The 60656-nt window shown below is 40.6% G+C and overlaps 1 protein-coding gene across 1 annotated transcript; it reads right to left on the bottom strand.

Annotated features, from left to right (window-relative positions):
- Positions 1–6087: 6087 nt before the first annotated feature.
- Positions 6088–59163, bottom strand: RHOBTB3 (Rho related BTB domain containing 3). Its single transcript, XM_075181158.1, has 12 exons — positions 58942–59163; positions 57530–57725; positions 52076–52268; positions 46431–46585; positions 35423–35531; positions 32988–33335; positions 29957–30066; positions 21058–21175; positions 19140–19313; positions 13383–13549; positions 11609–11705; positions 6088–6816 (listed from the first exon to the last, which is right to left on the bottom strand). Coding segments are annotated over exons 1-12 (1785 nt in total). The 5' UTR covers positions 58944–59163; the 3' UTR covers positions 6088–6700.
- Positions 59164–60656: the final 1493 nt, after the last annotated feature.

Below are 60656 nucleotides of genomic sequence, written 5' to 3'. Positions count from 1 at the left end.
ACAAAACACCGGAGGCCTTGTGGTTAGTCAGCCATCACTGCCAAACCTTACTAAATGATGGACACATTTTTTAAGACACTTGTTATATATTCCATCTTATAAATATTATCAAATATGAATTTTTGCTGAAGCAAGTACAGGGGGCCTCCACAGTATGACACATGGCACTACTAATATGTGGGATTCATTTATTGAGCTATTTGTTAATTCTTGGGATAGGGAAAGGAAGCAGAAAAAAGAATCCTGGTAATTGTAATATCAATCAACCGTACCAATCTGAGTACATTAGCGCCAACAGAAACCTGAAGTAGATGGGGCAAAGGCACGTACCCTGGAGGGAACCAAATATCACCTGTAGTCTAATCTCCATTTAATTTGACCATAGATAGAGCCTATATATAAGCTTTGGCATATGTTGATCCGCCATATATCACCCCCCCCCCCCCGGGTTTCCTGTTCCCAAGCGACCTCACCGGGTGTTTTGTCAACAAGATGAGGAGCGTTTTTTATTTTATAAGGGGGTGATAAGTCATTTGGAGGTGGAATGAAACAGGCAGAATGCTTTGAGTGTGGAATGGGATTCGGCAGACCTGGAATGTAGAGAAACAGAGAAAGTGTATATAATGTTGGTGCACTACACTGGAAAATTCATATAGTTCACAAAATTCATAATTAAAATTGTGTAAGTTTAGTGATGTTAAAAAGAACACACTAGGAACACACAGTTCTCTTGGTCATCTGGAATGTCACAAATGTTGCAGTTGCAAAAAGTAATGACAATGTTTGCTCCCTAACAAGGTGACTTACTTTAACCTACTTTCCCCAGCAGAGAGGGGCAGGTTTTTTAGGATTGAAACCTGTTGGGTATCTGGCTCATTTCACACTGAGCTGACAGAGGAAAGCAATTAATATAAGTTAATCACGGCATCCCATGCGGAACAGAAGAAGGATAAATGCCCGCTTTTAGTATATTTACCTAATGTAGTCCAAGCAGGTTTACTGGTTTCATCAGTTGAATGTTGGCAAATTTAGATGTGCTTTTTCTGCTGACAGTGCTACTTCTTGGACAATAATATCACAATGCAAAGGATATTGGAAACTAATTGACTTCTACTGTTTTAACTAAAATGTTAAATGTAAGGGGGGGCACGTAAAATCTACACCTGTAAATTGTTTAGTAAAATATTTAAGAAGTTGTTTGATTAAACACTTTTTGTTAAATCTTTCAAATGAAATAATAACAATAATAATAATAATAATAAAAAAAAAGATATTCCCGCTAACTTCCAGGAAACTGCCCTAATAGATTGCGTTTCTTTATTTTATATGAATGAGAGCCAATATAAAGTGATCATGACGTGATTAAAAAGGGCTCCAGTTTAGTTCACCTGCAAATGCTACCCAACCATAAGAAAGACGAAAAGCTTATGTGGCCGGGGCTAAAGCATTGGGTAGTTGGGATTCAAACACAAATCAAATCCAACGGGGCTTCTGGGCATACAATTCATTCCTTCTGCAACTGCAGATCCTTTTGCTGCATCTGTGAACAAAGAATTTCATTATTTGTACCTGGCTTGCACCAAATATTACCTTGTAAACAAGCCAATGCTCCTATTAGTGCCAGAACTACCGGTGAAGCAGCCATGGTCTTATTAACCACATTAACTGCTCCAATGTTATCACAATGTATCGATACTCTTACCGTGAGATGTATCATGCCAAATTACCATAGTCATCACCACTGGAAATATTGTTAAAGCTGTAATGTTTTTGGGACACCTAATGGCAAATCGTCTCTACACCAACTGCTATAATAAGCACCATCACCTGCTGAATTACTATAAAACATTAATTGCCCATAACAATGGAAAAAAAATATTGCTTTAAAAAGAAACTTTTAAATTTTTAATAGTACTTGTTAGACAAATATGGCATTCGGGATTCTTCCCATCAGATATTCAGGAAGCTAGTGCCCTTGGAAAACCATACCCATTTTGGCTGCAAACACTAACTGACTATCAATTTTAACTTCATCATCATCACCATTTATTTATATAGCGCCACTAATTCCGCAGCGCTCTACAGAGAACTCATTCACATCAGTCCCTGCCCCATTGGGGCTTACAGTCTGAATTTCCTAACGTACATACACACAGACAGAGACAGACCAGGGTCAATTTGATAGCAGCCAATTAACCTACCAGTATGTTTTTGGAGTGTGGGAGGAAACCAGAGCACCCGGAGGAAACCCACGCAAGCACAGGAGAACATACAAACTCCACAAGCATAAGGCCATGGTCGGGAATCGAAGTCATGAACCCAGTGCTGTGAGGCAGAAGTGCTAACCACATAGCCACCGTGCTGCCCAACTTTCAATTAAATCTTTCTTATCTTCAGTTACCAGAATGCCATATCCTTTTGATAAAGTTTGAGGATCCACCACAACACCAGAGAGGTGGCAGCAGTGCAGTGGTAGGTGCACATTCTTTTTTACGTCAATCAGCTCTTTGCTAAAGATCAAGTCAACAAGGACTAAGACCTCACCTGTATGTAGCCTTTAAAAAGGTCCTCACATGCCTGTTTATCAACGTCGACTATGTTCCTCATCATTCTATATTCTCCAACCCATCAATTTCTGCTTTGTCACTGACAAATCTCCATTCTCCTGCCTTGTCACTCACTCCCCATCATCTCAGGCCTGTCTAGGTGTGTCTCTCATAGTTACCCCAGCCAAGCGGTTCTCCTCTAGGCAACCAGCATCATGACACAAAAAGTATTTTTAAAGTTTGTATCTGCAGGAAACCTGTATTTGCATCTTTCAGGTCTAAAAACAGAAATAATGCAGTACACATTTCATCTGTGATTATTTTTTTAATTATTAATTCTAAAAATGATGCAAAAACTGCAAAATAAAGCCAAATGATGAACAACCCACTGATAAGCAGCAATCTAAATAATGAAAAAAGACTGAAAAAATAGCTTCTCAACACATTCATGTTAAATTTTTAACAAGTAAAAAGCTAACTGAATACCTGTATTGGCAACAAGAGCCCCTTAACCACATAATCACACTGAACACACTGCATCATCAATGGATGCATATTTCACTCAACACAAGTTTTTATCAATTCTGTCATTAAAGATTAATCTTCAGGATATGATAAGTGGGGGATTAAACAAAAACCTGTATTTTTTTTTAGGAATTAAACCTAAAGGAGATCATTTAAACTCAGACCATAGAGGAATTTCAAATGGACCTGAAACCCTTCCAAACAAACTCTTCACCAATTTTTTGTTGTGCAATCAAAAAATTATTTTTGATTGATTTTTATCAACCCAACTACATCTTAACTCAGAAACAGAAGGAATAACAAAACCAGAAATCAGCTCTCAATTATTAGCACTCACTGATTATCTGGATACTCCAGAGGTTAGTGACAGTCTCCTACTTTTGGTGTCCTAGTCCACTCTTCCTCTGGAAATACTTAACACATAGATAGGCAACACTACACTACAACTGTTGCGGCAATACTTGCAATCTGACATCCACATACGAGTCACAGACCATGTTCCACCAGTCACAATCTTAGTCACCCTTGGTGCCGTCATTTAACTCACTCACAAATGAACATCTCTCATACCAGCACTGTATTCTTATGTACTGACCTATTTTACCTGAACATTGAATAAAAAAAAAAAAACAAACAGACTGAACCACCAAAAATCTTAAATGCTTCTAGAATAACATCCAAATGGCTAAATGGAGCAACAGGCCTTTGCCTATCCACAGTTTTCTGTATCGACTGTAGACAAAATTCTTTTGAAGGAGGTAATCTTGACCAGATGGAGCTGGCCCAGCATTCTCCTGGTTCACGGAGACTTGAGCTCTCAATGCCGGAGCCACAGCGCTTTGCTTTACCAGCTGCCTCTGTGGTTTCTTCTAGACACACTCTGGCTTCTTCTAGCTGAAGCCTTTCTTTTCACAACTCTCCTACAGCTTGCAGGGGGAGGAGCCATTAAGCAAGCACTCACCTTGTCCTCTACTATGTCCTCCCTCCAGTCCACTGCATCATAAAACTCCTCAGAGGCTGCTTGAGAAGACGTAGCCACCTCCCAGAGCCATGCCTCCAGCCACTATTCTCACCACTGCCCCCGACAACTCAAACGCCTATGCTGCTGAGGAGAACAGTTGTATCTCCCCTTTATAGCTATACCACTAATCTGCCTGACTTTAACTGAACCCGTAAACATGTTTCGTTTTTTGGTCTATACCTGTATGTAAAGTCTATGCACATTTTTAGTAATTACAAAATGCTGCATAAACTGTTGGGAGCTTTATAAATACTGTAAACATAGGTAGTGTATGTAAGCATCTGTACAGCATTAAAGGACCACTACAAATTTAAAATATAACCTGCCTTATATAAATGAGGCACTAGTAACAATGCATTACGTTCTCCATAAAGGAAGACAAACAGTTACACACAATCATTCTCCATATTGTGTTATTATCAACTGGGGGATTTGAATGAGAAAATAGTGAAATTCCCATTGGAATATGCTGCTGTGTATAAAATACAGATATGGAGATATCACATTATTCTGGGAGATCTTGTTACAGCAGTATCGCTCATATTTGTATATTCCACAAAACTGTTTTATTTAATGATTTTATGTTGGTAATTGTACAGTAATTATACCATGCTTCTTTGAGCACTCATTACATTTTGTCATAGTACATATGTGAACGGAGACAATTATTAGTACAAGGTGAAAGTAAAGTCTGGTGCATGGTGCACTTGCAATGCTAGTTCCATAGTCCGTTGCCAGGTTTACCAATAAGAACAATGACAGGAAACGTTAAGAGAATTAATCGCTATTGCAGCCTCTCACAAGTGATCAATGTGTAGAAAACAGGAAGCACCTGACAAGTATACAATATAACTCATTTTATTATAACATACTATATATCCTATGAACATGCAATCCAGGAAGATAATTAATTAGATAAAACAGAAATTAGATTTAAGGGTGTAATGCACCAATGGAGCTTGTAATTTGCCTGTTTTAAAGACCTAATTGGTTGAGACTCATGGCATGTATGTGCCCAAAAACATCTCTAATCCCGATCATCATCAGGGGGTAAATGTATGAACCTCCGGCGCTTAAATTTAAAGCGGCGCTGCCTTGTAAAGGGAAGTCTCCCTTTACAAGGCAGCGCCGCTTTAAATTTAAGCGCTGAAGACGCTGAACTCGCCGGAGTTGAAGAATCCGGAGGTTCATACATTTACCCCCAGATGTCAGTTGGGATGGATGGAAAATACAGATGGATGATGACCAAGTATTCGACACCGCAATAATACAGTGCCCGGTCAGATTTGGTGACACACTTCTATGTATGGCCAGCTTAAAAAAAAAAAATCTATAAATACAAAAGGCAAGATAGCTGTTGGCATTGCACATGTAAAGTCAGTGTTTAGAATTATGTTCAGATAATAAAAAGCAGAACATAAAAAAACCCCATAATGTTTAAAAACATGTTTTTTTAAAACAGAAATCCTACGGCAAAACCCAGAGTAGTATTATATCTGCTTTGGTCTTAGAACCGATCCATTGTGTAAAATAAGTACTATATATAGGGGGATTCTATAACATGAAATGTCTGTGATAGAACCACTGTACATGTTTTACATCATGCACTATGTTCCGTAATAGCATGCAAAAAAATAAACATTTTATAGTTTTGTATTCTCCAATATTCTTCTTCATAAGAGTGTGATGATATATCCATATGTGACTTTCAGATCTGTGTTTTACATATCAGGATATGAATGCTGATTCTATATCAATAAAGATTGACTTGCATTTATTTTACGGACTCTGAAGTTTCTGGGTGTTTTGTAGTGACTGGTTTGTCTTTAAGTTCCTGCACCTGGTATATCCCTGAGCCTGTCACTTCAGAAATCTTCTTTATCACAGAAATAGGAGCTTGTGCAAGTTCTAGCTCCAATATTTACATATGCATAAAATGAACCTAATTAATATTCTTCAAAACACAATATTAAAGGATAGCTGGAAGTCATGGAAAACTGTGCAAAAACAACTTTATTTCAATCTTTTAAACTAAAATATTGTATATTGTTTCAGAAGATGGTGACCTTTATTTTTGCGACTTTTCCTAAATGTCAGAATAGCTCACGAAAAAAAAGTTGTTCATCGCATTCTGATACCTTTTTGTAAAGTTCCGTCCCACATGTCAAGTCAGTGACTTGAGTCAATACATTAAATGTCCTGTTAGTAGTGATGTATGGCAGAGCAGATTGTTTAACCCCCTTTATCCATTTGCATAGGCTGCTCTAGGCAAACTGTGCAAAGCATTCATATTCTCTTAGACTGAGGCCTATAATTTGATGGGCACTTTAAATTGGCAGTGATTCGAGCACTAAGCACTTCGGTCAAGCAGCAGGATTGGCCTGCGTGTGGGCAGCTTCAGTCTTTGCACTCAGCATACACAAGACCACACTGCCCACTGAGACAGATCATCTGGTCAGCTCCCAAGGTATATTTTGAAAACGTTACGTTATTATTAAATGTGAGTGCATATCCACAACAACAAAATAAGAGATTTAAATATAGCGAAGCTTGGACCTAAAACGTTGTGAGATGGGTCCGGCAAATCAGTCAGTTGCACGCTGCCAGGTCACATGACAGAACACCTGTATTTTGGGGAGTGGATGTATCTTCTATATTCCACAAGTTGGTTCAAGTAAACATTGGAGGGCCACTTGTGATTCTCAACAAATTCCAGTTCTTCAGCTGGATGAATAGATAATAAAAAATTTGTAAACACTAGTAATGGAAACATGTTTACACAGGAGATTTGAATTACAAATAAACTATGTTTAGAAGGAAAACCTGCTATAGGGAGTATTTTAAAACACGCTGAAAAGTGAATGACATACAGCGGACAATGGTTCTTTATTTTGATCTGTTTTACTTGCATACAATGGATCACAAACAGATTACAAGACCCACTAATATGAACAGGGACTAAGAAATGTTATGTGACCTTGTGGAAGATTTATAAACATGGCTAAGACATCAGTTTGTTTTTTGTGAAATGGTTTTATGTAATATCCGTAGGCAACAGAGCAGTATTGTGAACTTCAGGTTGTAAGAAGGTCACATGTCTTGTTTTGACAGCACAGTAGCTTTGTAAGGTAAGGCTGAGTACACACTACAGGGTTTTCAGCCAATTTTTGGGCCAATCACAAGATAAACGACCATTTGGCTCAATATTGAATTATTGTGTACGCTGCAACGATGAGCGATTTTCGTTCCAAAGCTCAGTGTATTGTTTTAATTTGATTATTAAAAACGGAACTCAAAATTTCGTTTAACGATGGAACAATGTCATTCCAATCCCTCAGTGTGTATGCATTCACAGCCAGCAGTGTCCATAGATCACTATGGAGTGTGCAGAGTCACAGTCTATTCAGCCGATGAAGAGCACAGATCTGAAGGTAAATCACGTAAAATGTGTATAGTGTGTACACATGAATCGTTGTTAAATTGTTAAAGATGTCACATCGGGAGAAATTTTGTTTAGTGTGTACCCAGCCTAAGAAATGCTATCTGGTTCTGTATATTTCAAATATATTGTAACCGATTCAACATCAAGCCTAAATGGTAAAATATGTAAACACAGGCTAAGAAATAACAAATGTGGGCATTAATATGATGCTGATGCTGTATATCTGACAACCAAGGAACTCTGAATGCAGATAGAATCATTATCATCACCATTTATTTATATATAGAGCCACTGATTCCGCAGCGCTGTACAGAGAACTCACCCACATCAGTCCCTGCCCCGTTTTAACTTTCTCCATTTTTCGGCACTTTATATCGCTTCTGCGACCGCCTTTTGTTCTTGCTCCATTCCTTTGTCCCTTACAGTCCTATCTCTGCCTTTGTCTTACTTTGTTCTGTAAATTCCTAACCTTGTTAACCTTAATCTAACTAAACTTAATCTAACTAAACTCACTCTTACTAACCTTACTCTTACTAAGCCTTTGTCTCACATTGTTCCTTAATCCTTAATCTAATCAAGCCTCTTATCTGCTCTGGTCCATCTCAGTCTCCCCTTGGTGCCCTCACCTCTGAGTTAATTACCCTTGCACCTTCTCTTTTCCCCGTCCATCCCTGTCCCTCACCATGCCGCCCCGCTCTTTTCCTATACCCATCCTCTCCCCCAGCCCCCTTCTCTTGCCCATCTCTCGCTGCCCCACCCCCCACCTTCCCCCACGCCCCATCAACCCTGACAATCTCATCAGCATCTCCACTCGCCCCTCCCACCCCTTCTCATGTGCCCTCTGGAACTCCAGGTCCATCCGTAACAAACTAGCATCCATTCACGACCTATTCATCTCCAACTCTCTAAATCTTCTTGCCATCACTGAAACCTGGCTCACTTCTTCCGATACTGCCTCACCTGCCGCCCTTTCCTACGGGGGCCTCTCCTTCACCCACTCCACCAGACCGGATGAGCGTCCAGGAGGTGGTGTGGGCCTCCTTCTTTCCCCTAACTGCACTTTTCGGGTCATTCCTACTTTACCTTCCCTCTCCTTCCCTTCCTTTGAAGTACACTCCATCCGGCTCTTCTCCCCCATCCACCTCCGTGTCTCTGTCATCTACCGGCCCCCTGGCCCCACCTCCCTTTTCCTTGACAACTTCGCTGCATGGCTCCCCCACTACCTTTCCTCCGACCTTCCCTCCATCATACTAGGTGACTTTAATATTCCTATTGACAAATGTTCTGACCCCGCCACCATCAAATTTCTCGCCCTCTCCTCCTCCCTAGGCCTCACTCAGTGGACCTCTTCCCCCACCCACTGTCTTGGTCCCTCCCTCGACCTTGTCTTCTCTCATCTCTGTGATCTCTCTGACTTCTCCAACTCTCCCTTCCCACTCTCTGACCACCATCTCCTCTCCTTCACTCTGTCCTCCTCACCTGCTCCTGCCTCACCCAAGGCGACCCTTACCAGGCGCAACCTTGACGCTATTGACCCTACCTCTTTCTCCTCCTCTCTTGAAACTCTCCTATTACCCCTTACCTCCCTGGTCTGTCCTGACCAGGCATCCTCTCTCTACAATCTCTCCCTCACTACTGCCCTGGACGCTGTCGCCCCGGCCTCTATCGTCAGCAGACGCCACATCCTTCCCCAGCCCTGGCACTCAAAACTCACCCGCTTCCTTCAAAAGTGCTCTCGCACTGCTGAACGCCTCTGGAGGAAATCTCGTTCCCTGGCCGACTTCCTTCACTTTAAATTCATCCTCTCTTCTTTCTGTTCCGCCCTCTCCCTTGCCAAACAATCCTTCTTTAAGTCCCTCATTTCTTCTCAGTCCTCCAATCCCCGCCGCCTCTTTGCCACCTTCAGCTCCCTACTCTCCCCCCCACCCCCTTCTGTCCCATCTTCCCTCTCCGCTTCTGACTTTGCCACCTTTTTCTCTTCCAAAATTGAGGCCATCAGACTGAATATCTGCTCTTCCCCTTCTCCCGCCTCCCTCTTTGCTTCACCTCCCATTAACACCCAACTCTGGTGCTCCTTCTGCCCTACAACAGGTGAAGAAGTTCACTCTCTCATTCAGTCCTCTCCACCCTCTACCTGCCCTCTCGATCCCATCCCCTCTCACCTCCTTCGCTCTCTTTCTCCCACTGCCTGCTCCTACCTCGCACACCTTTTCAACCTATCACTCTCCTCTGGGGTAGTACCCCTCTCATTTAAACACGCTCTCATCTCTCCTATCCCCAAGAAACCCAATCTCGACCCCACATCTCTTGCCAATTATCGCCCTCTCTCTCTTCTCCCCTATGCCTCTAAATTACTTGAGCGGATTGTCTGTAGCCGCCTAACCAGGCACCTCTCGGACAATTCCCTCCTTGACCCTCTCCAATCTGGCTACCGCCCCCTCCACTCTACCGAAACGGCCCTGGCCAAGGTTACTAATGATCTCCTATCGGCCAAATCCAAGGGTCACTTTTCCCTACTCATCCTCCTTGACCTCTCCGCAGCCTTCGACACCGTGGACCACCCCCTCCTGCTGCAAACTCTTCTCTCTCTCGGCCTCTCTGGTTCTGTCCACGCCTGGTTCACCTCTTACCTCGCTAACCGCTCCTTCTCTGTATCCACGTCTGGTTCTTCCTCCTCCCCCTACCCTCTCGCAGTAGGAGTCCCGCAGGGCTCCGTTCTTGGCCCTCTACTCTTTTCCCTCTATACTTCCTCCCTTGGTGCTCTCATCTCCTCCTTTGGCCTTCAGTATCACCTTTATGCTGACGACATTCAACTATACATCTCTTCACCTGATCTTTCCCCCACCCTCCTCGCTCAGGTATTTGACTGCCTCTCCGCCATCTCCTCCTGGATGTCGGAGCGCTTTCTCAAAATCAACATTTCCAAAACTGAACTCATTGTCTTTCCTCCTCCCAACCACCCATCCCACCATGACCTCTCCATTGTCGTTAACAACACTACCATGTCCTCTGTCACCCAACTCCGCTGCTTGGGTGTCACCCTTGACTCCTCTCTCTCTTTTGCCCCCCACATTCATTCCCTTGCCCAAGCCTGTCGCTTCCAACTACGCAACATCGCCCGCATCTGTCCCTTTCTCTCTCAGGAGGCCACCAAAACTATCATACACGCACTCATCATCTCCCGCCTGGATTACTGCAACCTCCTCCTCACCGGCCTCCCCCACTCTCGTCTCTCCCCCCTCCGCTCTATACTCAACGCGGCCGCAAGACTCATCTACCTCTCACGCCGCTCTTACTCTGCCTCCCCTCTCTGCCTTGCCCTTCACTGGCTCCCCTTCCCCTACAGAATTCTTTTCAAACTCCTCACCACCACTTACAAGGCTCTCTCCCACTCTACTGCCCCTTATATCTCCAACCTCCTCTCCATTCACACTCCCGCCCGCGCACACACACACACACACACACACACACACACACACACACACACACACACAGATAGAGACAGAGAGAGAGAGATTAGGGTCAATTTGATAGCAGCCAATTAACCTACCAGTATGTTTTTGTAATGTGGGAGAAAACCGGAGCACCCAGAGGAAACCCACGCAAACACGGGGAGAACATTCAAACTCCTCACAGATAAGGCCATGGTCGGGAATTGAACTCATGAAGTGCTAACCAAAGTGTTGCATTTATATATATATATATATATATATATATATATATATATATATATATATATATATATATATACATATACATATACATATACATATATATATATATATATATATATATATATAATGCAGATACCCACAGCTCACACACCTACAGTTTACAGTAATATCTATTGGTTTGCACATTAACCTGGTTTACACTGATAATCCAGTTGTACATCCCAATATGAAAACAATGGGATCTGTGGATAACTTGGCCAGACACGTGAAAGACTAATGTGGATAGCTCAGGGTATTAGTGGTGCTGGATGACCAGACCAAGGAGTTCACGGATTAAGTGATAACCACACATGTCACAAGTCATCATACAGCCATTTCTCTTTACACAATTAAAGAGTACCTGAAAGATCTTGGAACTCCGGCTTCTGACTGAAGACCAGATAGTGTGCAGCAATAAAATAAAGCAGCCAGGTGTGAAGACATTCAGAGTTATGAAACTGTCAAGTAGAAAAGAAAAAAAATATAAAAAAAGATGAGTCATAATAATATTCAGAGACACAATTAGTACATATTTGATAAATTTCAGGTACATATATTTTAAAGAAGACTCTTACAATAAAGGAAAACAGTAACATGTTTATGTAATATAAGGTAATGTTTATTTTTATCTTTTTCCCCCAAATGTGATCCCCAGAAATAACTTAAAATTGTATATTTGTACTTGTGAATTGAGCACCTGCCACCAATTATTGTAAGAAGTAAGTCCGGGCAATAAGTGTTTTTATTCAGTCACCCCTGTACTTCAGAAGATGTGCAGTGTGCCCAAGATGATGCCCACACCACCATCTCTGTGCCCCATAGGTGCCGCACCCCCTTCAATGGTGGTAGTTTCACCACTGGCTACTTTCATACTTGTTCTTTAGATGTGTTGTAGAAATGGAAACTATTTATCCTTCTGGATTAAGAGGAACAGTCAGTGGAATAGTTGAGTGAGAGGAACCACAAAACCTTGCCACCCCACCACACCATCTATCTCTAGTTAGAAGCACCGGTGTTTAGCAGGGAGCTGGCTGGGAAAGAGGAGAGATGATTTCTCTGCTGTTAACATAGAGGTGACAGGTGCGCTTTACAGTGCACCTGTCATCTACAAACTGCACCTAATTTACAATATGCAAAGTCATCTTTGGTGAGATCATGTGTCTCAGTTTGCACTGGTGTGCCTAGATTTCCTCCAAAGTGCACAAGTTTAGAGAGCAAGAGGGCGGCCTCTACAGAGGAGCAGACATTTACACAAGCTCAGAGGTAGAACAAGCGAGCTTTGAGCCCCAGTACCGGTTGGCAGGGAGGAGGGAACTGGGGCCCCTGACCCTCTGCATCTGCCATTATCTCCATGGGCCCCGATGCACCACACCTGCTGCACCAATGGTAGTTCTGCCACTGCACAGGCTGATGGGAGAAGGCATTTGGCGATTGGTGTGTGTCATACAGTAGGCAGGACTGGAGAGAAGTTAAGCAGACAGCCTAGTACAGAGGTCAGAGCATACTTGACAATATTTTGACTCTCCCCTCCATGAGATCCCGAAGGTTCCGAGGGCCTCTCCCTAGCGGGTGGTGGACCCACGATGACTTGTTTCACCGCAAACAGCGTAATCAAGCCCCACCTTTGCCCACCCTGCTCATCTGGGAGAACTCCATGAATTTTGGGAGTCTCCGGAATATTGCAGGAGAGTACGGTAGGTAAGTTTGGGACCTGAGAAGGCTGCTCTGTGGAGAGAGCAGAGGAGACAACAATATGAGGGGAGAAGAAGCTCAGAAGAACGGATCAGAGGGCCCAGGGTGAGGTCAGCGTTTGACCTTTCAAGAGAGACAGACTGCAGATAAAAGAGTCTGCAGAGGATAAATTGTTTAATATAGTGACTGACTAGAGATTCAGTGCCCTGTGTATGGGTTAGAAGTCTATCATTTTCTGATTCTTTATACTGTCAATTAGATAATTTTTGTGTATAGTTTGTTTGTTGGCTGGAGACAATTAACTGGCACCCAAACACACAGCACTGACTGAAAGGCTGCTATTGTGAAGTGACTGCCATCCTACATAATAGTAGAACAAGGCTTCAGATTGCTTTGTATCAAAATATCTATCATTTTGTACTACAAGAAGTAACGACAATTACCTTAGCCTTCTTGAGCAGATTGACCACACTTAAACTAGTTGATGACAGCTCTCTGCTTGGCATGCTCTGCAGCTGAGTGGTGATGTAACGCTCACAAACACGTTTCAGTCTGGCCACTTGGTACATCTCTGAGCAGATGAGCAGCGACAGGGCTTGCAGAATGCTAGCTGGACGAGGTAAGGTGGGATAATCAGTTATATTGTATTCTATGCCAGAAACAGCACATGATGTAAATACTACAGATGATCAAACTCCTGTTTAGAGGAACATTACATCTTATAAAACCATTAAACCTAAAAATATAAACCCAATATGGAAAGGCATTCACTGACCTAGTGGAGTGCAATCTATTGCCAATGAATAGGCTCACAAGCAGGGCTTTCAGTGTGTACAGAAATACATATCTCCAACCAGTATTTCTTGTATAAACAACTTGCAATATAAATTTATTACTTCTAAACTGAAATTTCAAACATATGTTTCCTGCCAAATAACTACTTGTAGAGTAGATGGATGACTAACTAAGTGCTATGAATTGGCCCATAGCATAAACTTACATTTCAGTGCAGTTATACAAGGTTTGTACTGACAATTACATTTATTTGGTACAACTGACAAATCCCACCTTGTACGTTTCATATTGAGTTAAATAATGTTATTTATAGATAACTAAATCTGCTCCTCTACTAGTAGTATTAAAAATCATCCCAGGGCACTAACATTGTAGCTTTTATAACTATTCTGCAGCGCAGAATGGACGATTTTGAAGAACAGGCTTTTAGTCTCCAAGTTAGCAAACATTCTGTAGATTAACACAAGGGGCATAGACCATACGGTCACCATGAGTTGATTAGAGCAGTGGTTCCCAAACTGTGTGCCTAGGCTCTCTGGGGTGCCTTGGAGATCTCACAGGGGTGCTTTGGCCAGTGGTAAGCAAGGCGGGGGACTACTTGGTAATTATTTTGGCTTAGGGGTGCCTTGAAAAAATTTTGGAGACCCCAAGGGTGCCTTGAACTGAAAAAGTTTGGAATCCACTGGATTAGAACCTCTTCCCAGGTTCTGAGTTACTTTATTATACAGTGCATTCTGTACTATGTATTTAACAAATAAAAAAAATGGCTTCCTCTAAGCCCCCGACCCTGGAAGAGGCCATGTAATATAGAGCACACTGATAACTGGATCCAGCTTAGGAGCAGAGTTTCACACTGAGCTTTGCTCTCTCACAGGCCAGCTTGGTCAGTACCATCCAGCTCTCTTGCACATTGATTGCTGAGATGAGGTTACTCTTGTTTTTATTTAGTCTTAATACAGAAGGGTTAGTACTTAAGTCATGAATGGGTTAGTCCAGATTTTGACAACCCCATCTTTCCCTGCTTACACCCCCTGGCAGCCGCCAGAAGTGATATCACACAGAGCTGACTGCGATGCGCCCAGTCCTGCGTCAATAGAGGTGTACAGAACAGATCCATTGAACTCTGTTGAAGAGTAGGTGCAGGAGCCAATCTGTTCAGGAGAGCTCGTAGTCTGATATGGTTTTAAGTTTCAGGACATGGGGCAACCTGGATGGGCAACTTCTCCACATTTGCCACATGGGTGATTTGCAAACAAAAATGAAGATAATCATAACAATGCTAATCTAGATGAACGGAATGTCAAGTGTGTTGTGTCTTGTTTACATGTTTAATGTTGACTTTGCATTTCAAAAAATAAAATAAGGTATGTAAAACCCAGGGCAGAAATAAGTCACCAAATTATTACATGTTAATTTAATAACCCATTCATGGGTGCGCTACTTATCTACACACCGCTGTGCTGGGCGGTATCGTAGGAAGAAATCCATTTATTCCTTATACACTTGGTGGACAGGTGCTTCTCTCTCCCATCAGACTGGAGCTATTCTTACAGTTCGCATGCACATGGTCAGTACAACAAGGTGCTCCATGGGTTTCTATAAAAACGTTGATGCTATTTTGATGTCAATAGGGGCTACATTTATAAAGGTGTAACTCAAACTAGATTTCTACTTTCCCTAGCAATAAGAAATAACTAATGGTGATCTAATGCTATCTAGCATAGACTGCATCCTAGTGGGAAAAATTAGTTTAAAAAAATAAAAATAAAACATAAATAATAAAATAAGACTAATAGTAAACCCGTTTCCCAAATAAATTAAAAAAACATGTCTGCACCCCCCAACTTACTGCACCATAAGACGATGTCACACTAATGCATTTTTTTTTTTACTTGTGGCAGACGAGCAAGCAAAAATGTATGACTGTCACACAGAATGTTGTCCAGACCCATAAAAATCTCAACCTCCCAAATTTTGTTCGCCCAACCCTGTCTTCTGTTTACATTCTAAATTAGTCTTTGTTTTATTTTTATATATTAAAGTGTGAATACCAGTACTAAGTGCCTATGATCCAGGTCCCATAACTTGTTTAGAGCTTGAATCAAGTACAGTACACGGATTTACTACTCATTTACTCAGGAGCCAATAAAAGCTTTGGGTCAATTTCTGAAGTGGCACTAATTACATGAAAGTAACTCTGGCAAAAATTAATGGACATTGTGCCTTGTTTTCCCTATACAACACAGAAAAAAAACCCATATATAAAATAACTATATTACAAAACTAAAGCTAAAAACATTCCCCCCATAAAACACTATCAATATAACCAGGGTATAAAATTAAGAGATATTCCTGGTGAAACCAGCATACCGTCTAAATGTGACATTTAGTTTGTCCAGTAAGGTACTAAATTCTGGACGGGAGTGACCGGGTTAAATTAGTGAGTAAAAATATTATTGTTACAACTTACCTTGTCCGTCACTGCGTCCGGAAGCCGCACTTCCTGTTTTCGTGGTCACGTGACCGCATCCCAGAGGCGGTCACGTGATGGCATCCAGAGGCGGGGAATTTGAATCCCCAATAGTATTTAAACCCCTCTCTGACACTCGCTGAGTGTCAGAGCAACACTTACCTGTTTCTGGCTCCTGTTCGTCGGGGATTCCTGTGTCCTCCTGTCTTTTGTGTCTGCCTGTGTTTGACCCTGCCTGTTTCCACTATCCTGGTTCTTCAACCCCTGTGTACCGACCCGGCTTGCTGACTACTCTTCTATTCTTGTGACCCGTGCAAGTCTGCTGATGCTAGTATATGGTCTGCTGAAGCTACCCAAGCTTTTATTTTATTGAAGTCTCTCTTCTCCTCAGCACCCATTCTCCAACAGCACGATTGTTCACGTCCTTTTATCCTGGAGGTAGATGCGTCTTCCGTTGGTACAGGAGCAGTACTTTCATAACGGAGCTCTTCTGGCAAACTTCATCCTTGCGGATTCTTTTCCTGTTGCCTGTTACCAGCGGAGAGAAATTATGGGATAGGTGACAAGGAGCTCCTGGTCATCAAGTTGGCTCTCTCCGAATGGAGACGTCTGCTAGAAGGGGCACAATTTCCGATTACCATCTATACCGATCATAAGAATCTATTATACTTACGTACTGCCCGTTGTTTAAATCCTCGGCAAGCAAGATAGTCCTTATTCTTCTCACGCTTTAATTTTAACATCACTTTTCACTCTGGATCTAAGAATACGAAGGTGGACGCCTTATCCCGCTCTTTTGATCCAGCTGACATGGAACCTTTGGAGGACAATAAATTCATCATAGACCCCTGTAGAGTTTTGGCAACTACACACCTTAACAAAGGTTGCCCTCCGGGCAAGACGTTCATCTTCCCACGTCTGCGCGCTCAACTCCTAAGCTGGGCTCATCGCTTTCCCTTCTCCAGGCATGCCGGCGCAAAACCTGGGACTTGTTGTCCCGAAGTTACTGGTGGCCTTCCTTACTGGAGGATGTAAAGAGATTTGTTTCTGCTTGTTCTGAATGTGCTCAACACAAGACCTCTAGGAGAAGACCTTATGGATGTTTGCTTCCATTACCCATTCCTGAATACCTGTGGTCACAGATCTCCATGGACTTCAACACAGACCTTCCTCCTTCCAAATCCTGTATGGTGGTGCTAGTGGTCATGGACCGCCTCTCAAAAACAGCCCACTTTATTGCTCTTAAAGGTCTTCCATCCTCCTCCTCCTCCTTAGCTGATATCTTTATTAAAGAAATATTTCGCCTTCATGGTTGTCCTCAACATTTTGTGTCCGATCGAGGATCCCAGTTCATATCCAAATTTTGGAGGTCCTTTTGCAAGAAGTCCGGAATTAAACTTGCTTTTTCCTCCGCATATCATCTCCAGTCCAATGGGTCTACGGAAAGAACCAACCAGAAATTAGAGAAATTTCTAAGAATATTTATCTCAAGTAATCAATATAACTGGGTGGATCTTCTCCCATGGGCCGAGTTCGCCCATACCATTCATTTTCATGAGGCTATCGCTAACTCTCCCTTTTTTGTCCTTTATGGTTGCCACCCTAAACTACCCACCTTTTCGCAAATTGCACCTTCTGAAGTTCTGACTGTGGACTCGTTGTTTCGTAACTTCTCTTCTATTTGGGAACAGACCAAGATAAATTTGAAGAAAGCAACCATTCGTTCCAAAAAGTCCTACGATAAGAGGAGGAGAGTAGGGCCAAGTTTTTCTATCAGTGTCAGGGTATGGCTATCCACTCAAAATATTAGTTTAAAGGTTCCTAGTAAAAAATTTGCTCCCAAGTTCATTGGCCTGTTCACTATTTCTGAGGTCATTAATCCGGTAGTCTTTAGGTTGAGTCTGCCTCCTTCTCTACGCATACCTAATGCCTTTCACGTCTCATTGTTGAAACCAATGGTAACCAACAAATTCTCCACTCCATCCAGAGTTCCTCCTCCAGTAGTGGATCAGGATCAAGTCGAATATGAGATCAAGTCTATTCTGGATTCTCGCAAGGTTCAAGGTGCTGTACAGTTTCTGGTGGATTGGAAGGGTTACGGCCCTGAGGAGCGCTCCTGGGTAAGGGCAGTTGATCTACACGCTCCCCGTCTACTCAAATCATTCCATAAGAAATTTCCCTTGAAACCATATTAGGTGTTCGGAGTTCACCTTAGGGCAGGGGGTACTGTTACAACTTACCTTGTCCGTCGCTCCGTCCGGAAACCGCACTTCCGGTTTTCGCGGTCATGTGATCGCATCCAGAGGCGGGGAATTTGAATCCCCAATATATTTAAACCCCTTTCTGACACTCGCTGAGTGTCAGAGCAACACTTACCTGTTCCTGGCTCCTGTTCTTCATGGATTCCTGTGTCCTCCTGTCTTCTGTGTCTGCCTGTGTTTGACCCTGCCTGTTCCCACTATCCTGGCTCTTCAACCCCTGTGTACCGACCCGGCTTGCTGACTACTCTTCTATTCTTGTGACCCGAGTACCGACCCCGGCTTGATTGACACCGAGTTGCCTCCTGATTCTGCCTAGCTCCATCTCTGTGTACCGAACCGGCTTGATTGACTCCGCATCTTCCGCTCCACTCCGCTATACTACATCTTGGGGCGAACCTGAGGGCCGCGACCTGCGACTCCTTGCAGCAAAGCCCACTCCGCCTTGCGGCGGTTCTTGGTGAACACCAAGGAGATCGTTAGACTCCGCACCTCAGGTAAGCCAGCGCTAATCAAGATTAGTAGTATAACCCAGTATCTGTTACAATTATATGTACCTCAGATACACACGACATGACAAGAAAACAATCAAGAGATGGAAGGTTTGCCTAGATTACAAAGAATGGTACTTTTCCTGACAAACAGGTACCAATTAAGAAACAGGATGCGTGACTTACCAGGGTAGAAGGAATCTGTGTAAATATACTCCAGAAAAGCAAGGAATGTGTCCCTAGATATGTCGTACATTGGAATAAGAACACAATTTGCTTCCATGTAACTTCCGCTAAACATGGCAGCCATTACGTCGCAGCGGGCCACCAGCACAGCTCGATGAGCAGGGATTTTAGTATCTGCAGTTACAAAAACAAAATATTAACTCCACAGTTGTGTTATATTATACATATTTGTTCCTCAACTTTTTATTCACTTTACGCACACATCGCTGCTTAGAATGGAGCACTTAATGCTGAAATTTAGTGCCGTATGCGACAGCCAAAACAAGGACATGGTTCTACTTAATGGGACAAACCGTGCCACCCACAGACAGCTAATGCAACTCAAGACTAAGCATTAGGGTGTCTGTCACAAACTTTAATTATTCAAAAGGTATAAGTGCAAATTTTGGGCCAGATTCACGAATTGGAGATTGATAAAAACATTGTTAAGAACACCACTTCTTCATAGCAAGGATTGGTCTATCTCCATATTCACAAACCTCTAGCATCAATTTATAAGATTGTTATAGTGAAAGTGATATTAGTTATGCTAAAAATGGCAAGCAGATTTAATCTGAAGTTTTAGCTTTATAGTGAATATGTATTGTGCAAACAAAACACATGGTTATAAACATGGGCGTAAGTGTGTGTGATATAGGCCTGGTATAAACAGGATACATGTTTGTGCAGACCTACAAATATCTTGCAATAGTTGCAACTTTACATAAGCGTTTTTAGGGGGGGAATTGTGCTATTCAGGGCGCAAAAGCAGCCAACTCTGCATTAGCCCCAAAATGTTCACAATTCTACATGTAACACATACTTGCCTACTTTTGAAGGCAGCTGTCCGGGAGGGGGGTCCATTGAGGGGGCGTGGCCACGCATGGTGCGCCGTTAGGCTCCGCCCCTGTCAAACTTAGGCAATTTAGCCAATCGCAGCAGGGGGCGGGACCACGATGGCGCGTTTAGCCCCGCCCCCCACCATCTTCAACAACGGCGACAGCTGGATCCAGGATTTTTGCCTGCTCTCACGGGAGTCCGGGAGAACTCCCAAAAATTTGGGAGTCTCCCGGACATTCTGGGAGAGTAGGCAACTATGATGTAACATGTCCATCATTCATAATGAAACTTTTCATCTTCGTTTGTACTAATCATTAAGTGTGTACTTTCATATTTGTTTTTATATTGTGCAAAGAAATATCCAAATTATATTTATCAGGTGGAGAGACTGTATTTACAGGGGAGTGGCCTGGTTTGTGGTCAGAAACAGGACATTTTTACTGGTGCGCGAAGGGAGAGGGAAGGGTTTCAGGGGTTGGAAGCAGATCAGTGCAAGACACACGCACTACATATCTTGGTCATTCATCCTCTGGTGGTGGCGCACACTGGGCGTCGCAGCTATTGTTCCAGGCTTAAAGTTACTGTAGACATATATACCTCAACATGTATCTGTATTGCTTTCCCTCCCTTTTGTTTGACCCTAAACTTATTAAAAAGAAAATGTAAAAAAAAAAAATGTATAAAAAACATTTTGAAACAAGCTACATGGAAAAGTATATATATATATATATATATATATATATATATATATATATACACACACACACACACGTTTGGTTTTTTTTGGTGGTGGTTGGGGTAATTAATTTAAAAACTCTCACCTAGCGGTGGGTAATGTGCTATTTTTCAAGAGCCCTTGAAAAAGGGGCCAAATTCATGAGATCACAATAGAAGACTAAATAATAGCCTTGATGCTGCCAAAACATAGTGTAACTTAGGCTATACACAGTATTACATCAACATAGTGTAACTTAGGCTATACACAGTATTACATCAACATAGTGTAACTTAGGCTATACACAGCATTACATCACACTACCTTGCACTTGGAAGAATACGTCCGCTAATAATGGAGTATTATAAAAGAGGCCAAGAGAGCCAGATAACTGCAATGGCTTCTTAGAATGTGAGAGAGACACATCTGCCGAATGTATAACCTACAGAAAAGACAGAAGTTAAATCACACAAACATTCATGTAAAACTGAATACATTTGAGTTTTATAAGCTGTATAGTCTCTGTTTTCTGACTGAGACATGCAATGATGAGGTCTACCAAAGAGGGCAGTATTGTACAACAGAGCCTGACAGCCCAAAAATGTAAATGCTTTTCTGAAACAGTTTTTTTTTTTTATTTTAAAGATGGAATATGTAAATAGATAAACAAGTGTACAAAGATTGGCGTTAGAAAATATAGTTGTTTTAATGTTAAAGGACATGTAAGACAGTTAAGGGTTTATGTAGAACTATCCACATGTGCACCCAAACATACCTAGAAAAAGAAGCACGCAAAAAAAAATGTGTACTGACATATACCACATGTTCAGTCGGATACATCTTCGGATACCTCCTGCTCAAACACAATAGCATTTGCACCAGGAGTACAAGTGTGTATGCTTAGGAACTGTAGATATACAACTCCAAAATTCGGGTCATTTTGGACGTAATGACGCAAACACGTCATTTTACAGCAGGGGGCGGGGCCAAATGCAGCGATTCCCGGTGAATCGCCGCGTTTTGCACCTAATTCTGCCCACTTCACTAGGAATTGGGCAGATGCGGGAGATTGCCACACTCTCCCACATTTCGAGAGAGTCTCACGGACTCCCGGGAGAGTTGGCAAGTATGCCATTAAGGTAAGATTTAACTGGTAAATTCATATTATATTAATTTAGGAACCAGTAAGAGTCATGCTGAAAATAGATATTAGGTGAATAGTTTACATTTGTTTATTTTCCTTGTTCCACACACCTATAAATAGGAGATATAACGTGAAATAAGGACTGTTTTCATGACTGTCCATTACTATTCTGAATAGAACAATGTATCATAGTAACCAAAGTGAAAATAAACCCCTTTACTCCCTCAATTGTCCTCTCTGTCAGGACATACTACATAAGCAGGAGCAGATATTCTTTTATTTCTATATCCTTTTTAATAACAGAAGGAAATACCTATACATTTACCTGTAATGTAAGCAGAACTGCCTCTCTTTGGTGAGCTGTATTAAATCACTCACAAGTCACAATCATTTGTGTACAGTCATGGACAAAAGTTTTGAGAATGACACAAATATTATTTTTCAGAAAGTCTGTTGCCTCAGTGTTTATGATGGCATATACTCCAGAATGTCATGAAGAGTGATCAGATGAATTGCAATTAATTTCAAAGTCCCTCTTCGCCATGACAATAAACTTTATCCCCAAAACATTTTAACTGCATTTCAGCCCTGCCACAAAAGGACCAGCTGACATCAGGTCAGTGATTCTCTCGTTAACACAGGTGAGAGTGTTGTCAAGAAGGCCAGCAAAGAATCCACCTCTCCAGGAAAAATATCAGGGACAGACTGATATTCTGTAAAAGGTACATGGATAGGACTGCTGAGGACTAGGGTACAGTCATTATCTTTCATGAATCCCCTTTCAGATTGTTTGGGGCAGCATCCTGAGGCCATTCATGTGTGGGGTTGCTTCTCAGCCAAGGGAGTGGGCTCACTCACAATTTTGCCTAAGAACACAGCCATGAATAAAGAATGGCACCAAAACATCCTCCAAGAGCAACTTCTCCCAACCATCCAGAAACAGTTTGGTGACAATGCCTTTTCCAGCATGATGGAGCACCTTGCCATAAGGCAAAAGTGATAACTAAGTGGCTCTGGGATCAAAACATCAAAATTTTGGGTCCATGGCCAGGAAACTCCCCAGACCTTAATCCCATTGAGAACTTGTGGTCAATCCTCAAGAAGTGGGTGGACAAACAAAAACCCACAAATTCTGACAAACTCCAAGCATTGATTAAGCCAAGAATGGGCGGCCGTCAGTCAGTATGTGGCCCAGAAGTTGATTGACAGCATGCCAGGGCGAATTGCAGAGGTCTTTAAAAAGAAGGGTCAACATTGCAAATAAGGACTCTTTGCATAAACTTATATGAAATACTTGTAATTTTACTTCAGTATACCATAACAACATCTGACAAAAAGGTCTAAAAACACTGAAGTAGTAGACTTTGTGAAAACCAATACTTGTGTGATTCTCAAAACTTTTGGCCATGACTGTACAATGTGCAAACATGCATATGCCCATTTGTGATGTCATCAGCCTATTTTCATAACTGTGCTAATTTATATGGTAAGAGCATGGGTCTGCACGTCAAGATTGTGGTCTCTGCATAGGTGTGTATGTGTGTGTGTGGTGGGATCTCCTTATTGTCATGAAAACTAAAAGTTTTCTAAATGCATCATAATAATGCTACTTACAATTAAACTCCAAGGGGTAAATGTATCAAGCTACGAAAAGTGGAAATGTTGCCTCTAGCAACCAATCAGATTCTAATTATCATTTATTTAGTACATTCTACAAAATGACAGCTAGAATTTGATTGGTTGCTATAGGCAACTTCTTCACATTTCAAACCAGCTGGAAACTCGCAGCTTGATAAATTTACCACTTAATTTGAGCTATCAAAGAGTCATTTACGGACCACTAATACACAGAAGCGCAAAACTAAAATATGATGCCCTTCTGTATATTTAGTAATTAGTAAATGACTTTTTGATAGCTCATATTAGGAGTTTAATTGTAAGTAACATTATTATGATGTGGTTATTATACAAATTGCAGTAAATGGAATTCAAAAAGACAAAACATTTTTTTTTTTTATAAATGGAAGCTCCACATTCTATTTATGGCATTTTTCAACTTTAAGAAAAGAGTCGCAAAGATGGTGAAGACCTGTTTAAACCACTAACTGGGGTCCACTCTTCGGTGGTAGTCACTTTAACTGTACTGATGGCACCGACAGTGACTACCATGAACAAAAATACACGAAACTGACTTACCCGACACCTAATAAATGCTGACTTACCTTAAGAATGACAAAAGAAGTCCCCGACAGGATGGTCATAAATCACGAGCAGCAGTAATAACGGCAGCCTGTTTTGACATAATTTAAAACGGCGATCGCTATATCAGTATTTTAAAGCGGCAATGCCGCTCTTCATCAAAGCTAAGTGTTACACTTAGGGTTAGCGTTAGGAATTGGGGTAGGGTTAGAGTTAGGAATAGGGTTAGGGACCAGGCATTGCCGATTTGAAAATATTCATATACCGGTCGCCATTTTAAATGACATCAAAACAGGCTGCCATTATTACTGCTGCTCGTGATTACCACACTGCCGGGGACTTCTTTTGTCATTCGTAAAGTCAGTGAGAATTTATTCGGTGTCGGGCAAGTCAGTTTTGTCCATTTTTGTTCGTCTTACTGACTGTCATTTTCATCAGCTCCGTAATTTTGTACCCCACCCCCGCTCTTCAGGTTCAGTAAGAACGCCTTTCATAACATTTTCACCCTTTGTCTCCCCATAGCCACCCCATATTCATCCTGTCTCCCCCAAGAGTCACTCCATATTCATCCTGTCTCCCCCAAGAGTCACTCCATATTCATCCTGTCTCCCCCAAGAGTCACTCCATATTCATCCTGTCTCCCCCAAGAGTCACTCCATATTCATCCTGTCTCCCCCAAGAGTCACTCCATATTCATCCTGTCTCCCCCAAGAGTCACTCCATATTCATCCTATCTCCCCCAAGAGTCACCCCATATTCATCCTGTCTCCCCCATGAGTCACCCCATATTCATCCTGTCTCCCCCAAGAGTCACCCCATATTCATCCTGTCTCCCCCATGAGTCACCCCATATTCATCCTGTCTCCACCCAGAGTCACCCCATATTCACCCTGTTTGTCCCCACAACCACCCCAAATGCATCCTGTGTCTCCCCACAGCCACCCCAAATTCAATCTGTGTCTACCCAGAGTCACCCCATATTCATCCTGTGTCTCCCCACAGCCACCCCGTTTTAGCCCGTCTCCACACAGCCACCACATATTTCAGCATTCTTGTAAACTAACTCTGCCCCTGGTCACATACCGTAAAGTCAATAAGGCAGAGTACAGTATTACTGTGTGAACCTATTCTCAGGAGCTGTGTAACAGCATGTGGTGCCCCCTTGCCAAGGTGGTAATGCTCAATAATTTAAGTTTCTTCAAGGGAACGTGGGGAGGTTCGACTGTATGTGGAGATGTCTGAGGGGCATTTTGGAGTACATGTGGGATCTGACTGAGCTATTTTGGAGCATGTGGTAGATCTGAGTGGCATGTGGTGGAAGTAATGGACATATGGGATTTAGTGACGAGGGTTGTGGGCATTCAGGAGGTGTGGAGGGTGCTCTGCCTGTCTAATTGGTATTGGACCTTACAATATCTCCTGGCAGCCCTGGAGGTGACAGTGTGTATATGGAGAGCAGTGTTATTGTGCATATAGTCATGACAGTGTGTGTATAGAGAGCACAGTGTGTGTACAGCAAGGTGACAGTGTGTGTATGGAGCATACTTGCCAACTCTCCCGGAATGTCTGGGAGACTCCCGGATTCCGGGTAGGTCTCCCGGGAGAGTATGGCAGCCTCCCTCATCTGCCCACTTCCTAGTGAAGTGGGCAGAATTAGATCTAAAATGCCACGATTCTCAGGGAATTGCAGCATTTGATCCCGCCCCCTCTGTAAAATGACGCGTTTGCAACATTACGTCACAAGGTGGAGCCGAAATGTAGTGATTTGCATAGCTCCGACCCCGAAACGCCCACCTCCCCCCAGGCAGCTCCTACTTGAGGAAATCGGCAAGTATGGTATGGAGAGCAGTGTTATTGTGTATATAGTCAGGGCAGTGTGTGTATAGAGAGTACAGTGTGTGTACAGCAAGTTGACAGTGTGTGTAAGGAAGAACAGCAGTGTGATTGTATGCATGACTAACAGTATATGTATATAGCAAGGTGACAATACGTGTATAGAGAGCAGCAGTATCATTGCATGCAGTTCCGGCAGCACGCAGTAAGCTCTGCCCGCCATACCACTCGTCCACCTGCTGCATGTGACAAAGTCTTGCTTTGTCTCTCCCATCAGCATGTGAGTCTCCTTCTATATTCCCCTCCCCTCTGTGTGTGACAGTTTTCCCGTTACCCTCTCTGTACCCACAACATGTGACGGCTTTCCCCTTAGCAAGTCACATATGAGGCCATACTTCCCCGGCATGCGCATCATCCCACGTGTGCACACAGCAGTTTATAGTATAAAGCTCAAGGGTCTGACTAGAAGAAGGCAGTGGAGGGCTGGCAAATTTTAGCCCGGGGGGCAAGACTCAACTCAGCTGCCTATTAGGAACATTACAAAGGAAAAAAAAAATGCAGCTGGCCCAGTGACCCAGCCAAAGGTAGCCCACTAAGGAACCGGGCCGGGGGGCAAGTGTTCCCCTGCCTCCCCAGCCCGTGGAACAAGGTAAGTGTGGGAAAGCTCTTAGGGGTATATTTACTAAACTGTGGGTTTGAAAAAGTGGAGATGTTGTCTATAGCAACCAATCATAGCTGTCATTTATTTAGTGCATTCTACAAAATGACAAGTAGACTCTGATTGGTTGCTATAGGCAACATCCCCACTTGTTCAAACCAGCAGTTTAATAAAAAATACCCCTTTGTGTAACGTGGCTGCTGTTGGGGAGAAGGGTGCATGGGGTATTAATTTAACAATGTGGTGAGGGTAGGAGCTATTAATATAATGGGGATAGGGAATATTCATTGAATGTGGGACCAAGTTGGGGGAGAAGAAGGGCTATACATGAAATGTGAATGCTATTAATTTAATTTGGGAGCTGATAGGGGGAAATATAATTCATATTGACGAAATATAACTATTAGTTTCATTTTGGGAAGGAGGCCTCATTATTACTTATAAATGTGCTCCAAATCTTAGGAACAAATTAGTGAACAGTGCTCTTCAGAAACTAATAGGAAAGGGAGTATTATCTCTTAAGGTTTCTTTTTGAAGGTGTGGAGTGTGTGTGGCATGTAGGACAACGTTTATTAATCAGAAAACCAAAGTCAGTTTATATTCAATAATCAGACATGCAAAATCAAAGATTTTGTGACTTGCAACACTACGTAATGTATATTTGTTCACATGTACTTGCGGCCTATTTTATGCTGGCTGGATATCCCGTCCCTTGAAGATCTGGTTGGCCGAACATTTTCTGAATATTAGGAGGGGTTTTGAGAATCATTCAATCTCTGTCCACATTAAAACTTGCCAAGATTGCTCTATTAATGCTGTAATCAAAAAACAATTGGACTATAGAAAGAGTAGATAATTTGAATTTCTGGAGAAGAAGAGATGGGCCTGTGACACTAGCCAAGTGTCAGATGAATGGGTATACTGTCTAAAAACCTTGTCTACGAGTGGCCTTAACCAAGATTTCGAGTTAAAGTGGTTTCTTGGTGATGATTAATGAATCCAATTATGAAAATGAAGTGATATTTATAGGTTCACTCAATATTCACCTCTGGCTAAGGGATGTGTAATAAGAGATACTTGCGGAATACCAGTCGGTTTGTATAACTAGGTATCACTGATTGATGTGCTGTACTAAGGTGAATGCTGTACTGACTTAGGGATTCAGAAACATTATTTTTTTGTCTCCTCAGTGACTTCGCTTTTCTCCTGAGATCAACAAAAACATGCATATAAATTGGACACATGCACATCCGTTGTCAACTAAGAGCGGATCTGAAGATACGTCTGCACGATGGCGTAGAGGGTAGCACTTCTGCCTTACAGCAGTGGGGGCATAAGTTCAATTCCCGACCATGGCCTTATCTGTGAGGAGTTTGTATGTTCTCCCCGTGTTTGCGTGGGTTTCCTCCGGGTGCTCTGGTTTCCTCCCACACTCCAAAAACATACTAGTAGGTTAATTGGCTGCTAAAAAATTGACCCTAGTCTGTGTGTGTGTGTGTGTGTGTGTGTGTGTGTGTGTGTGAGAATTTAGACAGTAAGCCCAAATGGAGCAGGGACTGATGTGAGTAAGTTCTCTGTACAGCGCTGCGGAATTAGTGGCGCTATATAAATAAATGGTGATGATGATGTGACTGAATATGGGTTGAAGTGCGATCTGCTCTGACAGACAATAATACACTGCTGGATATGTCAAATACATATGTGAAATATGAATTCCCAAAAGAACGCACACAAAAAATAAAAATATTCAATTAATGTCACCTGTTAACAGGGGAAGATTGGGAACTTAAAGCGGCCCTGGAAAAAATTCTGAAAGTGGCCTCACGTAAGCGTGACCAAACTAAGTGTATGCAGGGCCAACACAAAAGTAGGGCGTTATCCCTAGCCAAATCAGTGGTAGGCAAGGCCAATGCAGCACCCAATGATAGGTAGAGTCACAGTAATAACCTGCCACAGGTGGGGCTAGACACAAGTAGGGGATATATATATATCCCACATTATAATCTAACATACATTTATTATACATAGACCTTACAGGAAAAATCTATGATTGCTGTGTGACAAACAGGGGATGACTGGTGACAGTCAGGGGCAAACACAAGCAAGTGGCCCAGGCTCTTCTTTAAATGCCCCAGCAACAGATAAATAGTCATGATGAAAACTAATCAATTGTCTAATGTGGATGTGGTTAAATAGCCCATTTTTACAGTTGCTGCTAATTGCAAACATATGTTGTAGCATGGACATGCCACTGACATCACCAGTAATTGGCACTTACACCCGCCCTGTAGCTGCAAGTGATACAACAAAAAAACAGGATCATTTGAGATACCCAAAGCTTGCATCAGACGTCACTGTGTGCGCTTGAGCTTGGCAATCCATTACTGTACGCTGACTACATGCGTACGCCCAGTCCCCTCCCAGTTCTTCCCATGAAGTCGTAGGCTGTAGTAAGGGCCTTTTGCGCTCGAACATGAATTGGATGTTGCTGCGTTCACTGGCATATGGTCCGGTTCTGGGCGTGCGCAGATCGATTTTATGCAAATTACGGCTCATATCGGATTTTACATTCCTTAATGAATCAGGTCCAGTATATCCTAAGTAAATAAGATTACGCTATATGGCTTTTTTGTCCTTTCAATTTCCATGTACGATCAGTGGAAAAGAATCAGTTATTAGGAACCTTTTCGAGAAATATGGATAATGACCGATTATTTACTTATAGCTGAAGAACTCCTCACTTTTCAAGTTTTGTTTGGAGAGATCCATTTGTTATGCAAATTATCATCTGATTTTCTGTGCGTGTATCCACAAAGGGAGCATGTGGGGAAGAAGATATTATTGTCTTTTGCATTTTTTGAAATTAGTTGGAAGGGAAAGAACAATTTGTTAGGACCACGAGAGTTAGGACTTTGTATAAAGATACACTGCTTGTATAGGAAAACACCTTCCTACATTTGCGGCAATTGGCACCGATTTTGGGCATCCGTGTTCTAGACCCCCCTTTGAGAGAACCTGGTACCAGGAAAAGTAGCTTATATATTGGAATCCCTTTCTTGCATTGTGGAAGAATTCAAAGTTCACGACTTACTGTAATTAATCACAGTATATGTGCGCTATGCAACTGCCATCTTGTGGGTCATATACCCATTTAATCACACGATTGATTACTATATTACAGCAGTTTACTAATTTGACTATATGAAAAGGTCACAATGCAAAGCACAAAACGTGATCCTGTTCTGAAACATGCTTGACAGCTGTGTACTCACTGTATGTTTTTAAACAGATGTTATGTCTAAATCGTACAGCATCTAGCATATATCTGTGGATTGGGAGAGTGTGGATAGAGTGGAGAAGTGAGGATATAAAGAACAAAGAATACTTACTTGTCCTGGCTTCTTTAACATACATTTTACTAGGTGATAAACATGCGCCACGTCACCATCTTTTAACTTCTCTTTAAGATGTTGTTCCAGCAGCTGCCACTGCATTGCACCTATAGCAAGAGAACAATATTATGGGCATAACAGGTAGCGGTGAGAAATGTAACATACAGAGCATTACAATCCTATTCAGAACACTGAACAATTCTATAAAACTTGAAAAGCAAATCCTATGCCGACATCTGATATTTTTTATTTCAAAGCACCGAAACTCAAAATAAATTTTAATGTGATATTGTTTGCATAAGTATGGAATGCCCACACTTTAATATTCTGCAGGGCAGCTTTTGCAGCAGTTACAGCTTTAAGTTTGGGGTAAGCATGTACCAGATTTGCACAGTGTTTGGAGTGATACCAGCCCATTTTTCAGGCATATTTTCTCTAGGTTGATCAGATTAACAGTATATGACTTGTGCACCTCAGGTTACTAGTGGATTGAGATCAGGGTTTTGACTTGACCACTGTAGGACATTCACTTTTTTATTCTTGAGCCTCTCCTACATTAGTTTGGTCTTGTATCTGGGATCATAGTTCTACTGAAAGATGAACTTTTGCCCAATTTTCTGTTTTCAAAGACTGAAACATGTTCTTCCTAAGTATTTCCCCGTATTTTCCAGTATCCATTCTACTTTCTATTTTAACAAGCTGCTCAGTTCTACCTGATGAAAGCAGCCTCACAGCATAAAGCTACAACTAGTAGACTTCAATGTAGGTATATGGTTTTTGAGGTGTGGGTTGTATTAGATTTGGGCCACACATATAGAACTGCCTAAAAAGCTCTATCGTGGCCTCATTTGACGACACAAAACATTTTCCCACATAACAACTGGGTCACTTTCATGCTTTTTGGCAAACTTCAGACATGTTTTTAAATGGTTCATTCTGAGTAAATGGCTTTTTCTGTGCCACCCTTCCATACGCTCTGTAGACCCTTCAAAGTGATTGTTGGCCTCTGTGTCTTCTCTCACACGTCTCCATCTCGTTTCTGCAGAGAGTTCTAAGTTCTAATCCTGATAACCGAGCCATCAGTGCTCACTGGGACATCCAAACACTTGGGTATGGTTTCAATCTTTTCGAATTAATGCATCTGTATCACTTTATCTTAACTGTGGCGTTTTTATCCAGAAAAGTTATATTAATCATTCAGTAGTGGAGGCCAAGTGCCAAGGTAAAGGTAAAATGTGTCCTCTTTTGGCTACAGTTCTTCACCAGTGTAAATGTAGAACTTCCATAACACAGGGATTAAATACTTAGGGGGAAGGAAGATATATGTTGTTTACTGAAGATATTTTTGTAACATATACAATGTACAAATGAACAAAATTTCAGTGTAGGATTTGTTATTCAGTAAAATTAAGAGGATTGATCAAGAATCTGAATAGTTTTTCAAAGTAATGTATTTATAGGTTATTGTAAAGAACAAATGGAAATGTAAAAGCTTTCTTTTATATTTAAAGACAAGAATAGACTTCTCATGCTTAATAAAGGAATTGTATTGCCAATTTATTGACATGCCCTCTTGCAACTTCTACAAAGTATTGTTTCTCTCTCTCGGTTTCCCATCAAATCCTTTATTTCAGTCAAACATAATTAATTATTTTCTTTGCCCTTGACCCAGGCATTGCTCATTTTTCCTCTGTGCACTGGATAAACCCTGTTCTATAAAATAGCAACAAAAAGGACTATGCAAAGGTAATATATAAACTTTGGTGAAATGCACAGAAGACAGACAGAAGATAAAACAAAACATGTAGCCAAAATCCCAGATGGACATGAACAAACCAATATAATAAAGAGTTTTCCCAAATTGGAAAACGTTTTAATTCAAAAAAAGTTTCTGGGAAACAAATAATGTACCACTGTATATACACTGTATAACAATATTGATTGTATTATGTGTTATACAGTTTAACATAATGAGCGAACATTGTGTACACATTTTTATAATATCATGGTTTAAAACAATTGTACAGACCAGCCAAAATTACATTCAGGTATTTTTCTATCAAAGACTTAATATGACCAACACTTGGGCAATAGAAATAATTTTACTCATCCAGTCTAAGACAGTTAAATATGTATCTTAGATAGACTAAAAGATGGAAGCGCAAACAATGGAATGTTGTTTGTTTTTCCCATATTTTAGTCTATCTACTTTGCAATAAGATTGATCAGACAACAATCTTTATAGGAAGCTCCATAAATTCTTCTCCCCGTTAATAGAGTGGTGGCTACATATTTTATATGATTTATGGTATTATAAGGATTATTTTGTTTCAATTTATTTAAATCAGTGCCCAGTGTTAGTGTTGTTAAATATGTATCTTAAAATAACATTTTGTGGTTTCTTTTTTTGTTGCAAATTTTATAAATGATAAACAGGCTAAGGTAGTGATAGGCTACATGTGGCCCCCTGAGTCTTTACCTGTGGCCCCCAGCTTCTCCTGATTTATAGTCAGGATCGTTTGTTATAGTTTGTAACATTTGTTTAAAACCCCTGCTGATCTGTTATTACAGATATGAGTATCATTCTTTGATTGCATGTGGGGCATGCTCATTACTCATTACTGTGGGGCACTTTTGAAGATTAGAGAGATCACCCATGTGGCCCCTGAAGTGTATCAGTGTAACACTGGGTTAAGGCATATTGAATTGTTACACAAATAATCCACATTACTTTAAAGTTGACTGAAGGAGAAATATTCTCTATTGATTTGCAGCCTCTATATCCACCCAATATGTCCATGCGTTCACAATAACCTTTGATCCAAGCGTTTGTAGACATCAGAATAGTACCAAGTCTTACTCAGCCACGTGACATTTAGTTTTGAAATAAAGTAGTTTCCTTATTCTCTATAATCTCCATAAATACATTGTATATGAAATTAAAATATAAAAGACAAAATGATGTGCACTTTGTATGACACACAGCAGATGTAACTGGCAGTAGAGATGTAGTGTTTAGATGAGGTACCTGAGTAAATGAAGTGGAGAATGTCAGGTAAACATGAATGGAGGTGGGAGTCGTTAACAATGACTCTTACTGGAGAGTTCTGAGGGGTAACTGCAGGTTCCTGGTACACAGAGAAGAGGGCTTGTGCTGTCCGGCGTGTGCAGGAGTCATAGATCTCCCTGGTAGTCGTCACACCAAAGAGCAGCATAAAGACGGAGCTCACGCTGCACAGCACCACTCGGTGAGCACCGGATAGCGGATTCATGTCGGCTGTACAGAAGATCACATCCACACATTGGCCACGGACCAGCAAGTCTTGTACGTCGGTAATATACCGTGAGGGCTCATCCTTCAAAACAGGCATCTTATCTGTGAAAATACACAAGTCAGCTCATAAATCATAAATTATTATTATATGGTAATATAGGTTTGCTTTTCTACAGAACAACATATGAGCCACGGACTGTGCACAATAAGGTTTAATTACAGGACCTTAAAGACATTCAGGGATTAATTGCACAGATTGCACTATTCAGGCATTAGGAATAACTGTGAATAAAAGGCAGACTAAGAAAGGTGATTTATAATGCTTCTGATGAGGAAATCATTAATCTAACTCTGCAACAAAGGGACACCTAGCACTTTAAATTGATTGATCACTATTTTATGTTTTGTGTAATATATATATACACACACACATATTATATATATATATTCGACCAGAATGATTGTTTTGAGCCCTGCAGAGCAGTGTCAAACCAAACTAGTCCAAAAGGGATGACAAATCAACAAAAAAAAACAACCTATTCTGATTAATTCGAGCAGGTGGATTGCCCGTACACGTGCTCTGTTTCATGTGTTCACTGCCATACATTTTGCTGCAAGATACATTTTCATGCTCGACTGTATTACATGTATCCAAAAAGGATCACTAATGATACACATGCTTCGGTTTCCTTTACATGTTGTTTGTGCCTCACCTACGTGAGCGATCTTTAGTGCATATATTTTGGACTGTATACCAGGCTGGCTCTTCTTCACATTAAGCTAGTGATTCCTTAAGAGAAATTTTCTAGAAAAAAAAATTCCACAGATGAAAGAAAGAGGGCGCTAGAGGTGATATAATAAGTAAGGGCCTGATTCATTAAGGATCTTAACTTAAGAAACTTCTTATTTCAGCCTCCTGGACAAAACCATGTTACAATGCAAGGGGTGCAAATTATGATTCCGTTTTGCATATAGTTAAATACTGCCTGTTTTTTCACATAGCACTCGAATATCAAGTTTCAATTTCAGTGTACAAATAAGCTATCAAGTATTTGTGTGCTACATGAAAAAAGACAGTATTCAACTTATGTGCAAAACAGAACACTCATTTGCACCCCTTGCATTGTAACATGGTTTTGTCCAGGAGACTGAAATAAGAATTTTCTTAAGTTAAGATCCTTAATGAATCAGGCCCTAAATCTGTAGAAATATAGAAATACTCCCAGAACATTAAACACATATAACCAATATTAAAGCATTTCACTTTTTTTTTTTTTTCCCCCTCTATGATGCTGAATTTTCATCTCTAATATTCTTTACTTGTGCCAGAATACATTTGGTTCAATGTAAAAATAAAACATGTCCTAAGCCCATTCTCTATCATAGTTTCCCACCATTAGCCTAATCCATAACTTACCATATTTTGCATTATTATGTGCTTTTTTGGAGGGAAGTTGGGGAAGAGGGGGGGGGGGGGTCTTTTTATTGTTTTTTTTGATTGGTACAAACATATCAAATAATCATAACATGAATAGAAATAGGTATTTAAGGCAGGAGTGGGGGGAGCAGTGGGAGTGTTGGAACAGGAAAGGGGGAAAGAGGGGAGGCTCCTAAAAACAGAGGGTAATATTTTAACAGAGTTCAAAAAAATTAACACAAATCACATATCATAGTAGGGTTAAACGTTGTACCAATGTATCTGTGTGTAATCAGTTTGGGGAGGGTGGAGCAGGGAGCTTTTCCCTGTCAATGACAGGTGAAAAAACTAGATGGCGGGGAGGTGTGGGGGGAGGGGAGAGTTGCTGTATATATGATTTGGGATTTCAGGAAAAATGCATTATATAGTATTCAATGTTGGTAAACTGTCCAAGTGGACCATGTTCTCTGGAAACTATTAGGTGTGTTATATCAGATGGCTGTGATATGCTTCATATAATATATATACTAAATGCTAAAAATTGTGACGGTTGATGAAGGGGGATTAACGTTTTTCCAATTTGATGTGATTTGGCTGCATTCAGGATATGTCTTTAGTTTTTGGGTAAGGCGTGGGGTGTCTGGAATGGGTCTAGGTAGAAGGGAGCAGAGTGGAGCATTTGGACATTTGTTATAGACATGGCATGAGTTTCCATCATATCCATGAATCTATCAATCAGAAAATAAGTCCTAAAATAAATAAAGATAGGTACCTGGTGGTCCCAGTTTGGGAGGTTTATCCTTAAGGACTTGATTCTTGGTCTTTTGCCTTCCATTTACAGCCGTCCTCTGGTTCATCGTCTGAAGTATGAAATATTCCAACTAAAGATGAAAACATGATAGCACAATAATAGTAAACTTTGTAATCGTTTGATGCCCTGAGCCAATTGTACTATGAATGCGTCATATTTTCTAAGCTGTGTGAGCGAGTTCACCTTTATGGACCCCAGAGGAAAGACATAGGTATTGTTCACTTGACAGTGTGCTCCATACTACTTGTAGCCTTATCAATCCAACATTTCATAGACTTGAATTCAGGGAAGATCACACTGATACATCAACATAGGTTATACAGGTTATTGATAGGTCATGCCAGTGATGACATTTAAGAAGCATGTTAAATCACAGAGCAACATGTGTAGACAATTCTTTTATAATTATTAGTCACTTTTTAAATATGGATAAGTGGTAACATAAGCTAATTAAAAAGTGTATGTCAGTTGGACAAAGCAAGTCCTCTTGTGGTTTTAATAGAGATGATCACTGACCCCCGTGTTTTGGTTTTGGATCTGGATTACCTTCGTGTTTTGGCTTTGGTTTTGCCAAAACCGCCATTGCGTGTTTTGGTTTTGCTCGGTTTTGTTTTGCAATTTGTTAAAAAATTCCATAATTTAGTGCTCCACCTGTTTCTTGGATAAGTGAGGTAATTCTACAGCTAATCAATGTCAACGAGTGCTGACCCCCCCCAGGATGTGTGCTTTTATCAGACACACACCAATCCAGGGTGCCAGACAACGCATTAAAAAGAGCTATTGAAATTCATAGCAAAAAAGGCAGTTGTCTGTCTAATTGTATATCACACCCTACACTTATAGTTAAATAGAAAATAAATCAGCCTGCAAAGACTGGACGATCAATAGAAATGGCCATAGCAGATTTTCAGTTTGGGTCTAGATTACACCCTACACTTATAGTGAAATTGACATTTATTGCTATTTTTGTCTGCACACTTTATCTATCGGTATTATTAGCAAACAGGCTGCTTATTCATTCTTATCCACTGTCCATGAAAAATTCTCCTATTTAAATAGATATATGGAAATCTCTAAATAGAATTAACCAAAGATCAGAACGTTGCCATAAAATTTTCAAAGAAGATTACCCGAATATACAACAGCCCAATGACCTAGATCATTTTGGGACATAAAAAAATTATTGATAAAGGAAACAAAGGGGGCACAAAGTCATTGTTACGTCGTCGGATCTCACAAGATTTGGATTCTATAGGTACCCGCCCTCCACGGCGATCCAGCGCCATTTCACAGAGGGACACAGAAAGGGTAGCACAGTTCTTGGCAGTCTGTAGAGCAGTTGGGCAGCGTCATAGGTAGAATAGAAAGAGGAGGGGTAGCAGTGTTCTTCAAAGTCTAGAGTGACATTCAGCAGAGCTCCATTGCTAATTGTCATTGCTGAAATATGAAATAGGAATAGGGCTAGCAGGCATGGTCTTCTAAATCTGCAGTCACATTGTACTGTGTTCTTAAAATGGATTCACAGCAGTACACAGAAGACCGAAGCTTTATTTAGACAAACACAAATATAGAGAAGGGTGCATAAATTAAGGCAAGACATTAAACAAAACTGCAAACAGTGATGGGGGAATGGGTTGGAGTTTGTAAGGGAGGGGGGCACACAAGCCCAAGATTTTATTGAATAAAAAGACACATAGGGGGAGGAGGGGTAGAGGGAGACAATCATCTGCCTCCTCCTCAGGACTGTCAATGGTGTTACAGTCGCTTAGTGGGCTGTGGATCAGCCTGCGACAGTCCTGGATGGTCATCTTCTTCCTTTTCAAGATGAGGCGATTCCTGGCAAGCCAAATAGCGTCCTTAAAGCAGTTTATAAGGCGCCAGGCCTCCTGGATTGCCCCAATGGTGTGGGTCCCAGGAGATAATCCATAAAATACTGATTGGTTTGAAAAGCAAGTTCCTTAAGTTCATGTTCAAAGTCATCCAACAGTGCCTGTGCAGTGGGACAGTCCCAAAAAATATGCTGTGCTGTTTCCCTTCTGGTGATGCAGAAGGGGCAGTGGACATATCGGCACAGGTTCCGGGAGCGCATGAATGTCTTGAGAGGCAGACCTCCCTATATAGCCATCCATGCAATGTCTTTGTGTCTGTTAGTCAGCCTCTTAGTGGCCACATTCTCCCACACAAGCTTTGTTGTTGCAGCAGGGAGCCCTGGAACAGACACCATAATGTCTTTAACTTTAATAAGCTTGTGGACAGTTTTCGGCTTCCACAAGTCTGGTTTAAGCCCCTCCAGACGGTGCTCCCTCACAAATTGTCCAACATCCAGGTAAAACCAAGGTGTAGTCCGTTTGTAAGGGAAGGAGCTGTCACACTTGTCCCAACCAAGGGTCCTCCAAAGAGGCAGGAGGAAAAAAACAAGAAATGGACTTCCCAGCAGATCAAATGTTCTTTTCAATAAGAGTTCTGTGTATGCAGTTGCAGACAAAGAAGGCTCGCAGCATGGTGGGGATATCCGGGATCCCTTTCCCACCTTTGAGGGCTCCTTGTACATGACCGCCCGCTTCACTCTGTCCATGTATTAGCTGTAGAATTACCACAGTTATCCAAGGAACGGGTGGAGCAATCAAATGAACCATAGCTGATTTCATGATTCATTCTCAGTTTCACTGTACCGGACATGTGGTCAGGGTGATGGCGATCTCCTCGTCATCATCTTCCAAAATTTAGTCTACATGGGCCAGTGACACACCCATTTCCATTTTGCACTACTTTTCTTTTCTGCCACTGCTGTGTGGAAATGTTTCCTAGATGTGCTATGAATTGCCGTGTGTCTGTGCCATTACTCTGTCGCTTACCATCCAGCCAGGTCTCTGCAGTCTTTGTCCAAAAATGTATGAAAATAATATTTAGACCACCTATGAGGTTGTCTAAATTGACTGCAAATGACTTGAAATTAGTGTTATTGAGGATAATAATAAGGTAGGGGGGAAAAAAAAAAAAAAGAGCAAAATTATGTGATTTTAGCAAAAAAAAACTGAGATATTAGGAAAAAATAGGGATGCAAGGGTGGTTTTGCCAAAACCAAAACACAAATGAAATGGTGAAATAAATGGTGATGAGGATGATGATCCCTTGCCCAAATTTAATACGAGAATAACATTCATTGGAAGCACACACGGAAAGAGAAGGTTCACAGACAGAAGAAAACGGGGGACCACCAGGTTCTCTGAAGGACAGTGGGTGCCTATTATACATAAGGAAGTGTTCTGCCGTACTTATTTTACTGACAATTGATTGTTAGATTGGGTTGAGTGCCATTTAATGCAATCTTTGTATGTACACTATACAATCTAAATGTCTTGAGTTTAGAAAACAGCTTTATTATGCATTGCTCAATTTGTTAGCAAACAACAAGGCTTAAAAGACTTGAGTTTCGAAAGCGTATTAATTACTTATAATACATAGCTCATTTTGTTGATAAACAAGTAAAAATAGCAGTGTGTGTATATAATTATATATATATATATATATATATATATATATATATATATATATATATATATATATATATATATACACATATACATATATATATATATATATATACACACATACACACACACACACACACTTATATCATGGTTGCCAACTCTCCCGGAACGTCCGGGAGACTCCCGGAATACTGGGAAATCTCCCGGACTCCCGAGAGAGGACACGAAAATCCCGAATTTTGCGGCCGATTTTGGTGTTGCCGAACTGCGCATGCGCCGGTGACGTCATCGGCGTGATGACGCGACGCGGCTAATCTCCCAGAAGACCCCGGCCATTGCTGCGGAGCACGGAGCTCCCATGCCCACGCTGTGAGTGCCCTCTGGATATAATACAGCCTGTAATACAGTAAGTGAGGAGGCATCTTTTTATGTGTGAGTTCGCCGACACCTCATCTATGTATTTATCTATAAATATCCGCTTTTTGATGACTATAATACAATAGTGGAGTTTGTAGGTTTATTAAAGAAAATATCTTGGCAAACGAATAATATCTTCTACATATTGCTGGACAGTTGATTTTATGGGCTAAGAGACATAAATCTGGGTTTATTGGTATATATGTGCAAATGATGTTAGTGGTCACGAAGGTTGTATTACCTTAGCCAATATTGAGCTAATACTCATTGTAAACGGTTTTATACCAATTTTATACTGGTAATATATGCATTAAAGTTTTAATTGGATAATAAACACTGAGTTTTATATTTATCTATGTACAGTCATTTTTGCAATTGCTGTGGATATTTTACCCAATTGAGGATTCTATTGGTTATCCCTTGTTTTTATTTGACCCCTTGGTTGCCTCCTATCCACGCTGTCATATTTGTATTGTATCATCTATGTTCATCAGTTGTGTTGTTCTAAAGAGAAAACTCTCAATATTGAAACAACCTTATCCATATCTATCCCCACCAGCGGAGTTTATTTTAAATCACTGTTGTGTGTATGTGACCTTTTAATATTTCACTGCAAGATGTCTAGTTGGATGATTTATTTATTTTAACTGAATTAATAAAGTTATTTTTTAATGGGGCAGGAATGCTGATAGGTCCTAATTTTGTTTGAACATTGGTTCATTCTTTTTGTTCTACTATGATATATTTAGGTTAATTGGCTTATGTTTAAAATTTAAACAGAAGCCAATTAACCTACATTCCCTATTATATGGAAACACACACTAGGGTAAATTTAAACTTTAAATTAACCCTAGTATGTGTATCCATATAGTAGGGAATAAACTCTGGGTCTGATGTGAAAGCATTGTGTAATATATAGGTGCTATGTAAATAAAAAAAAAGTTTTGAGGCTGTTAATAAAGTGTGGAGTAAATGAAAACCTGCAGAGAAAGTCAATACTCATTCAGTATTACAATAGTTTGTGTATGTTGCGTACTTGCCATCTTTATATTTCTATTATGGCCCCCGTTGTGAAATAACGCAGTTGCCTCATTTCGTTTTAGGTTAGTGGGCACAATATGACGCGATTCCGTGGGCAGAATGCAGCAGAACAGGCTGCAGAATTATGATTACATGCTGATCAAACTAGTACAGGTTGAGCGGGTCACGCCCAGTGGGCGGAGCGGGTCACGCCCAGTGGGCAGAGCGGGTCATGCCCAGTGGGCGGAGCGGGTCACGCCCACATTGGTTTTTACTTTCTCCCTGAAATTAATTTTCAAAAGTTGGCAAGTATGACTTATATATTGTGGCAAAGAGGCATATTTGTCACAGTTCCCCTATGAGGAATAGGTAAACACAGCTAGTGTGCGGCAGCAGCAGGCTGCAGACAGGGTTAAATTTTCCCTGGGATCCTCTTTCAGCGCATACACACACACAGGTGTTCCACATAGGTGTAATTGGTTTGTTTTGCTGTGATTTGTTTGTAGTGCTTGGGTGGAGGATAAAGACACTGTTTGTATTTGTGGGTGGGACTATTGATGCCAGTAAGTAGCTGGCTAGTAGTCAGGGAACTATTGTTTAGCCAGATGTAGGTTGGTGGGAGATTTTGTGATACGTTTGCTGGATATGACTGTTGTACCATCGCTGAAACTGTTTAACCATCCTGACAACTGCTAATAAACAGTGAAATGGTTCAGCAAACGTGTGTGTGTGTGTGTGTGTGTGTGTGTGTGTGTGTGTGTGTGTGTGTGTGTAGGTTTACATCAAATGAATGGCCTTGCACTACTCACATAGCTTCCCATCATGCCTAAATCATCATAGCTTAAACCTAGTGCCCATAAAACGTACGGAAAAAGATCAAATATCAAAGCCTGTTATGATATAACAGATACCTGAGTGTGAGTCAATCATTCTTCACTAAACAGTTCTGTTACCCCAGTCATAATGACAACAACAATCCTGAAGCAGCTGCTACCATGTAGATTCAAATGAAAAGAATACACACAATTTCATCCAATGAAATGTCAGGACTTCCTTCCTCCATTGTCATCCTGGTGGTTTCTGCCAGTTAAACAACCTTGATTTCATATGTAGGGAAGACACAGTAGTTTCACAGGAAACAATTAGGCTTTCACCACTGTCAAAATAGTGTTTTTTCAGCAATGGAAGAATAATAACAACTTCAATGTGAAAACTGCTGAACTTTCCCCTCATTGGATTAAACCACATAACTTTGGTTTATTTGGCTCTGCACTTAAGATGGGACATGTAAAGCTCCCTGCAGCCAGGGCCATTCTACTTCAAAGATAGTGTGGCCAAACAAAAACAAAAAAAAGCACAGTAGAGGGAGATGGGTTAAATATACAATGAGTACAGTGTTAAAAACAAAAAAAAACAAAAAAAAACAAAACACAAAAATCCATATAAACACATTATTAGTATGTCATTTTAAAATTGTTTAATTGGAGTGTGAGTTAAGTCCTGACCTGAACTTTCCATGACTTAACTGGAACCAGAAAGAGGGATGGAAGGCAAGGGAAATGTGGAGAAAAAGAAAAAGTGTTTGGCTCGAGTTTGTATTGTATGGGTAGGTGGCAAACGTTGCATATGGTGGACATGAGCCATGAAGCTAGCAATCTTTGAACAGGGCTCCAGGAACTAGGCAAAGGGACTGCATTTTGCACAAATGGTTGTATGTGGTGGGCATGAAACTGTTCTGCTTAGCATAGCCTGTAGCGGAGGGTGTAGCACTATGGTGAACGGAAGGCTGTTAATGTTGGCACAAGAATATATGTGCTGTTAATGGGGGTGTTATGCCAAGTAAAGGGTTGATTATGGGATAGGACTGCTGTGGGTATGAGGCTGTTATATATAATACTTGTCCTTTGTATAACAAACACCATTTACTTTCCCTCAATCCTGTTCCCTCTGGCAAGGCACCACATAAATCCCCAAAATATGACCTTATATACCCCAAAAAAGTTGGGCAGCACTATAGTAAAAGGACAAACTTTGTCCAAATTCCATGCTCACTATAGTTAAGAAATAATTACTTACTGATATGTTCATGTTTTTCTTCTCATAGTATTCATGCACATTTGTTCTGCAATAATATTCCACAATCCGCCCCAGTTTTCCTTTTATTGAAATCATACGAGTTCTACTGAATAGCTAGGGCATGGATTATTTTGTAAAGTAATACCGTACAACTAATGATAGAGATATTTTAGGCAATTACAATTTACAAATAAGGCAGAAACACATACAAATTATGTAGAATTATCTCTATAAATATTACGGAAACATCTAGAACAGTGAAAAATATCTGGTTTGGTTCTTAACGTAACCAAGTTTCCCATGGTTTAATATCACCCTTTAAACTAGAGCATTGGAAAATAGAGGATATACGTCACAATTAAAGGCATCAGTACCCTTTTGTACTAGTGAGGACTGTCATGTGATTTGTGCATTAATTTTCTGCCAGTGCTGTATGTAAGGAGAAATAGGCAAGAACAGAGTTCTTTAAGAAATTATTTACAGAAACTAAATAGCTTTAACAACTGTAGATGTGCAGGAAGTAAATGATTTATAGCAGTATTGGCATAAATGTCCCAATCTTTTGTGGAGTAATTACATACAATGGGCCTGATTCATCAAGGCATGTACTCTGAGCGCAACCTGCGTTCAGTATTATATGCACGTATTTAGCCTTTGCGTACTCCCAAATTCATTAAGGCATGGATCTCAAGATATGTATGGGCAGCACGGTGGCTAAGTGGTTAGCACTTCTGCCTCACAGCACTGGGGTCATGAGTTTGATTCCCAACCATGGCCTTATCTGTGTGGAGTTTGTATGTTCTCCCCGTGTTTGTGTGGGTTTCCTCCGGGTGCTCCGGTTTCCTCCCACATTCCAAAAACATATTAGTAGGTTAATTGGCTGCTAACAAATTGACCCTAGTCTGTCTGTCTGTCTATGTGTGTGTGTTAGGGAATTTAGACTGTAAGCTCCAATGGGGCAGGGACTGATGTGAGTGAGTTCTCTGTACAGCGCTGCGGAATTAGTAGCGCTATATAAATAGCTGCGGATGATGATGAGTGAACATTTGAAATCTGGGCCAGGTCTGCTGTGCTCTACTACACAAAGCGTTGCAGGATGCGTCCAATACCTATGCGGATCATAAATTTGCAAAAGAGCACACAATAATAAATAATAATTAAAAAAAATATATAATTAACATCACCTGGTATTAATATAGGCATTAATGATAAAACATTCCATTTTTCTCCCCCGTTAAATATATTTATTAGGATGATCTTAATGTCTGCTGAGCATAAAATACATTTTTACAGTTGCATGTGATTGCAAACATATATGTTATAGCAGGCATACAAGACTGTCACTATTGATCAGGACTAAGACTAGACCTCTCGCTAAAGCAAGAGATAGAGCAGAAAAACAAGTTACTTTCAGACGATCAGAGTTTTGATTCGGACGTAGCTGTGTGCGCTTGAGCTTGGCAGCCCTAACTGTATTACTGACTATGGCAAAACGCCCCTTCCCTGCCCAGTTTACTTCTCAAAACCGTAGGCTGTATTTGCGTACAAAGACGCAGCGGGCAGTGCTGCGTTCTCGGACGTATCTCCCGGTTCTGGGCATGCGCACGGTGATTTTGCAGACGATACGCACAAGATCGGGAGATACGTGTCTTGATGAATCGGGCTCAATATGTGTAAAATGCAGTTACAGGGAGTGTATTGGGGGGGGTTATAATTAGTTGGGGGAAAAATTGGTGTCTTGTAATGTGTGAGGGAGAACTCGATAGTGTTTAAGTGTAATGAATGTAAAGGAGGAGGAGATTGTGGACAGCAAAACCTCGAGAAGATTTCATTTGAGCTGAGAACATTTCAGCATCAATTGTCTGGTACAGGCTATAACAACACAGTGACACAGTCTTGTGTACATATACTGTATATACACCATACCTCCCAACATGTCAGTACCTGGCATTGAGACAGGGGGCGTAGTCACATCACCATGGGGGCGTGACACTCCCCCAGATGGCTTTAGAAACCCCTCTTCACCTTCAAACACTGCAGCACACACCAGTAGTAGGAGAGCTGCAACTGGTCACTGCTGCTCTGCAATACCAATTTATATTAAGGGGGTAATATGAAAATCATTTTCTTAAGGGGGCAATATTAATATTTTATTTTATTACGGGGGCAATATTTGATTTATAGACTGTAAGCCCCAATGGGGCAGGGGCTGATGTGAGTGAGTTCTCTGTACAGCGCTGCAGAATTAGTGGCGCTATATAAATAAATGGTGATGATGATGATTTATAACAAGGGATATTTATTTATGATGGGTACAACACTTAATATGTCATGATGGGGACACCATTTACAGTGCACTTGAGGCGCTAGGTGTGCCAGCATGAACTTTCGCCCCTAGGATGAAATATTAAAGTGTAGCTTTTGTTACAAAAACTTTATTATTGCTCCCTTAACAAAATGATATACCAATATTACCCCCTCAAAATAAGTATAAGTCTGGAATATACTATTTTGACACATTGGTATCTTTTGCTGTTCCTCATAGCTCCATGACTCTAACCCATACTTGCCAACTTTTTAATTTTGGCCTCCGGGAGTTCCCGGAGGAAAAGTGGGCATGTGGGGGCAGGGCCCCGGAATCACATTATTTTTGACCCTGCCCCCATGACGCAATTGCTTAATTTTACCGCAGGGGGGGGGGGCAAAATGACGCTATTCCCATAGAATTGCGTCATGGAGGCTCCAAATCCTTCCCACTTCCACTAGGAAGTGGACATATGTGGCAAAATGTCCTACTCTCCCGGGTATCGTGGAGACCTATCCGGAATTCGGGAGTCTCCCAGAATGAATGGCCAAGTATGCTCCAACCTTCACAATGTCTAATCTGATTTGATCGCTTATGAAATATCCACATTTTTATAACACTTATCTTGTTAATCCGAGTTGTGAAGCCGAGTTGTGAACCTAGTGAAATGAAGTCCTATAAAAGAGTTTTTAATACCAAGAAGTGACAGTTTTATCATTGACAGAACCATCTCTCTGCAGCAGTTCCTATGGGATGGATTCCATTTTTACTTGCCCACTGAACATAATTAGTCAAGTAGAATCTGGATGAATGATTTGCTGAAACAAAAGCAGCGCAGTCTGTAACACCGGAGGGTGACCTAGGAGTTTGGCATGAGCAGCAACAGTTTGGTGAACAATTAGACAACCAGATAACGGTGCCTGTCACTGTAACATCGAAGTCAGTTTGTGAATCTCCTGCCCCAATCCCACAAACACTTTGGAACAACATGTGAGCAAATTCTTAATTTGGATGAATTCTTTTCATTTATTTACTTAACAGGCTGTTGCATAGGATATGCTTAAAGCTTAATTTAGGATACGTGTGGCTTGGAATACTAACAGGATGCAATTTATGCTCCCGTAAAGCCCTGGTAAGTCTAATTTACATGCTCCTGGATATGGCTTCAGGAAAACAAGAAAAAGCCTATGAGGAAGAATACATCAGTCAGGATGCAGCCTTAAAAACAACACTGTTAATATTCTGCAATGAACAAGGATATATTTCTACCTAGAAACAAAAACAAAACAAAAAAGAAGCGTAGAAACAACTTCACCTTGCACCGATTTAATAAGTGAACATGAGATTGATTGCAATTAAACCAGATTGTCAAATTTCTTAATATGACGCACACTATTAGGACAGATTCAGCAGAGAAAATTGTAATTTTATTTTTCTCATATGGAACAGATGCCATCGATTCTGTGCATCACCTGACAGTCATGTCTAATTACTTTCATACATGTCCAATGAGCTGTATATAATGTTTTCCTTATATTGACTCTGACAATAGACACATGAAGCAATAATGATAACATGATCAAATAGAACTTGCTTTCCACGACAGACATCTGAGCAACCAAAACAGGGATTATTTCTCACAAATGTACATTGCACTTACCAATCCTCCAAAGTATTTCACCACGTAGAAGTCATTCAGAGCGTGCAGCTCTAGGTAAGTCCCTCCTATGTCCTTGGCAAGTTGATTCCCTTCTAAAGCAGTAACACATATTTCTCTGTCAGAAGTGCACATAGGGCAAGTGCAGGGGGGACCATCTAAAAATAAATTACATTTACTAACTCCATAATTGTGTTTGTCTACCAGTCTCTATTAGAGCATTGATGCATAGACAGAGTGGCTGAATCAGGCATACTCTGCATTCACACTTGGGCAGCACTGAGACAATGCTCTTTTGTACAAAGTTAGCGATTGAGCATGGCTTACAATGCTGGAATAGTCTCCTGGGAACCAGTTTTAATGTGTCCTGGTTTTCCCACAACACCCCTCCCGCTTTGTCCTAACTAGAACTTTTAACTAATAATACTTATTTTCCCATAATTCAGATTGGTATTCCTCACACAGTAACACAATTAAAAAGATATGTTTTACCTTATTTAGCTATGAAAAGTAAGAAATGTGTATTTTGGAGGAAGCGTTCAGTCACATGGATGTCTCCGTTTTGCATTTGAACATTTTACTAACCCTTCCAGCACCAGTTTTAAAAAACCCTCATCATCATCTACTTATATAGCGCCACTAATTTCGCAGCGTTGTACAGAGAAAGAGAGAGAGAGACACTAGGGTCAATTTGATAGCTGCCAATTAACCTACCAGTATGTTTTTGAAGTGTGGGAGGAAACCGAAGCACCCGGAGGAAACCCACACAAACACGTTGAGAACATACAAACTCCACACAGATAATAAGGCCATGGTCGGGAATCAAACCACAGTGCTATCAGGCAGAAGTGCTATCCACCAACAAACATGTAGTGGCATTACTTACTCTCTAAATGATAGGATACAAAGTGAAGACATTACCTTGAACACAGAGTGTTCCCTCATCCTTCAAAGTGGCATTTATGGTCTCACACTTACCCTCAGATCATTACTGCTGTTGCTGACATTGTCTATTGTCTCCCTGCTATTGCCCCTCACATCTGACTACACATGGACATACAGGAGTTGGTAGATCCGAAATACTCTAACCCCAGCTGCTTTATCTCCTACTGACCAGTTTTGCAGAATACCTACTATAGCTGCTCAGAACCAGAACAAATGTGCCTTTTTTAGGACTAGTCCCACCCACCTCAAACTTGCTTACACATAAACATGCAGGAGTTAACCGAGATATGGCATTTTAGGGGCTAACTTTGACTGAAGACTGTGACACTGAAACCTCGTCTGGGACAGGGCTACCCTACCTCTGGTTTGGACAAATATGCAGTACATTCTATTGGGAACTTTGCCATTCCAGAACAATATTCAAAAAGAAAGAGGCGGAAAGAAGTGTATATAAGGGCTCTCCGGGATTATTTGTAGTCAATAATTAAAACATCAGTTTTATTTAGTATGCATTCAAATCAAAGGATGGCTCAATCAATTCCAAGAAAGTGGTGAAATATAAATTAAAAACAAGGTGTAAATGGTGAAAAAAAGAGCTGTGAGTGAGTTATAAATGCAGAAGAATCTGTATTCGCTTTTACCACCTGTTTGTTTAATCAATATACACTTTTATTTGTGTGTTATTACTCCACTGGCTGCTTCAAGGTAGTTATATCACAATGATAAGGCCATCGGTATCTAGACTCAATAGCAGAATCTACAATAAATAATTAGATATATAATATTGTTGAAAGATATTACAATCCTAAGTGTGACGAATATGTATTATTGTTATTTTCCCTTAATAATCAGGTAAGACTATGTATATTGTATGCAACCTTGTAATGTAATCTCAATGTGTACTTTGCTAAGAGACATGAGTCTGAACCCATGCAAGTGTCAATCTGTTGAAATTAGCCAGAGAGACAGGTAACCATCACTGAGGCGTTGTTTGGTATGAAGAGGATGTGGACCTGACCAGCCAAGCCGAATGAGTAGAGCCGAGAACTCAGGTCCTGTGAACATTCCCAATTTCAGGACATCCCTAGCTCACTTTGAAAGTCCAGTGACATGTGGGAGATCAATCTGTCCTTATTGAGAGCTAAACTCCAAAAGTGGGGGGGGGGGGGTTTAGATCTATGTGGGAAAAGGTTTAAAATCTTCTGCTTTAGACATCACAGTGTGCATTTTCATGAGGGGGTTAATCAAGACTCAAATGTCCCATATTTCTTACTTGTGTTCCCTACACACACGCCAAGTCTTACGTAGCAAGTAGTGACTCTGGTTTTATTTCCCATCTTATTTTCTGAAACTTATTTGTGCAACTTAATGTATGCCACAGGTTTTCTGAAGCACTTTGATGTTTATTTTATTTGTCAGGATGGATAAATTATCTTCAGCAAACAAAATGAAACTTTCACAGCAATAAACATAATCCAATAGCCCTCAAATCTGGATATAACAGTTAGGTCCCTAACTGGTCACTGGCCACTTGTTGACCCTGGCCTTCCACACACAGATCAAACCCAGCTTTTTAAGCTTCCTGTCAGGCCTTGCTCTGGATGACTCCTGAAATGATTAGACCAGGTGCTCCACCTGGTCTCCATGTGTGTGTGGATTTAACCCTCTCTGCACCATTAGGCTCTTTCCTCTATTAGATGGTACCAAAATGTCCCAATTGCCACACTTCTTATAAACTTTTTTATAACTAAGCCTTGGAAACATTTTTCAGATTAAATACATTTAATCTAGTGTGTCCTCCATGATTCTTTCTTAATTTACAAAGCCCAGGGAGGCTCATGCTACATGTGTATGTGATTAACGTGTGAAACATTAATACGTGGGTTTGGTGAACATAAAGACTTCATAATAAATCCTTTGTGGTGGCAGAAAAGGTGTATTCATTGCTAAGTGACCAAGATGACGCCAGTCATGGCCAGCTCTTCAGATTGCTGTATCTGGGACCGGCAGGGCGTTTGTGACACTAAGTAATTAACTTAGTCTACACAACCAAGTTTCTATACAGGTTACGGTAATTGGTAGATAGATAGGAAGTTTGGTTATATATAACTCAAAGACGTTCCTACTACAGATCTAAGGTATCTAAAACAAATACCTAATACATACAATAGGAATATTTAGGGTATCTAATGCAGCTGCCATGAGCAGTTCAGATTAGAAAAAGCAATGATATGGCAGGGGACGGTCAGAGGATAAGCCTGTGAAGTAAAGAAGAGATGATTTAGTGTCTTATCCTCTGACCAGACCCAGTTTAACCATAGGTAACTCTAACATATACCCGCTGTCATCAGGATATAGTCATCGCTAGCTATTAAGCCATATCATTGTTTTTTTCTAATCTGGAAATTAAGGAAAGTTAGCAACTGTTCCATTACCAATCCCACCACCCACGAACTAGAGCACATAGCAGTCAGCCACTTGCTGACATTTCCTCTTCTGAGAGCAACAGTCACGTCTCCCCTCCCTAAATAGTCCTCAGAGAGACTCCTTTACTCTTCCAGAAATCCAGGCTTGTGCATGAGCTTTATTCACTTACTGCACATACTTGCCAAATAAAATAACAATGTATACTACAGAGTCAGCAGTTTTTGTCATTTACAGCTGTGCTCAGTAAGGCGATATGGAGTTTGCTAAATATTAACTTCACATACACTTTGTCCCAAAGACTTTCAGATATTTATGTAGCCTTTTACAGTACAACAGATGATAAATGAAGCAAAACAATATAAAAAACACTCATGTACAGCTACTGTAGAGGCTGCAAACACAGATAGGACTAGACTTAGATATGGCATGATTGTACATTATACTAGAATATAATTCTATGTAGCCAAGGTTAGGATTTACCCCAGATCTCACTATTACCTCTCTCTCTCTCCTACCACCACTTGCCCCTTTCAAACAGGCAGCAGTGCTGTTGATGTCCATCCTCTTGTCAACTTCTCATTCACATGATGATGGAGATAAGGGATTAACAACACCAGTGTGTGTTTTTAATAAAAATACCCTTAGTAGATAAAAGGACCATTGAACATGTGATCGGCTGGATACTATGCAAGTAGAATTCTGTGTTCCAGCATAATTTATTGATCTCAGTCCACAAATGTATGTTACATTTTGGAAAGTCTTATCTATTAAGTATAAAAGTTACACATTGCGATTGTGAAAATGATGCAATTCTCTGCAAATTGAGTTGTGGAACCCACTTCAATAGGAGGTGGGTACAATGCGGGAGAATGACCTGCTCTCCCGGGAGTCCAGGAGACTTACCTAAAAATCTGGAGTTTCCTGGACATTCAGAGTGAGCATGAAGTATGATGTGGTATCAGATACCAGGGGGTAAATGTATCAATATGCGGGTTCTTCAACACCCGCGTGTTCAGCCTTTTCCGCGATGAAATTTCAAGCGGCGCTGCATTGTAAAGGGTTAACTTCCCTTTACAATGCAGCGCCGCTTGAAATTTCATCGCGGAAGAGGCTGAACACGCGGGTGTTGAAGAACCCGCATATTGATACATTTACCCCCAGGTCTTCTCACCAGCAGTATTTGCTGGTAAATGTGGAAGGGGGTAGGGAAGTATATATTTTTATTACTTTGAACTACTTCAGTGATCACCAGAAACTTAACTTTTCAGCGACAACATAGTTTGAAAGAGGGGACTCTCCTCTTTCAAACGAGGGTACCTCTAAAAGTGTAGAGGCCATGACTGCTGCCTCCTCTCCTGGCCCCCACCAGCAGTCCATGCTGTAAAATGTGGTGGGGGGTGGGGAACTATATTTTTTTATTACTTTGAACTCCTTCGATTCTAAGGATGAGTGGGACTGATTTGCAGGACAAGTCACACTTCTCCTTTGCACTGGGGGTTCCAGCTCACAGTGTGTGGGTGACGGGAAAAATAAAATCCCCAAATGAGTGACATGACATCACTCATTATGTTTTAGGTGCCCCCAGACTTTTGCGCTCAGGTAATCTCCTGAGATCGCATGATGGTAGCGCTACCTCCGGTTTGCTTCACCTGTGAAGAAACCATTGGCTTCAGTGGCGGAACTACCACTGCTGCGGCAGGTGAAGAACTGGAGCCCATGGAGATAATGGGATCTGCTACATGGCAGACACAAAGGTTTGGGGGTCCCAGTTCCCTCCTCCCTACACAGGGCCCACAGCTCCCTACCTCTGATTGGCTTGTACTGGAAATTGCACATACAGCATAATACCGGAGCTTGGGCACAGCCATTATGTAGATCAAAGCCCTGGACCAGTCCTAGAAAATTTGGGACTGTTGGCAAGTATGAAATAGCTAACCCCTTTTTGTGTCTAGTAGGTGAAAAAAATGACAATATATTCGTGGTTTGTAAACCGGATGGTCAAATACTCAAAATGGGCATAAAATAGGGTGAACTTGGAAGCCTTCCATGTCCTTCCCTTGCATACAGCATCTTAAAGAGTTGAAGCAGTCCGTTTTCTCATGTGGCACCACCCTAATAGCTGTAAAACGTTCCATTAATCCACCACCATTATCATTAGCCATCAAGCAGTCTAAATCAGTGTTTGAAATAAATATTGCGAATAGTTAAACAGTTTTATTTTCAAGCAAAATAGCACAGAATTTCAATACACGTTATTAGTAATTATACATACTCACCATTTTGTCTAACACCAATCGCCAAAACGATTATAGGTACAGAATGCTGATTGAATATCTGTTTCAGCAATGGAGCAAAATTGCTTTTTATATCTAGGAATGAAGTTTTATCGTTGACAGCAAACTTTATTACAATGACATCCGCTTCTAAAACTCTGTCCTGGGATCTCTGTGAATCGCTCTCAAATGTGTCCTTAAACAAAAAAAAAAAAAAAAAAGAAAAATTAAGTACAACTAAAGAGAACCTGTAACTTTTACTAAAATAATTTTCTACATATTTGTGTAAACAACTCAAAACAGACCATTCTATGCACCTTGCACAGGAGAGAGCTTAGACAAACATTATTCTCTGTATGCGAATACCTTGACTTCATTTGAGAGTCAGACCAGATAATGCTCTATAATCCCTCCTAGACAAAGTCCTCTCTCCTATTGAGGCAGAGAAACTAAAGTTTGGCAGGCAGTTCGGTACGCTACCACTAGGCAAACCTAGGCAGTTGCCTAGGGCTCCAGATTCTGGGAGGGGCCTAAAACAACTTGAGTGACATTCAGTGTCTTGATGGCCACCGCAGCCCCTAACACTAGCACCAGCCACTGACATACACCTGTGAAACTACAGACTTCTACTCCTTCATGTGAGGAGCAGAAACCTCTCTTCTGAAGGATGTACAGGTGTGGATAAATGCAGACTATACTTTGAGTGGTGGAAACTGAATACACTAAACACCCAATAATAAATCCGTGAAGTGAAAAAATAAAATGATCAGTTTATTAGATGAATATAATATCGGCTATAAATATTGTAGCACTAAAATTGACAATAAAAATAACCTAAAATTCAATACACTGGATATAATATCACCGACCAAACAGCATACATAAACTGCATATAGCAAGCAATAAAATAATAAAAATCTGGATAAGATAACGTCATGTATGGTATGAAGCTATTGATATTGAAACAATGAATGTGAAGATTCTAATCGTTCTCCTGGGAATAAGTGCTGTAGAACAATTCCTCCAATCACTCAACTGAAAAAGAACGATAGGATTCCTGAAATATAAAAACAGTGTGGCCACACTTAATGCTTCACACTTATCATATCGGATTTTTACACTTTTATTGCTTGCTAGTTTATGTATGCTGTTTTGTCGGTGATATTATATCCAGTGTATTGAATTTTTAGGTTATTTTTATTGTCAATATTAGTGCTACAATATTTATAGCCGATATTATATTCATCTAATAAACTGATCATTTTATTTTTTCACTTCACGGATTTATTATTGGGCGCTTAGTGTATTCAGTTTCCGGCGCTGTTTTCTGTTTTTTCTTTCTTTTGTACATTGAGACCCCCCAGGTCTATACAGCTGCAGGTACTGATGCACCTATCCTCCCTATTGAAGTTTCATTTTCCATTGCGCCAGGTTTTTGGTGTTTAATTGTATATTTTGAGTGGACTTGCAATCCCTAAATGATCATCACAGAGGCTCAGCTGAGAGAAGAATACCTTCTGATGAAACAGTCAGAATAGACAGAGATACACGTAACGGATTTGCTCTAAACGTACTAAAGACCTACTTTGTCTCTGTGTCTTGACCTAATAGGAGCTTCTAAATCAGCTAATAAACAACGTGAACCACTTTCTGTGGAGGATTTCAGATCTGCTGGAGTAAATCATTACATGAAGCAGTGAGCTTGTTGAAAGACTGGGATTATCTGTACAAACTTCTTTATCTCAAGGCTAAGATACCTGGAGGGACTTATCTTAGTTCCCAATACAATTGTAACCACTGCTTTTCATATCTGGCTTTATCCTCAAGACCTATCCGTGATAACAATTGTTTCTCATGTTGTATTTAGCTATGTCAGTTAAGCTGGGTACACACTACACTGTTTTCATCCAATAATCGGCTTAATCAGCCGACATACGACTGCTCGTTCAAGAGTCGGGTCAGTGTGTGCAGTGACACGATGGTCGAAAGTCTGCCCAAATGGAGGATTGTCGCCTCATTTGGTTGGCTGTACCGTTTAATATTTTCATTCCAATCTCGTTTCCGTTGTGTAGTGTGTATAAACTTCCGACCGATCCACAACAGTGAGTATGAAATTACAGTCATTGCTCATGGCTGTAAAAAGTCGCTAAAGGGACGTCCGCTCTTCCCTTTATCGTCCTAAACAAGGCTAGTGTGTATGCAGTCCATGGACTGAGCGATTGGACCATCGGTCGGATGTAAAATCGCTCGGCATAAAAAGTTGGTTGGAATTTCTGTAGTGTGTACCCAGCTTAATTCATTTCTTGTGTTGCGTATATCATAAGGATCTACAGAGATTTTAAATAATTTTAGATATTAAAAGGAACACATACTTATTTTACACCTGTTTCTGCTTAATGTGTACTTTTTATTTTAATCATTTTGTTAAACAACCAGCCAATTTTTTTGTGTCTGTTCTCTACCACCATATCTGACATACTCAGGGCTGCCAACAGCAACCTCAGGCACCGATGCAGCTACTGCTCTGGGGGCTTCTCCCAGACTGCGAGTGGAACTTTGGCAAAAGTTTGTGCTGAGCGCACAGCCTAGGAGGGCAATGACCGCTATTCTCTTATGGGTCAGTGCAGTCACTTTACTTCACCCACAATCCAGATCAGATGGAACCCAATCTAACCCACCCCGACCTGCACGGATGTGCTATGATGTCACAGCTCAGCGCCACATTCCAAGTCTGGACAAGAGGAACAGATGAAGCTGCCCTCCACACAATGTCAGAAATGTGGGGGAGAAGGGGGCAGGCCTGAGGAAAGTGGGTGGATGGAAGGGGAGGAGGGCGTAACTAGGACGCTTCCCGAGTCTCGGGGCCAGTTGAGGTGGCAACTGAAATGGTGCCCTTATCTTGCCTTGCACAAAATAATCTATATTTTTGTATTTGTGTAGGTACAATATAAAAATCTAATTTTAACAGTGAGGTGGAAACTATTTTAATTTTACAACCAAAAAGAAGAAAATTGTACTATTAAAGTAAACTTATTCCATGTTGATCTTCCTCAAAACCCGCTGTCTGAGATAACCATATTATAGGCAAACTCTTCCATGTATGATTTTAATATGTTTTCCTATATAAAATAGACATACTATTAGAAAACTGTCTATAGTGAAAACCTAGTGCAAAATGACTTGTTCATCCAATTATTTTAGTGCTAAAGGTATCATTGATTAAAGAAGTTATGCTAAAATAAGTACTTTGCACCTTATAGAAAACATTAAATAAGTCTTGTAGTATTATTCTTAAACCATGCTCATTATATAGAAGCTCTCTTGTTGTACGTAATATTATTTCAGTACATTTTCCCCCTGTGATTACAAGCTGCCTGATGGAATCAAGCGTTGGCGAAATAGTTTGAAAGCAGACAATGAAACTTTTATGTGAAAATGTGGTTAATGACGTATGCAGGGTCACACCAAGCATTTCAGATAACCAGTATGTTACAGGACATTCCTCTGAAGGACAAAGGAGTCTACTTATTAAGATATATAAGATACAGATGTCTCGCTCATAATAGGAACCACTGTATAAGTATTTAAATGAAATATAGTGGTCTGTTAATGCGCTGTAATAAGTCTGGATTCTTAAAGCCATTGCTACCAGTTCATAAACAGCAACAGCAAAAAGCAAATATATATCCATGAATATAAAAATAGTTATAACATTTATGTACTATGTGTGTTAACTAAAGATGATGAAACTGCAACAGATTTGACCAATATGGTAACCCAAGTTGGGGCCAATATAGGCAGTGATCTGGTCACTGGGTTCTGCAAATGTTTGGGCATGAAAATAAAATAACAATAACAATAACAAAGAAAGAAACCCACTAAACCCAGAATTCATATTTTTAGCTATGAACCATAAAGAAAAATAACACAGTGTTAAGCCAATATTCACTACAGCTCTGTTAAAAAGAAAAAAATGTTACCCAATTCCTAATAAATAAGATAAGATTATAAAGCTAAGAATGCATTTATTTAAGCGGCTATGACAGTGATGGCTAATCTGTGACACTCCAGGTGTTGTGAAACTACAAGCCCCAGCATGCTTTGCCAGCTATCAGCTAGTTATCTACTGGCAAAGCATGCTGGGACTTGTAGTTTCACAACACCTGGAGTGTCACAGGTTAGCCAACACGCTATGACATCAATTGCCCTGTCCCTGTGTATGAATTGCCATTTCAGCATTCACACTGCCAAGCTGTTATTCACACTCGCTCTCCTTTCAAGCACTTGTCACATGTGTCCATTTTTTTTTAAAACCTATTTGATAATAAAAATATTAACTTGAATGACCAGATTGTAAAGTGGTCAGCTTCAAATGACCACTATGCCTTAAATCAATTTAATATAAAAGCATTGATCATGGTGTAGTTCTTTTTCTTTTGAAAACCAGACTTTCTGTCTTTAAGACTACTGAATGACACTATAAGGAAATGTTCTGTGTCTAAAATGTTTGATAATAAAAGACAATAGATTGCTATAAGGGAGATACCAAGGCTGCATTAAATGTCAGACATCTAAAGTCTACTTCTTTAATGTGAATACATGGACAGCTTTTCATAACTGACCCACCCTTCCTGAGATAGAGTGCCCAGGTCCAGAATTGTCCATAACAGGTGCTGAGGGAATTATGAATCTGAAGAAAGCTGTATGATTAGATAGCTTATACCAGTATGAGTGCCATGGCTCAGACAATAGGGGTGAAATACATAATAGGCATGGTTTAGTCCAACTGCGGGCCTCAAAATTCTGCTTTAGCTCGCTGTGTATGTGCAGAAAAATGCAGCCAGATGTAAAGTTAATTTGCGCTTAGCCTTCAGAGGCAGACTGAGGGCATTCAAGAGCTAGTTAGGCACAGTAAAGGAGTGCAAATGTAAGTGTATCAAGCCCCCAGGAGATGCAGCCTATTTAGACTAGGCCACATTGCCAGATACACCTTTTAAGAGCATGGGGTCCCCCCTGTCATAATGTTAAACAATCTCCAGACTCATCAACATAGGGCAGAAATCCCTAGGGGAATCATGTACACAAATAATGTCTGTTCCCCTCCCCCGCAGCAAATCACTTCTGCACGTTGTGGGCAGTAGTAATGTATAGTCAAAGAAAGATTAAGTATTATTGTGGAACTACAAGATCCAGCAAGACTTGCTAGCCAGTGACTGATAAACAACAGCCTAAATGAGTTTAATATTGTATATAATCTTTTCCTTAAGCAAAAGGCAAACTATTGTACTTCATACCATTTTACGCTATTAAAAATTGTTAAGTGCATCCATAAAAACAGTGCTTCCCCCATAGATAGGTTTATCTCAAAAATATTTAGTTACAACAAGTTCATGAAGAATTTTCATACAGTCTTACTAATAAGTAAATTATATAAATGATGCATTTTTGAGGACTTACCCAATCAGGACATTCATACACCACTATTTGGATATGAGGCAAAATATTGGCTTGGTAGACCGTGAAGACTGGGTGGCTGTCCTCTGTTAGTAATCCATTAGCTCTACGTCCAAGGTAGAAAGAGAACAGGTTTGAATTCTCTCCATCCTCAAAAAATGCATTGCCCTCATTCCCAAGTGAGACAATCCGAAATGACCTTAAACAAATGCACTAGTTAGTTATCTTAACTATATAAGTAGTTTATAATGCTCAATAAACTGCCACAACAAGCATTGTTGCCAGAACTTGTTTCATTGTTCTGTTCAGAAATTTTTATGATGATGAATTCTTCAGTCAGGGGAAATGCACTGATTAAAGGTTATCTCCACCCAAAAATGTATAATTCAGTACTTAATGTGTGGGGGGGTCAGCTATGCACTTATACCCCAGGCTCCTGTTATGGCTGACAGATGCTGTGGTATCTATGCAGTATACATGACCAGGAATTCTATTTATAGATGAGCATAGAATACCTTGCGGTTTGTTGGATCATGTTAATAATGTTGTACTGTAATCATGCTTGTGATGACATAAAAGTTTCCCTACCTTCCTGTATACTCTTACAAGCATACCCTTTCTATGTTTGTGAATAAAAGCCAGTTTGATGGGTATGTCTGTATCTGTACTATTTCCCAGTTGCATAGGGTTATGGACTGTAATAAGAATAATAACAGAAACACCTTATGCAATCCTCTGTCCACCCATCTCACAGAGTCAGGACAGTAACACATATGTAACATATATACATTGCCTTTATAAACATACTGAAATTTAAGAATCTTAGGATTTTGAGTGCATTCCAAACTTTATTGGTACTTTGCTGTACTTGTTGTATGTCACTCATCATAAAACCTTTTATTTTTAATAATTTTTTAAATTTAAAATGATTGAACACAGATTATTTTCTATGGCTATTGTGTAGTGTAAGGCAAAACTATTGACTATTTTAAACAGTTAGACGGATCACTCTATTTATTATCATCATGATCATCTATTTATATAGCGCCACTAATTCCGCAGCGCTGTACAGAGAACTCATTCACATCAGTCCCTGCCCCCATTGGATCTTACAGTCTAAATTCCCTAATATAAACACACGTGTAAATATTGCTAATTAAAAGCAAGATATGTTTTATTTATAGTGTTATGTAACAATTAGTGGTGTACACACACACACAAACACACACACACACACACACACACTATATTGCTGTACATAGAGTGCAGTCTATAGTCAGGCACTTACAGGCAGATAGCAATGCTGTGATTGTGGAGTAGTAGTGTCTTATGCCGCTCTCGCCACAATCCCCATGCCCCAGAGTGGAATGCATTACAGCAGAAGGAAACCCCCCCACATCTAGTTATCCACCTACATTGCTGAATCTCGGTGCTCGGCTGTAGCTCCTCACATTGCTCCGTGTAAAGTGCAGGCTGCAGTATGTGTATGGGAGAGGCGGGGTCAGTTGTGGGTTAATATTCAGCTTACATTGAGCACCAGCCCCAGCTGCAGCCGCTGCCTTCCCCAACGTCATGAACCAGGCACAGCTTCAGATGCCAGTCTGCATTGTAATCACGCTGCATGCTCAGCAACTGGGCAGCTGAGTGTGGGCTGCTGACATGAATGTTTGTAAACACTACACTCCACATGCTGTGCTGTGGCCGTGGACAGACTGGTGCTTTATGTGTCCGTCTGCCGAGAGATGTTAGTTACACAAACCCTCAGCTGTTGGCATGTAACTTAAGTCCTATTAATGAAAGAGAGCTTTTGTTATTACCAATACACTTAACTCCCAACTGCCCCTGATTTCCAATCCCAAATTTTAAAGATTTGTTCCTCAAATAAGTATCCATAGAAATATTATCAGTAGGAGGTAAATTGCACAATAGAAGAATTTGTACAGCTGCAGCAATAGAAAAATCTCCATAAATAGACTCTGTAGGAATTACAGTTATAATAACACAATTGTGGGGAATAAAGCCTAATTATAGCTGCATTGTAAATATTGTGTTTCAACTGATGCCATTTGTAATTTGTGTTTCTCTGTAAGTTAAATGCAGATGACCTCAAAGCGGAGCCCTGCCCTCAAACAGTTAATGATCTAATTCCATGTGTAAAATGTGAGGCCAGAAATATTGTGTCCTGTGTCACTAGATCACATTATCACCTGTAGAGGAAAGAAGGCCCCCTGGGGAGAGCTATAATCTGGTATAGAAGTGTTTTTTTGACACCTAAAGAGACTTTTAGGAACCGCTCAGTTTGTGGTCTTACACCAGACCACGTGATGGCTTGCTATATTTTATATAGAAAAAAAATAATTCCATTTCCAAAATACAACTTACAATAAATATAATTAGTGATCAACCAAACGTTCATAAATAGTATAATGAAGAGCAGCCCACACGTAAATAAAGATGTCTGTCATGCAGGGAAGGTGAGGAAATGAGTATAATCTCAACAAATTTCCTGAACCTATCTATGTTTGGTATCTATAAATCGCTGCTGGATATATTACTAATAAAATTGAGTCTGTGTGACACTCCCCAGGAAAGTTATGTTACATTTTAGCATTAGGAATTAAAACAGGTTGCGGTTGTAAAATGTGTCACAGGCCCACATCCCAGTAGGAGGGGGAAGGTAGATAAAGTGTATTTAAAAAGCTGAAACCATTTACAAGAGATTGTCAGACTTTTGGGAAATCAATCAATATTGATAAGCTGTCCATCTTCCAAGCCAATTTCCCTTGGCGCAGATTATACAAGTCATATGTAAGTTTGCATTCTGAAACTTTGTTCTTTTATATTTAAAAATTTGTGGTATCTCTTGTCACCTTTTCTTAATTGTTTTTATAACCTGTAAGCATTGCACTTTTTGTATATTAAGGCTAAACATTTAATAAGTGCTGTCTTTATTGCTCTAAACAAATTCACTGCCTGCGATTGATTGCTTGGCTGTGTTAACCCTTTAAATACCAGTGTGGGAAGTGTTAACTTTTTTAGCTATCAGAGCACAGAGGGTATGCAATTGGGTACTAAGTTTGCTATGGGCCTTATACATAGCTGGTAGCAGTTGGGGAGAAGGTTGGAAGCG

Source organism: Mixophyes fleayi, chromosome 1 (genome assembly GCF_038048845.1).
Source record: "Mixophyes fleayi isolate aMixFle1 chromosome 1, aMixFle1.hap1, whole genome shotgun sequence".
NCBI lineage: Eukaryota > Metazoa > Chordata > Amphibia > Anura > Limnodynastidae > Mixophyes > Mixophyes fleayi.
Note: the sequence above shows the minus strand (reverse complement) of the source record. Positions and strands in the feature narration are given on the sequence as shown.

What these genes read in the sequence shown, in the direction of transcription:
- RHOBTB3 (XM_075181158.1), bottom strand. An exon ending in TGAAATACTTTGGAGGATTG is followed by an intron (nt 35,532 to 46,430) that starts GTAAGTGCAATG and finishes TTTCATCTTTAG; the next exon opens with TTGGAATATTTCATACTTCA. An exon ending in CACAGATTCCTTCTACCCTG is followed by an intron (nt 13,550 to 19,139) that starts GTAAGTCACGCA and finishes TACCTCGTCCAG; the next exon opens with CTAGCATTCTGCAAGCCCTG.